At 37.0% G+C, this 72,089-nt stretch overlaps 3 protein-coding genes across 12 annotated transcripts in view; 1 reads left to right on the top strand and 2 right to left on the bottom strand.

Moving 5' to 3' along the window:
* The first annotated feature begins 35,720 nt into the window (after positions 1-35,720).
* On the top strand, positions 35,721-39,512 carry LOC136223761 (uncharacterized). The gene is made up of 6 exons (XM_066011923.1): positions 35,721-36,078; positions 38,229-38,327; positions 38,406-38,514; positions 38,615-38,686; positions 38,815-38,820; positions 39,118-39,512. Exons 1-6 carry the CDS (start codon positions 35,897-35,899, stop codon positions 39,235-39,237), a joined length of 588 nt encoding a protein of 195 aa, XP_065867995.1. The 5' UTR covers positions 35,721-35,896; the 3' UTR covers positions 39,238-39,512.
* A 27,719-nt stretch (positions 39,513-67,231) lies between these two features.
* On the bottom strand, positions 67,232-68,011 carry LOC136222336 (uncharacterized). The gene is made up of 2 exons (XM_066009990.1): positions 67,908-68,011; positions 67,232-67,814 (listed from the first exon to the last, which is right to left on the bottom strand). Exons 1-2 carry the CDS (start codon positions 67,989-67,991, stop codon positions 67,395-67,397), a joined length of 504 nt encoding a protein of 167 aa, XP_065866062.1. The 5' UTR covers positions 67,992-68,011; the 3' UTR covers positions 67,232-67,394.
* Positions 68,012-69,201: 1,190 nt separating this feature from the next.
* Positions 69,202-72,089, bottom strand: part of LOC136222334 (uncharacterized) — a 5,138-nt gene continuing 2,250 nt past the window's right edge. For 4 of the 10 annotated variants that reach the window (XM_066009980.1, XM_066009982.1, XM_066009981.1 and 1 more), the window contains 4 exons: positions 70,357-70,474; positions 69,956-70,259; positions 69,737-69,857; positions 69,202-69,645 (listed from right to left, as the gene is read on the bottom strand). In XM_066009980.1, coding sequence (XP_065866052.1) covers positions 69,574-69,645; positions 69,737-69,857; positions 69,956-70,083 — 321 coding nt within the window. In that variant the 5' untranslated portion in view covers positions 70,084-70,259; positions 70,357-70,474 and the 3' untranslated portion in view covers positions 69,202-69,573. Of the gene's footprint in view, positions 69,646-69,736; positions 69,858-69,955; positions 70,260-70,356; positions 70,475-72,089 lie in introns of those variants that run through there. The other 6 variants (XM_066009984.1, XM_066009983.1, XM_066009987.1 and 3 more) reach the window with 3 other exon arrangements.

Here is a 72,089-nt window from a genome sequence, read left to right as displayed (position 1 = left end):
AAATCCCATTTAATGATATTCCTGAAAAATAGAAAATATTATTTCTATAAAACTCACAACCATTGTTCTTAATTGAAACATGAAAGCCATCATCAACTAGACAGCTAATAGAAATAATGTTACGAGACATCTCTGGAACATACAAACAGTTCCTTAATTCTATTACAAGTCCCGATGGTAGATGTAGATCATAATCTCCAATTGCGAGTGCGACAACCCTTGCACCATTTCCAACTCGCAAGTTTATGTCTCCTTTATTTAATTCCCTAGTCTGTTTTAGTTCCTGCATATTCATACAAATATCAGATCCACATCCGGTATCCAATACCCAAGATTCAGACTGCGAAATTGAGTTAATTTCAATATAGAACATACCAGATGTTGAAGTCCCGGCTTTTCCCTCCTTGAGGGTGGCTAAGTACACCAAACAGTTTCTTTTCCAATTCCCGTCTTCACCATAAAAGTAACACTCTCCTTTGGGATTCTTCACTTCCATCCCCTTTGTTTCGGTGGGCGTGACCCCCTTACCCTTCTTGAGAAAGATAGGATTGGGAGGGTTCCCTTTCCTCTTCTTTGATCCCTGAATAGCAAGGGCCAGTATTTCCTTATTTTCCTTTATATTGGGCTCGACTGTCTCGAGCATATTTGCAAGCTCTTTAAGAGAGGTTTGTAAGCCATTCACCTGGTAGTTCATGATGAACTGTGAATAACTCTCGGGGAGGGATTGAAGAAGTAAGTCTACACTTAGTTCATGATCCATCGCATCTCCAATACTAGAAAACTTGGTAATAAGGCCAATCATCTTGACACAATGTGTCATTACAGATGTGCCCTCCTGCATCCTGCATCTATATAACTGCTTCATTATCTCGTAGCGTTCGCACCGAGTTTGATTCCTAACCAACTCTTTCAGGTGCGCGACCATGGAATAGGCATCCATCTCCTCATGTTGCCTTTTCAATTCCGGTGTCATCGATGCAAGTATGATGCATCCCGCGTGATCATCATCAGCCTTATGCTTCCAGTAAGCATTGATCTCTTTGATGGGTGCATCACAAGCCGGGGTAGGGGGTATCGATGTATCAAGTACATACCCTATCTTATCGAACTTCAAAACGATTTTGAGGTTGCGATACCAATCGGTGAAGTTTGAACCGTTCAACTTGTTATCGGTAATTATATTTTGCAGATTGGTTTTAGACATGATTATTTTAGAGTACGATTTGTTAATAACCTGAGAGTGAGAAAAGTGACGGATGTTATTCATTTGTTTAATTCATTTACAATTTAAATACGTTGGACTTTTATGTTTTTAAATTGCTCCTACTATTTTACCAAATTAATAACCCTCTATATTAATTCGAAGGATATTCACAAATCCCTTAGTGAGCTAGAATCCTAACTCCTGAAGTTTCACCTTGAGTTTGCTCAACAAGCTAGTTTCATTCATTAGGTAGATTCATGTAATCAATCACATCAAGCATGTGACTTTTAGGTTGTTGGGTTACTAACCACATTAGTAACTGATATGTGTCGTCTATCAATCCCAACCATATTGCCCATTAGGTTAGAACAACATGAGTTTTCTCATCCAATTATTTTAGTCTAATTTAAACATTACCCCATATTCGTGAAAAACGATTTTTCGATAATTCAAGTGTTACCATAAGACCCCGAGCTTGAGTTTGCTCAACAACCCAAAGGCCCCTAGTACTGCCGGCTGAACTATAATATTAGGGAGGGACAACCGATTTTAATAACTTGCTTATTTACTTAACTTTTGATTAGTGAGGGATTTTATTTAAGTCTCATAATGTAACCTAGTCTTGATTTGCTTTAGCATATATCAGACATTCATACATTCAACATTGACAATTATGGACATATCTCTAAGTTTATTCCGTTGAGCCAGAAGCGGAATAAAGGGTCACCCTAGGGAAATACTAACTACTACATATTTCTCTTTGGGTCCTCCGTCTTCTCCTTGGCGCCTTGAATTACAACAATATTCAATTTCTAAGAACTTCAATTTACTTGAAGCGATTTGGATGAGAAGAGAAATACAATAGAGAGTAAGAGAAGGCAGGACACGCAGGTCCTATTTAAAATACCAAAAGACTGAATAACTATTATAGAGGGTCTAATATGTCCATAACGCCAAACATGCAAAGACTCAATTAAATTAAATTTAATTGGTTGATTACACAAACTATTTGTGTAATATTTTTAGTTAATCAAATTAACAACTTAATTAATTTTACATCCAATTTTATTCTTATCGATTTTGTATCCTTTATATTTAATCAAATTGTAGCAAGTACATATTAGATTAATATAACATGTACAAAATCAGTATTATGCATACCCTAATTAATTCGTATAATCCATGTAACGCTTTGAATTACTTATATCAAATATTTAGGTAAAACAAATTTTTTAAATAAATTGATTTTGATAATCAAAATAAATTATTATATTCTGAAATATATATATATATATATATATATATTTAAAATGGGTCCTTTTTAAAACACTTTTAAAACCGGTACCATCGATTGGGCCGAGCCGATTTAATCGGCCCGACCCTTTGGACCAGCTACTGCCGTAGGGCAGCAGCGAGCAGCCAGGCGCTGCTGCCTCAGCGGCAGCAGCGTCCGTCGCTGCTGGTTGCTGCCACAAGGCAACAACCAGTGGCAATAGCAGTCGGGGTTGCCGCCTACTATTCATTTATTTATTTATTTTTTAAATTAAATATATATATAATTATTTTAAAACAGTTTCAAAACAATTTTCAGAATATTAGAAAACAGTTTTATCTTTTAGATTTAATAAAACCAAAATGTTTTAATTATCTTACTATAAAACCTTTAGGTTTTGTTTAAACGATTATCAACCGAAATAATCAGGAACTATGCATAATCAGTTTTAATTAACAAGTAATCAAAACTTATTTATCTTTAGATTAATTAAACTAACCGATTAATTAACCTAACAATAAATTTATTCAATGCGATTGAAAAAAAAACTCTTTTATTTACATATATGAAATAACAGATTAACATAGGCTCTGATACCAATGTAGAAAAATAGACAAGCCTAGGCGTAGCGGAATAATAAAATTTTATCTTTTTTATCTATTTCCCTTTTCCAAGATCTGTTAATTGTTATTTCATATAAAGAGGGATAGAAAATAATACCTTCGGTGAAGAACTATTTACGGTTGCAAACGAAGTGTCCAAAACTTCTTATTATCATTCCGTCAGCAACGAACGTTTTTGTTCAACACAGAAAAACAAAACTAATCAGTAATCAACCTTTAAAGTATAGCAATCGCAATGATTGCCTCTAACAGAAATCGATACGAGATCAAAGAGGGAGTAAGAAATAAAGTAAATTAGCCGAGACGACGACGAAACGATTCCTTCTCTTCTTTGTCTATGTTTGTGTCGAAATTATGGGGTTAGGGAGTCTATTTATAGACTTCTCAAAACCCTAATCCCAGTTGTGTTAGGTAATTAAATAATTGGAATCTTATTCGGAATAGGATTCCTAATTAGATAATTAAATAAACACTTTACTATTATCTAAATAATAACTAATTATATCTAGATAATTATTATTAATCAAATTAATAATTAATTAATGTTAGGGATAATTAATTAGAGTTTCAATCACATAAAAACTTCTAATTAATATTATCAGATAATCTTTTAGTTTAATTTATAACCATAATCAAATTATAATTATTAATCAAATTAATTTATCCCCTAATTAATATATAAATTTCGGCCCCCTATATTGTGTCTCACTAATTACATTTTCGTCCTCCGATTCCAATACCGTCGCGAGCTGTTACTAGCAGAACCTATGATATTCCCCCAAAGCAATTAAGAAGTCAGGTTGATAACTGACGTTAACCTTTCTGCATTAGGTACAGTATAATACGATCCTTCATCAACTATATCCTGTCGGTCAATTCCTTATAACCATGGAACCTGTCAAGGTTACATATAACGAAGAGTCTGGTTTTACTTATACAGGTTGAATTCACTCTGAAAAGATAAGTTAAGTGAAATGTTCATTTCTACTCTTAACTCTATCACCTTGCATGGATTTCAGTCAATTCACCACAAGCGGCCAATTGGATATATCTCCCACTTATCGGGAGTGACGAATGCTCAACCTGATATTAACTATTCTGCAATTACTTTGTGTGATACCCAACCCTGCTCTCACACACCCTAGGCTCTCACCTGTTGGATCGTGCTTGCATAGAATCAAAGTATCAGACTCCATAATCCAGAATCACTAATTAACGAATGTTTGAGTCTGAGGATTAGTTATACCTACTAATACCAATGAGATGAACAATTGACACATTAGATAAATCAATCCATTCTGTTATCTCAAGTCGGGTCCCAATCCTAACGAACTCCTTCACCGGATCCATGTAACTGTCTAGATATCTGAATATCTAAAGCTTGTGAGATCAGCTTTCTGTCTTGACAGAAAACACTGTTACATGCAAGTCTCAATAGTAATATGCCAACCCCTATAACATATTACTTGACTTGGGTTTACTTTAAGTCTATTGGTCTATTATAAAGTACAGTCTCACTTCATGCTTGTAAGATTTGTGCCTTTATATATAGTTACATTTTAATGCTATATATCTGATTAAACAAATGATCAAATAAATAATTTATTCATTAATATTAATATCCTAAAACAATTGTCTTTAGGACACTAAACTCCAACAAGAAGCGTTACCAGATGGAGAGGATAGCTAAACAGGTGGTTCAAACGAGCGGAGAAAGAGAGGAGTCATCCTCTCTTTTCTTCACAGGAATAGTGCTGCCACCTTTGGAGGTAGCAGCGACATTCAGATTTAGGCCAGATTTTTCCCTTACCGGGCTTTTCACCGACGTACCAGATGGACTTTCCCTCACATGCTCCTCCTCTACACAGATATTTTTGAGGAGATCAACAACTCCCTGTAATTGAGCATTCTGAGCCTGTAGTGCTTAGATTTGGTCCTGGTTGGTTTTGGTCTTTGCGAACAGGTCTTTCAACTGGGAGAGAATGTCCTCATTGGAAAGCTTTGAGCACTTGCGGTAAAAGCTAATGTCTTTAACATTGGAGTCCATGGAGTCCGATTCAGACGAAACGGTGACGACAGACTCATTCTTGCGCTTTTTGGTCTCAAGCCGCTTGGATTCTATGTAGTCAATCATCCATACCCACTTCCCGTTGATTTGTTTCCCGATTAGCATGCTCTGGAGGCTCTTTAAATCAATCTGATCAGGGTGGTTAACAATGGTGAGCCTGTTCCGATCTTCGGGTTTGAAGACCCCAATAGCTTCTGCGATGCGGGTCACTATACTTCCATAACAAATCAACAACGACGTCTGTAGACACCGAGTCGGAGGACCTGTGACGAAAACCTGTAACAAGACGGTTGAAGCAGTTGGTTCCGGGAGTTTTAAAGCAAAAATATATAATAAAAAATGAGAGGTCAGTGAGAGTTGCGGTCGTCGAGTGGACGGCTCGTGAGTGCTCAGCGACGTGGTGCGAGCGCCTAGCGGCAATCGGCGCACGCCCACCGATAGTTGGACGCGCACCCGACAGCGCGGGACGCACGCCCGACGGCCGCTGGGCACGCACGCCCGACAGCCGTTGGGCGAGCGCCCAACGACGTGGGGCGATCGCCCAATGGTCGTTGGGCGAACGCCCAACATCAGTTGGGCGTTCGCCCAACTGATTTTGGGCGTCCGCCCAACATTTTGGGCGTAGGCCCAAAATATTTTGGGCGTAGCCCGACGCCCGTCGGGCTACGCCCAAATTTTTTTGGGATCCGTGCCTATAAAAGGCACGGATCCCCATGCATTAGAGAGGAGGAGGATTTTTGGGAGAGCTTTCTCACTCTAGACATTTTTAGAGAGAGAAAGTGAATTTTTTTGAGGAAAATATTTTTTTCCTCAAAAAGTCCGAATTTCCTAAAAGTTAAATTTTTACTAAAAAAACCCGAAAAACACAAAAAACGCAACTCGTGGAATCAACCGACTTCAGCCGTCAAATACCGATCTTGATGTATTATCCGAGGACTAGACTCGTTTTATTTATTTTATTTATTTATTCATTCATTTTATTTTCTTATTTTATTTTTTAGGATATAGTTTTTATTTATTTAGTCATTTATTTATCACGTCTTATTTAATTTCCCGCATTTATCTATTTTTGTCTCGTATTAAATAAACGTTCGTTTTTGTTTTGAAATAAAAAAACCTCATTTTAATATCCCAATACGAACCGTGATCCGATTCAAAGGTAGTTCGGGATTAAAAAACGTTGTAATTATAAGTTTTGAAAATATTTCTAAATAATGTTTTAAAATAAAACATCGTTTTAGGATTCTCCGTTATAGACTATGATCCAATTTTGGTAGTTCGGGGACCTGAAATGATAGAATAGATCTAATCTAAAGCTTTTGAATAAATCTGGAAACTGTTGGACTGATTCTGTAAATTTCTATTTTCTGTCACTAAAGGCTGTTTACCGACGGATTTTCCGTCGGTAAAGCTGCTAAAAGGTAAATAATGATGTTTTGGTCCTTCTTTCTCAACTTTTAGACTTTAGGTCCTTTATATATATATGTATAATTATGTAACATATACTTTCAAGCTATTTTTAAATATTTTGTATATATATTTATTTAATGTGTTTAGATATTATTTTTCATTAATTTGGTTTAATAAAAGTATATGTATATGTACATATTTTTCTATTCCTTTAAACTATGCACATTTTGACATTTTGGGGGTTATTAGAAGGTTATTTTCTATATATACTTATCATAATAGTTTTGGGGTTAAAAAGCTAATTTCTTATTATTTGTGAATATAATTATCATTTCTATCCATTGATTATCGTATTTATTATTTACCCTTTCTTTTAAGTATATATGTATAGTATCATTTCTATCAAAAATATGTATATATATACTTTTCTTCTTTTCTTTTCTTTTCAAATTTCTTATATGTATATATTATTTGGGAAAATGTTTTGATTGGGTGAATTTGGATTCAATTCATTACTTGTTGTCATTTTATTCACATGAAGGATAATTGAGTGAAAAAGGGGAAAATAAACCACAAAAAAAAGAGTTTAACTTGTTTGTGTAAATTAAAGATTTTCTAGATATTCCCAAAGTGTAAATAATGTTTTCTTGTTGTTTTTAAATCGTTTCTAAAATATCACGTGTTGAAACCTTAATTCGTTCCAACGACGGATTAAGCGAACCTTGTAATTAAAATTGCTTTTATCAATAATGAAGTTTTGAATTGTTTTCCTAATTAAATGGTTTTTGTACAAAATAAATTGACTTGTATGCTTAACCACGTTTTTAGATTAAAAACGTTTGCTCAACGTTGTCAAACGCTCGAGTCGTTCCAACGACGATTCGAGTGAACGTCATTAACGGGGTTTTGACACGTGCCTAAATCGTTCCAACGGCGATTAAGGTACGAACCATGTAAATAAACTCATTTTTTTGGGAATGAGATTAGCTTAGAGTTAGTGTATGGTCTAAAGCATAAAATCACACTATGAATAAATCAATTCTCTCTTCTCCCCCTCTCTCTCCTATGTATTTTAAATTTATGCAAAATGGGTGATTCTTTACTAAAATGGCTTAATGACATGCTCAAAACGGTTTTCAAAGCGAGAAAGAAAAGGTTTCAAATGAATTTTAAACTTAAAGAAATATGCGATTAGTCCGTTATCGCCTAACACGCTGAGTAGGAGGCCGGTGGTTCATAACCGGGCGATGTCGAGGTGCATAGTAGCCTTTCTCCGGAAAGGAGCTAGCCTTCTCGGCTCGTACTTAAGTTTCCCGAACCCTCACCGGTCTCCCGCAAGGGATCGGTGTTCATTTTCCCATTCGTGGGTGGCGACTCTTCCATACTCCGAGTTCCGGTCCTGCCGAGCAGCTTGATTCCATGATTGGTTGCTTTCGGCGCCAATCACCACTTACGTCGCCATGAGGTGTCCACCCCCGGTCCGCCCAGGCGAGGCCGTTCGGCACCTTGTCTAACAAGTGGCGACTCTGCTAGGGAAGCGAGAAATTTGATTCCGGAAGGCGTGTATTAAGCCCTTAACGGGGACGGATCGTATTATTTCTTTTCGTATGCATTCATATGCATTATTGCAAACCTTTTGGGTAATTTCCGCGAAACCTCTAGCGAGAGTCCATTCTTCGCTCGAAAGAGGCTAGTGTAAGTTCCCCCTTACAGTAAGGCGCCAAAGGGTCCCCATCCATTCGTTAGGGGCGAATTTGTGCGGTCCTGTGAGGTCCCGCGATCAGCCGTGTCAGCATATAGTAGCCTTAGGAGTTTCCATAGGATTACCCGTTACTATTTTTGATGTGATAAATGAATCAATTCGTGTTTTTAAATTGCCATAATGCGTGTCTAATCCTAAACTATGTAAAGAAAATGAGACGATACGTTAATATATACTCTTGAACCAATATATAAACTACCCCCAAAACATCGAAACAATTCGAACTAAAGACGAATTAGTCATCTCGTACGAATGAACTTGTGCGACCCGCCTGGTCCTTTTCCGTGTCCCGAAGAAGGCACATGTTCAGGAAATGCGTTATGACGTAAGCACGTATTAGTATGAATCGGTTTGGTATTAAGGATAGTTATATCTCGATTCAAAAGACTATATTAACAGTAGCCGTTATTCACATTCTTTAAATAAGTTGGGACAAAACGAAAACAAAGAACATTTATGTTTCAAATGACCCCGTTGTAACGTAAAGAGTTTCGCAAACGTGGCCCGTCCCTCCCGAATATAAAATGAGCTCTTACGTTATGCCTTGCATCGTTCTAAGGAGAAATGGATGTATCTGCCAAAGTGACTAAGATAATAAAAGAAAAATAAAAATAAAAACGACCAAAATCATTCCGTATCTACGATGTATGTCAATCCCGAGAGTAGTTAAAGAAAATGAACCAATGTCGTTAAATACGTGCCTCGAACGAGTGTATACGCCGTTTAAAATCACAAAGCCGAATTAAGCTAAACCGCATAATTGCGCCATATGGACGAGACTGTGGGTTTAACTAATGACTCGATCATTTTGACCGTTACCAAAACTACAAGAAATATGGCCCGATCTGCATGTTTGCTTAACTTGTGCCTAAATGAAAAAGACGGTAATATCATCGCTTCGAATAAGCATGCAATTCAACGAAACGTTAATTTTCTATAACCACGCTAGGATGGCATATCCCGTAAATTGGAAGAAATAAAAAGTTGTTAATAGCCAAAAGATTATCGTGCGCTCGAATAAGACTCGCCGTCTTTTCACGTAGCCAAAACGAGCAAACAGATTCTTGACGCTAAAAACAAACACGTTACGCGATGAGTCCGTTCCTTAAAAGTGCTTTCATCACTAAATAAACACGTGGTTACGTCTCTCGATAGATCCAAAAAGATCCCGTTGTAATCCAAAAATCGAGACACGAACCCACGCAAATAAAAGGGAACGAGTCATTGTCAATAACGAATAATTGAACCAGAAGAATAACTCGTACCGAGTCTAAACCCGAGATACACTCGAAAGGGAGTCAAAACCCGAACTAATGCGTCTCGTGAAATAACAAAAGACGAGTTATTCGAAAGGACAATCCATTTGGTCGATATCTTAGTCACTGGATGTTGGTACGTCAAAACGAATTGTATTGTCTGATGAATGATTTACTTTTCCGTAATAATCGACGGCATCACGCGTCCCTTGGACTGCAATGTGAGCCCCAAACCAAAATCCTAGGAAAGAGACTTGGACCATCGAGTGCGTGGAGGAATAAGGGTGGAAGAGAGATGTTATGATACGTGTAATTAGACTGACGTTTGTTCTTCTTATCTTATATATCCGTAAATAATAAACGCACACACCACGAATCATGCATATAAAATCATGCATACATACTAATGGATGTCGTTCGCGCAGACTTCATCATTAAGCGGTTGTGGTTTCGCGAGAGTAACCGGCTAGTCAGGCAGTTTGATCAGCTATAGATTGACAATTCCGATTCGGCAGTTGTGGCTTCTGAATCATCTTTGTCCGAGTATACTCAGTCTTCTGCCAGTATGTCTGCGACCGATGAAAAAGTGGCCGAATTAGAAACCTCTGTGAACAACATTAATGATCAGTTGGCCGCAATTTTGGCCCAGCTAGCTGAGCTGGCGTTGAAGGATAACAAGAGTGGTAGTAAACGCGCTGAGAATGAAGTGAACACCGGTCCCCGCTTCGGGAAGGAGCATGACTATCAGGATTATATCCAGAAACAGCTTGAGAAAGAGAAAGCTAAGGAAGAGGAGTGGAAGCAGCACATCACTCAGGAAGTGCAGGATCTGCGTGGGGGAAGTTCCGGGAGTCAGGACTTTTATAATTTGAAAAACTGCTTGTCGGCAACTGCTTTGCCTTTGAAATTCCGGCTCCCAGACATGAAGAAGTTTGATGGAACTGGAGATCCCACGGCTCACATGAATCAGTATGTCGCGGTAATGAAGCACACGATCCTGACTGAGGCTCAGGTCCTGGGGCTGTTTAATACTTATCTAGAGGGGGCTGCCCTCGTATGGTTCCATGCGTTGCCGATGGTTATGAAGAGAGATTGGAAGGAGTTAGCGAAGTCATTCATCGCTCAGTATAGCTTCAACACCATGCTTGAGGTTACTCTGAAGGAGCTAGAGAGCACTAAACAACAGACTGGGAATCTTTTTCCGATTTTGTGAGGAGATGGAGGGCCAAGGCCGCAGTTATGAAACAGAAGCCGCTTGAGCAGGATCAGATCCGAATGGTAATTAGCAACATGTTACCGTATATTAAGAGTGAGCTGCGGTATATGCCTTTTACCGATTTTAATCAGATGTATAGCTGCGCCTTGACAGTTGAGGGGGACGGAGAGCCGAAGAAAGCTTATACCAAGTGGATGAAGTCTGGATATAGTGCCGAAGGGCCAAGCGCGAGTACAGAGTCGGCTGCGGTGAAAGTGCTTAATCTTAATGCTATCGAGAAGAGGCAGTTCGCCAAGTTTGATCAGACCTACGCAAAAGTTTTCGAACGGTTGTAGAAAAAGGGGTTGTTGAAAGCCCTCACTCATTATAACAAGGCACCGCCTGCTCCGCAGATACAAGCTAGGGGATACTGCGAGTTCCACAGTAATTATGGGCACACTATTGAGAACTGCGAGAGACTGAAACACGAGATTCAGGATTTGATTGAGGAAAAGAAGATAGCTGATCCTTCGTCAGCGAACCCTTCCACTAGGCGTAATCCATTGCCTAACCATAGGGTAAGCATGATCGGGTCTGGGCTCGGAGCAGGATTAGTCATGGAATCCTTCGAGGAAAATGAAGAGGAGTTGTTGGACTCCGATGAGAAGAGTAATGTTGGAAATGGTTTATATGTGTCCTTCTTTGGCAAGGAGCAGGAGGGTGAACCGATGGATGAAGGGTTAGACGGTGGAGCACCGTATGATGAAGATAGTGCTGAAGAGACTGGGGAAGGGTCGTCTCGAACTATTGTGCCAGAATTGAGTCTATTCAGTGGAGGAGAGAATCCCGATGTGCACTTGCGTGAGTATATGCATGATATGTTTGTTGAATCCTTCGGGGTGGACGAGATTGCTCAGTGGTTCCACCATTCGTTAATTGGCGAGCCTTTGGGATGGTTCCACTCGTTGCCTGACTCCTACAAGCATGATTGGGAACAGTTGTCCGATTTATTCCTAGAGAAGTACAAGAAAGCTAAAGATAAGACTGCGGAGTGTTTTGCGCTCCAAATTGGGCCTATTAAGCGTCTGTTGCCAGCTGTCAGTAAGTATAACGGCAACAAGGATCCAATGGAGCACCTTCATTTCTATTTGTCGGCAATCGGGCCATTGGGTTTTAAGGAGGAAGAGATCACGAGTTTGTTTTGTAATTCGCTGATGGGTGAGCCGTTGATGTGGTATATGTCGCTCCCGATGCATGTCAAGAGCGATTGGGCGGCAATGACGAAGAGGTTTATCAAAGAGTATACAGTATGGATGCTTGCGGAACAAACACCGGACTCGCCCTCTTATGAGACACCTGAAGCGGTATTAGCAATGCCTAGGTATGGTGGATATCGGGATCCTATTGAGTATGCGAAGTTATTCCGCAACCATATGTATGACGCTGGGTTCCCTCAATGTGAATTACATGAACATTTCCCGGAAACTCTCATGGGAGAAGCCTTGTTGTGGCACCAAGGCCTATCAGAGGAAGAAATGGGTCATTGGATACCTCTTAGGGATGAGTTTGTGTCGAGGTATGAGATGTATGTTCCATGGACGGGATCCCTGGAAGATCTGGATAGGATCAGGCAATTCCCGGAGGAACCATTTGTGGATTACGCTAGGAGGTGGAGGTATCGCTACGAGTAGTGCCATAAAATGATGAGTGATAAGGTGCAGCTCATGTGCATACAGAGAGGCGCTATTCCGATGGCGGCAAGAAGGATAAGCAGAGTGTCCCTCAGGGATTATGAGGAGTTGATAGGCTGGGCCATGTATGGATCGGCGGATCCCTTTTATTTGAACTCAAACGTCCCTCATGTAATGGATCTGATGGTTGTGGACATTTGAGAGAGTTCCTCGGAGGAGGAGGATGCCGATCGGAGAATTCCTATCAATATCTGGGATGAATCTGATGACGAGCCGGAGATTGCCGTTATGACAAGATTAGGTCGAGTGGCCGAGGGGAAGGCACCAATGGTGGAAACTGAGGCAGGAGAAGGATCGGCTCCTAAGCCAGATGACCAAGTCCTCGAGCAGTTGAAGAAAACACAAGCTAAGTCTACGGTGTGGGAAGTCCTATGTCATTCCAAGTACCATCGTGAGAATCTGATGAAGGAGCTGCAGAATTTGGTCATTTCTACCGATACTGAGCCGACGGTACTAGTAGGGGCAATCATGGCCCGAAAGAGAACTGAAATCACCTTCACTGATGAGGATCTCCCAGAAGAGGGAAAGGCTCACAACAAGCCTTTATACATCCGAGCTGAAATTAATGGGAAGAAGACTAGCTTTGTGATGGTTGATGATGGATCGGCCATCAATGTTTGCCCGCTGAAACTTTTGTCCAAGTTGGGAGTGGAAAGAGGAGAATTTACTGCCTCGGAAACCGTGATCAGAGCCTACGATGATAGCCGCAGGCACATTGAAGGAGTCTTTAAGGCCAAGCTGAAGGTGGGGCCGCACGAGGAAGAAACTGAGTTCACTGTGCTGGATATACCGGTGACCTTTGCTGTATTGTTGGGACGCCCATGGTTCCATAAGTTAGGAGGTGTGCCCTCCACGCTCCACCAAATGATCAAATTCCCCTTCGGGGAGGAGATAGTGACGATCAGAGCTGAGAAATTGAGTTCAGTGGTGACATTGGGAATTGAGCCTCAGCTTTTCTCCGGATTCCAAGTCTCAGGGATATACGAGTCTAGCATGACCGCCGATGTGGTGAAGATGATGAAAGGGGGTTTCATCCCCGGTATGGGCTTGGGAGCACACCATCAAGGGTTGCCAGAATCTCCGGACTTCAAGAGTCAGAAAACCCGGAGGGGTTTGGGATATGAGTTGGGAGGTCCGTCCAACACAGGTGGTAAAGGAAAGGTGGGCTTAAGGAAGTATTTTGTTAATGAGGGGCACGGGAAGGTTTATTCTGGGACTCCCGAGTCATGGACTAGCGCCGAAGGAAAGATTCTACCAGGTTTTGAGATCTTCAATGATGTTACCGACTGGGGCAAAGGAAAGGCAAGCTGTTTCATCGAGGAGATCATGATGTTAGATCTAAATGCCGAGGAGCAGGTGATCACAATGGAAGCAACTGTGGGAGCGGTGGATGAGCCCAACACCTCCAAGGCTTATGAGAAACCCGAGAACCCTGTTGATGACCATTGTATTACTGCTTTATTTGAATCCGTTGATGTACTCGCCAACACTATCAATGAAATGAATTCTGATTTTGCTTACTTGCTTGATGTTGATTCTGATCATTCCATGCATTCTCATTCATATAACATGCCTACATTTGAAATCAATACAATAGAAATGTCAACTTTCAATCTTGGCATGGATGAAAATCCTAAACTTATACAAATTGCTCAAGAATTAACTACTGAAGAGAGGAAAGAATTTGAGAGAATAATTAAAAAATACGAAATAGTGTTTGCTTGGACATACGAAGACATGCCAGGAATCGATCAATCAATCGTAACTCACCGTATTCCAACATACCCCGATGCTAAGCCCGTGAAACAGAAACTCCGACGCATGAGGCCGGAATGGGCAGATAAGATCCGAGAGGAAGTGAAGAAACAGTTAGAAGTAGGGTTCATCGAAGTAATCGACTATCCCCCTTGGGTCGCAAATGTAGTGCCAATCACGAAGAAGGACGGTAAAGTGAGAATGTGCGTCGATTATAGAGATCTCAACAAGGCTTGCCCTAAAGATGAATTCGCATTGCCTCACATCGACGTATTAATCGACAGTGTTGCATCGAGCGTCTTGCACATGAATGTTGACGGCTTCATAGGCTACATGCAAGTTCAGATGGCAGAAAAGCACAAGGCAAAGACCTCGTTCATAACTGAGTGGGGAACATACTGCTATAGGGTAATGCCGTTTGGTTTGAAAAATGCTGGGGCAACTTATCAACGGATGGCTACGACACTGTTCCATGATATGATACACAAAGAGGTGGAAGTTTATGTGGACGACATGATGGTCAAGTCGGAGATAAGAGAGGGGCATTTCGCTGCACTTGAGAAGTTTTTGGCCTGAATTGCAGAATTCAAGCTAAGGTTGAACCCGAAGAAGTTCTTCTTTGGCATTTCATCGAGGAAGATCTTAGGCTATGTGATCAGTAATAAGGGGATTGAGGTGGATCCCGACAAAGTAAAGGCCATACAAGAAATGCCGGCGCCAAAGAATGAGAAAGAAGTGAGAGGATTCCTGGGGCAGGTTCAGTATATCAGTCGGTTCATAGCAAGACTCACTGCGATCTGCGAGCCGATCTTTAAGCTGCTACGGAAAGATCAACCAACGGTTTGGAATGATAAGTGCCAGCAAGCATTGGAGAGTGTCCGGAGCTATCTGTCTAATCCACCGGTTTTAAGACCGCCTAAACTAGGAAAACCGCTTCTCCTCTATGTAGCAATCGAGGAGCGATTTATTGGGGCAATGCTGGCCCAAGAAGGGGACACATGTGTGGAGCACGCGGTGTATTATCTGAGTAAGAAGTTCCTGGAATACGAGCTTAAGTATAACATGATCGAAAAGACGTGCGTGGCAGTAGTATGGCTAACAAAGAAACTACGGCACTATTTTCAATCTTACAAAGTGATCATTATTTCTCGGATGGATCCTGTGAAGTATCTGTACCGAACTCCGTCTCTAACAGGGAAGCTAGCCCGATGGTTGTTGCTTTTGTCCGAATTTGATATCGAATATGTAACAAAGAAGGTTATTAAGGGGAGAGCCGTAGCAGAATTTCTGGCCAATCAGCCTCTGAACGCAGAAGAGGATGAGATAAATTATGATTTCCCCGATGAGCACTTGAATGCAATAGAAGTTATACCATGGAAAATGTTCTTCGATGGAGTGGTTAACTCAAATGGAGCCGGAGTAGGAGTGCTACTTATCTCACCAGAAGGAGAAAGGATCCCAATGGCAAAGAAGCTATCCTTCCCTCTCACCAATAATATGGCCGAATATGAAGCGTGTATCTACGGGTTGGAGTCATTAGCAGCGCTGGGAGCATCATATGTTGAAATTTGGGGCGACTCAAAACTGATTATCGAACAAGCGCAGGGAAACTGGGAAGTAAGGGAAGAAAGGTTGCGTCCATACCTAGACCAGTTGGAGGGATTGGCGCAGAGATTCAGCGAGTGTCGTTTTTATCACATTCCTCGAGCACAGAACCAGGCAGCAGATGCTTTGGCCACTTTGGTGTCAGTATGGGATAACCCTCGGAACCTTGCCTTGAAGCCTTTGATGCTGAGGAGGTCCCACAAACCGTGCTATGAAGATGTAATGCTATTGGGAGTGGATGAAAAGCCTTGGTATTTCGATATCGTAAACTTCATGAAAAGTGGGGCGTACCCGGTAGAATCAAAACTTAGGGATCAGGCTGTGATTAGAAGGTTAGCTCAGCAGTTCGTCATCCACAATGACTTGCTTTACAAAAGACATGATGATGGATTACAACTGAGGTGCTTGGATGAGGGAAAAGCCCGTGAGGCAATGGAGTCAGTACACTCGGGAATTTGTGGAGCCCATATAGGAGGAGCAGTATTGGCAAAGAAAATCGTGAGGCAAGGCTTCTATTGGCTCACCATGGAAAGAGATTGTAACGAATATGCGAAGAAATGCCATGACTGTCAAATCCACGGAGATTATAATCACTTACCAGCTATGGAACTGCACGTGTTAGCACCCATTTGGCCGTTTGCGGCTTGGGGCATTGATATCATCGGGGAGGTGAGGCCTAATGCGTCAAACGGACACAAATTCATTACAGTCGCCATTGATTACTTCACCAAGTGGGTAGAGGCAGAATCATTTAGCAAGTTGGGGTCTAAGCAGATGAGGAAGTTCATTGAAAAGCATTTGATCACCAAGTTCGGAGTGCCTCATCACATGATCACGGATAATGGGGTCCAGTTTCAGGGAGAGGTGAGAAGTCTCTTCCAAGAGTACGGTATTGAGCATCATAGGTCTTCTCCGTATCGCCCACAAGCTAATGGCGCAGTAGAGGCGGCTAATAAGAACCTTAAAAGGATTCTCGTAAAGACAGTAGAATCGCACCGGAATTGGCACGAGCAGCTTCCACTCACTTTATGGGCTTATCGGATGACGGTTAGAACGTCAACTGGGGCAACGCCGTTCTCCTTGGTGTATGGGGCCGAAGCCGTCCTCCCAATTGAGATTGAAAAGCGATCGTTAAGAATCGCAGTAGAAGCAGAGATTCCCGAGACGGAATGGGTGAAGAAGCGATATGAGCAGTTAGCATTGGTGGACGAGAAAAGGATGGAGGCCCTTTACCATGTGCAGTTATATCAGAGAAGGATGGCCCGAGCCTTCAATAAAAAGGTCAAGGCCAACCCTATCAAAGAAGGGGACCTGGTGCTGAAACAGATCCGAATGACGCACACCGACCCTAGGGGCAAGTTCAGGCCAAACTGGGAAGGACCATTCCTCGTGAAGAAAATCCTAAGCAAAGGGGCGGTGAAGCTTACCACTATGGACGGCATGGAGTTCTCCGAACCTACCAATCTGGATAGGCTTAAGAAATACTTTTCGTAAAAAAAAGAGAAAAAAAGAAATGAAAATTCCCGATAGGCTGAATACCCGCAAAGGGCGACCTATGCAACAATAAGGGACATCCCAATGGGTGAAAACCCGAAAGGGCACTCATTTGAAAATTCCGGGATAGTAAAAGGAGAGATGAAAAATCGCTGGGATCTGAAAACCGAAAAAAGGCGGGTCCTGGTAACAGTACTTATATCTTGAGCAATTATGAAAATAATGTATAAGCGGCTAAGTATTTCTATTGTTTGTAAATAATCAAAGGCATGAATATATTTGAAGAGGATGATTGGAATCATTACAATCTACTGAATGCATTGTATTATGAATCATGAGTTATACATTTCCTACCTCTTTCACATAAAAAGCCTACGTCCTATCCACCCCTCTCCCTATATACAAACTATACATCGGGGTAATACTAATAAAGAAACTGCAAATAATGAGCCTAATGAGGAGGAAAATCCCAGAAGTCCTCAAAGTCCCTCAGATGAGAAGCCCGCTCCGCAGATAAGGCCTCATCGGCAACCCGACGACCCTCCTCAGTGGCAAGGCGCCCCGCGGTCTCCACTCACGTCCTCTCCTCTGCAGCAAGATGCCCTTCGGTCTCCACTCGCATCATCTCCGACCAGTGAGCATTTCTCTCGCGATAGACATGCCCGACTCTAGCATCGGCATCCCGCTGCGACTCACTGAACCGCTGCTCATTTGCATGAAGATCGCTCTGCAAATAAAAAAAAAGAGAAAAAAATATATCATACATACATATGTGCATCACACGCATACATTTCACTACACTATTACAGAATAAGAATACTCACCAGGTGGCCGACGCAGCGTAGAGTGAGCTGCTCTCTGAAATAACCGGACAATCCCATATAATCAGTACACGTCTCCCTCGATGCCGGAGTAGGCCACACCCACCTCGCTGTAATGAATCACTAGAAAATATCTCCCTGTGGTCGGGAAGGGTGTGCCAAGGCGAAGCCGCTCGGGTTGAGCAACACCGGAGGACTCGCCTGCATAATAGGAAGGCTCGCTCGCAGAGGTCCGGGCCTGAGCACCATCGAAAAAGTCAGACGTCCGAGCGCTCCTCAAGGAACCCTCCTGCATGTAAAGACACAATAAACATCCCTAACCACCTCGTAAATAAAGAATAAAAAAGTCAAGCACTCACCGGGATCTCCTCACGACCAAAAACCGCAGCAATAGCCTCCGCTGAGAACACGTCCGCCCTGGGATCCACGTCCATCGCAACCTTAGGAGGGTCCGCCGAAGTCAATAACATCGATAAATAGCGGGCACGACCCCCTGCATGGTCCCACACATCTCGAGGGGCAAATCGACGAGTCAAATCGCGATGAATGTCCGACAAGAGCATGGTCCTCACCGCAAACATGGATGCAGGAATCTCACCAGGTGTCCAATGCGAGGTGCTAACCCCGGTGATGCCCCGGTCGCCCAAGTACCATGCCCGCGCATAGGGACCTGTAAGTACGCACTGCTGCCCCTGGATGCGGGTAACGTAAGCCTAATCAGGACCAAAGTCGAGGTTGTCCCATCTAAATCGAATCTGAAAAAAAAAGAGAAAAGAGAAGAGTCAGGTATGATCGAACGAAAATCGAGAATAGTTAGAAGGAATTCACCTGTCCTAAGGACCGTGAGTCGATCCATGCTAGGAATCGCGCCACTGTCCGCCCCTCCTCGGCCTCCAAATCAAAATCACTCCACCTCGCCATAAGTGGAAGCCTGATCGTGCGTGGCCTACGCCTGCGAGTGCACGGCAGAATCTGCCTCTCGTAGGGCCAAACCTGCTTATAGAAACGGATGTCAAAAGCAGAAATCGCGAAAAGAATAAGGAGATAAGCCAATGATAAACGACGTACCAGGAGGGCAAAGGTATAACCACTGAAATCCTTGCGCTTCCGGCAAGTCAAATCCAGGAACTTGTACAGAAAAGCCAATCCGGCTCCTGCCCAATCATAAGACGACACTGCATCCAAATCACGGAAGGCCTGGATAAGACCCGCATGTATCGTCCCGCTCTTAGTGCGGAAGATCGTCTCGCCCAAGGCATATAGAAGAAAGCTGCAAACGGCCTGATCCGTGTCGTCTCGGCCACAGAAGTCCCTGCGACTCAGTAATCCGTAGGTAGTAATAAACTTCGCTGGGGTGGACTTGACACCCGTATAGACTCCTAGTCCAATCAGAGCAGCTAACTCGGCACGGTCAACTCGGGGACGCACCATGTCAAAGAAGAGGGGAACCGGGATGCCGATACCCCGTAATCTGGTCAGCAAGGAGAAGTCGCGGGGTGAGATCGTCATCTCCCCGAATGAGAAGTGGAAAGTATGGGTCGAGTCCACCCATCTCTCGCATAAGGCGCGCAGGCCAAACCGGTCACATACCCCGTTGGCGCGAGGCAGCGCCAGGATAAAAGGCTCGAAGACCAACTCTCGTACCCGGGCTTTGGCCGCCGGGCTAAGCAAGGCATGCCAAGCATGGATATCCTCTGTGGTCCCTGAAATGCCAATGATCTGGAAGGAACGGAACGGGTAAGTTTAAATCTCGCTTCTAGGCTCACGTCTAATAAAGGTTTGTTGACCTAGTTATTCTTTCGGTTATGTTTAAATCTAACCTAGAGCTCTCTGTCAGTTAGGACCGTCACGTTGTGAGATTTCGTTCTTAGGGTCATTTGTATAAGATTTGATTAATTCATTATTCTTTGGTGTTCTACTCTCCCGCGTGTTTGCAAGGAGATTAATCCAATTCTAACGTAGGTTAAAAGCATTTGATTTAGTCATTTATGTTTTTTACTATTCACGTGCACTATTCATGTTTTTACTATTCACGTGCACTATTTACGTTTTTACGGTTGGCATGCACCATTCATGTTTTTACTATTCACGTGCACTATTCACGTTTTTACTATTCACGTGCACTATTCACGTTTTTACTTTGCGGTTAGCATGCATTATTCAATGTTTTTACTATTCACGTGCACTATTCACGTTTGTACTATTCACGTTTTTGCGGTTAACATGCATCGTTCATGTTTTTACTATTCAAGTGCACTATTCACGATTTCACTATTCACGTTTTCACTATTCACGTGCACTATTCATGTTTTTACTGTTGGCATGCATTGTTCGTATTTTTACTATTCACATGCATATAGGTCAAATTCTTTCAAAAAATAAATAAAGCATTGCTTACGTGCATAGAAATTCGCATTTTCTAACTAAAGGTCTTCTAAACGGCTTAGAGGTTAGCATGCAAATGATGTTCGAAGTAGGGCTACTAAAGCCTAGAAGTCTAATCAAAAGATAAAAGAGTAGAGGGGTACCTACTTGATTAATGTTGGTCTGGCTCAGATGAGAATCAGGATCCTGAAAGGGAGCCACTCCCGTCAAGTTCGCAAAACCCACTTCCATGCCCTTCGTGCCATCATATCTATCCGAACCCATCACAAGAATGCTCAAAGGTTAGAGCTAGAGAGAGAGAGAAGGTGTGGGGTTGAAATGAAACCCCACCCCTTTTATAAGGGTAAAAGGGGACATGGATGTCATTGTAAAAAAGGTTGACGTGACATAAAGGTAAAAAGTAAATAATTAATTACCAGGTGCACAAACCTCCGATTTGCAGTCCGTTTCAGCCTACGTTTCTGCCAGGAGGTGACTAATACCCAAAGGATATGACTCCAGATGACAGTCGAAATTTTACAGAACAGTGGCGCCAGTCAAAATACAGACAACAGTCAATAGAAAAATAATTCTTAGTCTGAAATGTTCCAGACGAAAAGATAAGGACGTTCCTATCAAACAACTCAAATACCCGAGACAATAGCTCCAGTGAAAATACAGACGACAGTGTTTTAGAATTCAGAATTGCTAGAAAGAACCTTTTTGCTTTTGAGCCATCTTACCTACGATCCACGACCGAGGTTGCTTTTGAGCCATCTTACCTACGGTCCACGACCGAGGTTGCTTTTGAGCCATCTTACCTACGGTCCACGACCGAGGTTGCTTTTGAGCCATCTTACCTTCGATCCACGACCGAGGTTGCTTTTGAGCCATCTTACCTACGGTCCACGACCGAGGTTGCTTTTGAGCCATCTTACCTTCGATCCACAACCGAGGTTGCTTTTGAGCCATCTTACCTACGGTCCACGACCGAGGTTGCTTTTGAGCCATCTTACCTACGGTCCACGACCGAGGTTGCTTTTGAGTCATCTTACCTTCGATCCACGATCGAGGTTGCTTTTGAGCCATCTTACCTACGGTCCACGACCGAGGTAGCTTTTGAGCCATCTTACCTTCGGTCCACGACCGAGGTTGCTTTTGAGCCATCCTACCTACGGTCCACGACCGAGGTTACTTTTGAGCCTTCTTACCTTTGGTCCACGACCGGGGTTGCTTTTGAGCCATTTTTACCCGCGATCGATTTAGAGACTAGGGTCGCTAGAAAGATCTGTTTACCCGCGGTCGATTTAGGCTAGGATCCTTAAGAAAAACGTCCGCCGACAGCCGATTCGAAGGCAAGGACGGAGAGGATCGAAGACGAAGCTGGAGCGCGGAGCGTAGAGATCAGGTATTCTTCCTCCTACTCTATATGTGTCTTTTACTTTAATATATTTCCATTGCATGTGCCGTGTTAGCAAAAAACGTTTTCAAAACACACACATCACTGTCAAAATAGAAAAGTAGGGGCAACTGTAGACACAGAGTCGGAGGACCTATGACGAAAACCTGTAACAAGACGGTTGAAGCGGTTGGTTCTGGGAGTTTTAAAGCAAAAAATATAATAAAAAAACGAGAGGTCAGTAAGAGTTGCGGTCGTCGAGTGGACGGCTCGCGAGTGCTCAGCGACGTGGTGCGAGCGCCTAGCAGCAGTCGACGCGCGTCCGACGACAATTGGACGCGCGCCCGACAGCGCGGGGCGCACGCCCGACAGCCGTTGGGCAAGCGCCCAATGACGTGGGGCGAACGCCCAATTGATGTTGGGCGCGCGCCCAACTGATTTTGGGCGTCCGCCAAACATTTTGGGCGTAGGCCCAACCCAAATTTTTTTGGGATCCGTGCCTATAAAAGGCACGGATCCCCATGCATTAGAGAGGAGGAGGATTTTTGGGAGAGCTTTCTCACTCTAGACATTTTTAGAGAGAGAAAGTGAATTTTTTTGAGGAAAATATTTTTTTTCCTCAAAAAGTCCAAATTTCCTAAAAGTTAAATTTTTACTAAAAAAACCCGAAAAACACAAAAAACGCAACTCGTGGAATCAACCGACTTCAGCCGTCAAATACCGATCTTGATGTATTATCTGAGGACTAGACTCGTTTTATTTATTTATTTTATTTATTCATTCATTTTATTTTCTTATTTTATTTTTTAGGATATAGTTTTTATTTATTTAGTCATTTATTTATCACGTCTTATTTAATTTTCCGCATTTATCTATTTTTGTCTCGTATTAAATAAACGTTCGTTTTTGTTTTGAAATAAAAAAACCTCGTTTTAATATCCCAATACGAACCGTGATCCGATTCAAAGGTAGTTCGGGATTAAAAAACGTTGTAATTATAAGTTTTGAAAATATTTCTAAATAATGTTTTAAAATAAAACATCGTTTTAGGATTCTCCGTTATAGACTATGATCCAATTTTGGTAGTTCGGGGACCTGAAATGATAGAATAGATCTAATCTAAAGCTTTTGAATAAATCTGAAAACTGTTGGACTGATTCTGTAAATTTCTATTTTCTGTCACTAAAGGCTGTTTACCGACGGATTTTCCGTCGGTAAAGCTGCTGAAAGGTAAAAAATGATGTTTTGGTCCTTCTTTCTCAACTTTTAGACTTTAGGTCCTTTATATATATATGTATAATTATGTAACATATACTTTCAAGCTATTTTTAAATATTTTGTATATATATTTATTTAATGTGTTTAGATATTATTTTTCATTAATTTGGTTTAATAAAAGTATATGTATATGTACATATTTTTCTATTCCTTTAAACTATGCACATTTTGACATTTTGGGGGTTATTAGAAGGTTATTTTCTATATATACTTATCATAATAGTTTTGGGGTTAAAAAGCTAATTTCTTATTATTTGTGAATATAATTATCATTTCTATCCATTGATTATGGTATTTATTATTTACCCTTTCTTTTAAGTATATATGTATAGTATCATTTCTATCAAAAATATGTATATATATACTTTTCTTCTTTTCTTTTCAAATTTCTTATATGTATATATTATTTGGGAAAATGTTTTGATTGGGTGAATTTGGATTCAATTCATTACTTGTTGTCATTTTATTCACATGAAGGATAATTGAGTGAAAAAGGGGAAAATAAACCACAAAAAAAAGAGTTTAACTTGTTTGTGTAAATTAAAGCTTTTCTAGATATTCCCAAAGTGTAAATAATGTTTTCTTGTTGTTTTTAAATCGTTTCTAAAATATCACGTGTTGAAACCTTAATTCGTTCCAACGACGGATTAAGCGAACCTTGTAATTAAAATTGCTTTTGTGAATAATGAAGTTTTGAATTGTTTTCCTAACTAAGGGTTTTGTACAAAATAAATTGACTTGTATGCTTAACCACGCTTTTAGATTAAAAACGTTTGCTCAACGTTTTCAAACGCTCGAGTCGTTCCAACGGCGATTCGAGTGAACGTCATTAACGGGGTTTTGAAACGTGCCTAAATCGTTCCAATGGCGATTAAGGTACGAACCATGTAAATAAACTCGTTTTTTAGGAATGAGATTAGCCTAGAGTTAGTGTATGGTCTAAAGCATAAAATCACACTGTGAATAAATCAATTCTTTCTTCTCCCCCTCTCTCTCCTATGTATTTTAAATTTATGCAAAATGAGTGATTCTTTACTAAAATGGCTTTTAATGACATGCTCAAAACGGTTTTCAAAACGAGAAAGAAAAGGTTTCAAATGAATTTTAAACTTAAAGAAATATGTGATTAGTCCGTTATCGCCTAACACGCTGAGTAGGAGGCCGGTGGTTCATAACCGGGCGATGTCGGGGTGCCTAGTAGCCTTTCTCCGGAAAGGAGCTAGCCTTCTCGGCTCGTACCTAAGTTTCCCGAACCCTCACCGGTCTCCCGCAAGGGATCGGTGTTCATTTTCCCATTCGTGGGTGGCGACTCTTCCATACTCCGAGCTCCGGTCCTGCCGAGCAGCTTGATTTCACGATTGGTTGCTTTCGGCGCCAATCACTGCTTACGTCGCTATGAAGTGTCCACCCCCCGGTCCGTCCGGGCGAGGCCGTTCGGCACCTTGTCTAACAATGTCTTGTGCCCAAATGCACTTACATACTCCCCGAACCAATATCCCAAATTCATCCTCTTGCCATTTATCATGCTCCACGGGCCTACAAGATCAACATTAGGAATTGTTGCTTGATTCTCCCTTGCGAAAATAGTGCCAGACACGAGCTTATGCAGATAACGTAGGGCATAGTCCTCAATGTTGGATGCCTTTGATGCACTTCCATCATAATTTGGCTGGCCAGAGATAGAATGACAGAAAACCCGAGGGTCGAACTCGTCAGGCGTTTCATGAAGAAACGCCCCCTTGTAGGCCTTAGATTCCAAATCATCGTCATCAGTGCATCCGAGAAGCAAGTTGAACCCATTTAGTGACGGACGCTGTGTGTGAGTCATAAGATGGAAACTGAACTTTCCTTCTTCATCCGGATCTGTGATGTCAGGGTCATGTTTGAATGTGGCCAAGAACTCAAGGGTGAGTTCCCTGTACGCAGGCTCCTCCATCTCGAAGAAACTGCCAAAACGGCCTGCTTCCATTCTTTCACGCACCCTGCTTGCAAGCTTCAGCTTCTTTTGAGTCTCCCAACACACCGTTCTTACTGGACCAAACTCCAACTGAGACAAATCGTCAAAGTATTTCTGGACTCCAACGTCTTTGAACTGAGAGAGCTTTTTCACAAGCTTTTCATCCGGCACAAACGCTACCGCACTGGTGCCCACCATACCTTTTCCTTTCTTGGCCTCTTTCTTGGCTCCTTCAATTTTGACTGATTTGGCAGAACCTCAGGTCCTCGTCCTTAAATAGATACTAATAGATTCAAATGGAGGTTATCGAGAGAGTAAGGGAGAGGGTTTTGAGAGGATGAGCGTTGGAAAAAGAAAGTAGTGCAAAAGTTCACAAAGTACAAGAGTGGGTTTATCTAGGGGTCTAGCGGTTGCATAAAAACGGGTCGTTGTCAGTTTTTCATTACTGAAAAGACTGCCCACAGGCCACGTGTAAGACGTTGGTGTGGAAGGTGGGTGGTGGAAGGGAGAAAAGACGTTTTGGGAGGATGTGTTCCGTTACTTTGCATTAACCACTCTTTACTTGCCTTGAATGTGCCAAGGAAAGTAATTAGGGATCAAGTACATCTCTACTATACCAAGGGATAGGGCGATTTGACAAGTCCTTCCTTTTCGAATTTTAAATTTATTGGCCGAAATGCCCCCCCCCCCCCCAAATGTGGTCCATCCCAAATCTAAACAAGTAAAAATTAAAAACTACACCCTAATTGTAAGGGTCAAGAGTTTTAAAATTTTTGCCCACAGATGGCGGAGGGGAACCACAAAATTTAACGGAATTGACAGGACACTTGTTAGTCATTAATTAACTTAAACAGAAATAGACAAAAATATGTACAAAATTAAGTGAAGGTACAAAGAAAATTTTTGGGTTACCCCACAGCTTGCTGCAATTGGTGTTTGTAGCGAACACCTTTTTCCTCAATTTGACTCATGGGGGCTCCTGTAAGTGAATGGTCTCAATTGCTCCAGGAACGTCATTTTCCAAATAAGGATTTAAATGTTGACCATTGACTTTGAACGACTCATGTCCTGTTTGGGAGATCTCCACAACACAGTGGTTGAACACCTTGTTCACTATGTAGGGTCCCGACCATCTGGACTTTAACTTTCCAGGAAACAACCTCAGGCTTGAGTTGTACAAGAACACTCTTTGTCCTTCGTGGAATAATTTCTCCTGAATCTTCTTATCATGCCACTGTTTTGTCCTGTCTTTGTAACTCACCGCGTTTTCATAGCAGAACAGTCTGAACTCCTCCATCTCATTGAGTTGCAATCATCTCTGTTCACCAACTGTATGTTCCTCAAAATTTAGAAAAGTTAATGACCAAAAGGCTTTGTGCTCCATCTCTACAGGCAAATGGCATGACTTCCCGTATAATAGCATAAAAGGTGATATGCCTATGTGTGTTTTGTAGGCAGTTCGGTATGCCCACAATGCATTATCAAGATAAGGCTTTAAATGCTCAGCCAAGAATAAGTCTCTTTCAAGACATCAATCATGGGCTGGGTAATAATAGAAGAAGTCATCTCCATTTTTGGGATTTTTATACCTTGATCCCTGTGTACTGAGGAGCTAGCCCCTTTCCCTTCCCTAGAAACTGGAAAATCTCTAGGTTTAACAGGTGCCTGATTTGGTTCGACTAAAGGGTTGTCAGACTCAGTCGAAGAAGAAAAGGGAGAAATAGGCTCTAATTCATGGGTTTGTTCGGTACTCATTTTTAAATCTCAGAAACAAAAACTTCACAAGAAAGATGAAAGGTTATGGCAATCGAAACTTACATGAAAAGAAGTGATACGTCCCAAATATATAGTGTTTTCAATGTAGTTTAACCCCATTTTATATGCATGTTTAGCCTCTATTGCTCAGTTTATGGTACGTTTTGGCACATTTTATCTATTTGTCGTCTAACGAGTGTTTTGAGTTGTTTCAGGGGTAAATGCACGAGAAACGGAGCAAAATGGAGAGAAACGGGATATTCGACCACCTGCTCGGTGAGCAGGCAATGGGGTGCTCGGCGAGCACCATGGGGCATTTGACTTTTCCACATAATCAGGCACTCAGAGCATTTCCCATTCGAATTTGGGACTCCTGCTCGGCGAGCAGCGATTAGAAACGCATTTTGGACTCCTGCTCGGTGAGCAAGGGCATTCCTGCTCGACGAGCAACGACTAGAGATGCATTTGGGCCAGAATTCGTGGGCCGGAATCCCGACCCGAATCAACTTGTAACGCTCCAAGTCGACCAGAATACCTAAACTGACTCAGAAACGAACTGGAGGACTATAAATAGAGGCAAAAAACTATGTTGAGGAATTGTTCATTATTCAGGATGTAGTCTCTTGAGTAGCTCAGTTTTAGATTAGGGTTTAATATTGTTTTTCCAGTTTCTTAGATTAGGCTTAATTATGTAATTTCATTTATCACAATTGACGGGAGAAGATCTTCATCTTCTAATTTATAATCGGAATCGGCAGAATGGGTTTTGGATTTCTATCTCTTCCGCTATTTATCTTTTGCTTTTATAAATTATCGTAGATGTTTTCCATTAATCTCACATGCCTATTGCTTGGATTGGTTTGTCTATGGACTGATCCCCATCCAATTTGGGATGGGGATGAAATTGATTGTATGAATATGTATGATTAGGGAACTAGGGCCTTTGATTAAATAGATTATGCATGCTTAATGCCTAGATAATGTTAGGAACAGGATTTATGCTAGAATGAGCATTGATAATGGTCAACTAGCCTGTTTATGTATATAATGTGCTTAATGCCTGTGACCCTGGCTTAGATAGGATTATAGATAGACGAGAACCTGACCACGGAATTGTCTATGCTGAACCTGTGTAAATCTGACCTCGCTAGAGACCACTAGGAATGCGGCTTCGTGGCTGGGCTACGGCTTTAGCCTTAGTTTCCAAAGAACCTAATGCTTTGCATGACCTAGGGTATATACCTAATCAAGTCGTCACCCAAATGCATTTGAATAGGATATACGAATACTGATCACATTTGCCTTTCACTTAGGGCAATTACCGTCAATCACTGGTAGAACATAAATCTGAACTCCCTAAATTCATACATAGGATTTAATCAAAGGATTCCTCAACCTAGGTTGTGACTTCCATTAATTCACCTTCTACCTCGTCAATTGTTCACTCTATTTTGTTATCTTTACTGCTTTCAATTAGTTAATTAGTTATTCAAAACCCAAACATTTATCCAACCCTCTAAACAATTAGATCACTCTAGGTAGATTTACTAATTATAACAAATAGTCTTTGTGGTTCGATTTCGTGCTTAGCATAATATTACTTGTTGCGATAGGATACACTTGTCCTATTAAATGCTATATACTTTACGATCATCAAGAAGCTGCAGGAAGAAGATGATGAATAGTTAGCACATAAGCAAGCAAAGGAGCAAAAAAGGTGCTTTTTTTCCATAAAGAGTAGAAAGCGTAAAGAAGAAGAAGGGGAAGAGACCCTTATAAATCAAATGTCTTCAAAAAGCTCTTAAAACGAGGCCCAGCAACTGACGTGGCAACGTAGTAATGGCCTGAGAAAAAGCACCTAGCAGCTAATAGAAACTCTACGAAACGATGAGAAGACAGAAGGTCCTAATGGACCTAATTACCCTTAAGGGGGGCTTTTGCTAACATCCGAAAATTACCTTTGGGGCATAATCATAAATACCCATGGAAGGAAGGACCAATTGGTGAAGAAGTTCTCCACCGCTAGAGGATATCCACTAGATGCCATGAGGACCCTGCCACGTGGATATGCCTCATAAAGGCCCACATCCTCCAGACAGGCATCGATACGCCATCCTAAGCAGATCCACTTAGGGAGTCGTCAAGCCGTTATCGAGGAAACCGCTACTATTAATAGTATTAATGGTTCCTTAAAGGCATTAACGGCTGTACATAAAGAATGTAGCATTAAACTACATTCAAGGGTATTAAATGAGGGATTACTACGATGGTTATGAAATCTAGTATAAATACCCCCACCACGAGGTATTCTAGGTACAATTTTCTAACCCCTACTTCGTGATTATTGTTTATTCTCAGAATATTACTGACTTTAGCATCAGAGTGTCCTCGGCCGACCCCAACGACGCCTCACAAGGACGTATTCCAGTGAAGGAAAATATGCAAGATATCACCTATATAGTTATTAAACATTATATGGTGGTTTGTACAAAATTGTTAGTATTTCAAGAGTTTTTAATAGGTGAACAAATAAAAATGAAACATGATCATAGGACAAGTTGTTGGAAAATATTAATTAAAAATATTATTATTTGAATCTCTTCAATTTCTAAAAATATTGAGCATAATGACTCTAATTACTAGAATTAATTTCACATATTAATTATAAACGTTTTTATAGTGAGTGGTTACAATTATGATTTAATTATATTTAACTAAAATTAATTTATGAAATTAATTAATTAATTTATATGCCTATATCTTGACATTCTCTTTGATTTTTGAAAAAAAATGAGACAAATATAATTCTCTCTTAATTTATTTTTTGTCCTCCATTTTTTTTATTCCTTTGTTTGTTTTGTGTCTTGCTTTCGAATTTCAAGAATATATGATTATTATAAAATAGTAATAAAGTCAAAAAAGTGATATCTGCTAGCTTGATTGATATTGTATATAGTGAAAGAATGAAAAACAAATTGATAGAATATCTTGATGAGATATTACGAGATGAAAATAGGAGAACCCATATATGGAGTTATTGTAGCCTAATGAATAATTGAATTCGATTGGTGATCATGAAATTCCATCAAGAAAAATGATTATCATTAATATGAACTTGTGTAATTTTTATGAATGTTATTTTTTTATATGTAATTGAAGTTTTTTAATGCAAATGCTAAATGTATATATGTAACATATAAAATTATACAAAAGTAAAATATGTCAATTTATTTATCTAAATTATAGAAAAGTTTCATATCTCGTGCATCGCACGAGTTTTCAACTAGTAAATCAACATTTACATAACATATATAGTTTCTTTTGAATTGTATCACAATTTCTCACATGATATTTACAAAAGATAACTCAATTAATATGATTATGATTGTGTTTTTCATTACAAGAGGATCGCTATAAGCCTAGAAAATAACAACTAAGAGCATCTTCAAGAGACTCTTAGTGCACTCTCTAAAAATAATATAAATAATTGACTCTTAGGTGTCGTTTGGTTCGTGGAATAAAATCAAATGGAATAGAATGACTATTCCAAAGGAATATAATAGGAAAAAATGAAATAGAAATTCCTAGGAATAACTATTCCTATATTTTATTGGTGGAATAAAATAGAATGTAATAGATAGTTTTTTTTATTCAAAAGACAACACTACCCTCAAATGTAATGTCTTATTTCTTTTAAAATTTTAATTATTACTATAAATTTTTCAAATATTTAATATATATAATTTTTAAAAATATCTAAAAAAACAAAAAAAAAAGGAAACATGAAAGACGGAAAAAAACACGGAAAATTTTAAAAACGAAAACCAATAAAAACATAATCATAAAAACGTGAAAAGCTATGAAAATGCAAAAATAGAAAAAACATGTAGAAAAAACTCATGAAAACAAGAAAATGCAAAAAACACAAAAAAAAACATAAAAAGATGTGGAAAACATGGAAATGTTAAAAACACAAAAATATGAAAAACATAAAAATGTGAAAAAAAAATGTAAAAAAATGTGAAAACACAAAAAGTGAAAAAAGTGAAAAAAAGTTAAAAACACGAAAATATGAAAAATGCGTTTATTACGTTTTTTCATATTTTCATGTTTTTTTGCATTTTTTTCACGCTTTTTCATGTTTTCCAAGTTTTCTTGTTTTTGGTGTTTGTTCACATTTTCGTATTTTTCGCGTTTTGTCACGTTTTCGTGTTATTCACGTTATTGTATTTTTTTGCATTTTTTTTGTTTTTTCACATTTTCACGTTTTAGTTTTCCGTTTTTCGTGCTTTCATTTTTTTCGCGTTTTTGTATTTTCCGCATTTTGTTACTTTTTCGTGTTATTCACGCTTTTTTATGTTTTTCGTATTTTTTTACGTTTTTGTGTTTTGTTTGCGTTTTTTGCATTTTCATGTTTATCTCGTTTTTCACGTATTGTCACATTTTTATGTTTTAGCATTTTTTTACGTTTTCGTGTTTTTCGTATTTTTTTTATGTTTTCTTGTTTTTCGTATGTTTTCACGTTTTTAGTATATTTTGTGTTTTGTCATTTTTTCGCATTATTCATGTGTTTGCTTTTTTTTCCCTTTTTCATGTTTTTAGCATTTTTTTTTTGCATATTCTCATGTTTGTAACTTTTTTCCATTATTCACGTTTTAGTGTTTCATATTTTTCGTATTTTTATATTTTTTAACTGTTTTTCTCATTTTTTCCATTTTTCACGTTTTTTATGATATAAATTATGGATTCGCCAAAATATATAGGATTTGAGAAATGGGCTAGAGAAAAGATTGATGATTTAATGGAGGGTAATTTTATAAATTACAAAAATACAAAATTAGGAATAGGCTATTCCTTTGATAAATTAAAGAATAGCTATTCCATGAAAACAAGGAATAGGGAGGGATTCCATGAAATAATTATTCTATAAAAAAATATTGAACCAAAGGTGGGAATAGCTATTCTATTCCCTCTCTATTCCGCGAACCAAACGAGCCCTTAGTGGTTTAAAAGTGATTAAGACATATCATCTCCAATAATACATTTTATATTCAGTCCTTATTTATTATTTTAATATTAAATTTATTAATTATTGTTATATTTATCAATAGTGAGAGGAGAGAGACTCTCCAGTAATAAATTATGAATAAAAAATGAAATAAGGAGTCACTAAGAGGTTGAGAGAGACTCTCTATTAATAGAGATGATGGAGAGACTCTTAGTGATCTAAGGAGCCACTAAGAGGTTGGAGCTGATTTTTAACTCTTCCTCCTCAAATTTTAACTTAAGAGCCAAATGAGGAGGTTGTTGGAGATGCTCTGAGAAACAATATTCTGATTGAGATTAAAGTCACAACAACCCTTAAATAAAATGTTTTGGATGCATGTAAGAAGTACATCACACTCGTGATGACCCTACGAAAAAGACAATATGTAAATCGTCATTAATTCTGCTACTCTGTTTCATTCTTTAAAAACATGAAGAAAGCGGATACTCCAAATCCTATCTCGCAAAGTACAACCGTAAGTAGTGGCGAATACAAGATTATTCGATTGGAGGGTCGATTTTACGTGTGGTGTGTACAAAATTGCTAAATCAATGTCTAATAGAAAAAATCGAATTTAGAGGGCTTAATAGGCAAAAAAAAAAAAGATTTAAGAAATATCTAACAGGCCAAAAAAATTAGAAATTTGGATTTAATGAAGACCTAACAGATAAAAAAATTATAATTTTAGATTTAGAGAGTACCTATCAGTACATGGATCAATTTTGAGGTGTTAATTCAACATCTGATCTAATTTCTTGAAAACAGGGGGACCGGAACCACCATATCTTCAAATTTTGTGGAGACAGGAGGGCCAAAACTATTCGTGGCTATGGTGGTTTCGGCATCCGGAGGGGCCCGGGCCCCCCTGTCTCCGCCCCTGACCGTAAGAATATATAGATAATAGCAAAAAGTAGAAAAATAAACCTTGTGGTTACACCTATTTTTTATCGGCACCCTTGTAGTTTAAAAATTTACAAACTGGTACCTTGAGGTTGCCAAATTGACTAACAGTATTAAAAAAAGTCAAAAGTCAAATAGAAAAGAGTTAATTTTGTCCTTATATTTATTTATTTTATAAATTAACTCCATTATTATCTAATTATTACAAACAATACAGAATAAAAAATAAAAATCAATTATATCATCTTCTCTATTTCTTTTTAATTTTTTTTTGTCTTGTTTCTCTTTAATTTTTTTTGTCTTGTTTCTCTTTCTTCTCTCATCTTGTTAATGTTTTTCTCTCTCGAATAAAAATTGAAAATTAGGAATATGAGGTCTCTACTGAGAGCAGATGTCATCACAGCTGCTAGTCCTTATCTAATGCCAACCTTCAAAACAGCAGTCACTAAAATCAACATTTAACAACACCACATTCCATATGCATTTTGTCATACACATGAAATGGGACAAAAACGAATCACAAAGAGACAAAAAAAAAAAAAAAAAAAAACAAACCATCAAAGATCCCCTCACTTCAATTTTAGATAGAATAAATGCCTCATAGAAATCTTCGTCCGAGTAAAATCAAGATAGGAGGCAAAAACAAGTAATAGGATCTGTAATAAACACAGTTGAGAGAAGCGAACGAGAAAGGAAAGCAGGAAAAGGAAACGGAAATGGAGTTCTTCATTATTCATTAGTTTCCATTTCAGTACTATTTACAATATTAAGATAATTAACTACCGTACAAGATCCTCCCCAGAAAAATCGATTCCAGCCACAAAGAAAAATCAGAAACAACAGAGAATTTTCAATTTCCAAAACAGATTGATGAGGAAATAATAAAAAAAGTTAGAGTTTAAGAGAGAAAAAAATTAACAAAAATGAGAGAAAAAGAACAAAAAAAAAATAAGAAATTAAAGAGATCGAAAAAGATTGTGTAATTGATTTTTATTTTTTATTTTGGAGTTTGTTCATGATAATTAGATAATAAGGTGGTTAACTTATAAAATAAATAAATATAAGGATAAAATTAACTTTTTTCTTTTTTCCCTTTGGCTTTTGACTTTTTTTTAACACCGTTAGTCAATTTGACATGTATTTGCTAACGGAATGAACCTCAAGGTACCAGTTTGTAAATTTTTAAACCACAAAGATGTTGATCAAAAACATATTTAATCACAAAGTTTATTTTTATACTTTTCCCTAGATAATATTAACATAATTATTATGATATGTAAACCAATTGCCACATGTATCAGGTTGTCTATATAAAGCTTTTAACATAATATATGATATTGATTGTCAGCTAACAACCGACTCTAATATCTAGGTATTGGAGTCAATTGTTCTAACAACCGATTCCAATGACCGCCTTTAGTTAAAGACTCTATTATTGGTGTCGGTTTAACGACCAACACCAAATATTATCGTCGTCCCCTTTGGCCATAGTTGTATAACCGTGACTACTAACGATAAATGACTGTAACTATAGGTCATTTCTACGCCAATTAATATAATTACAAATACCAATAAAAATATACGAAACTGTTTCAATTTATCGACAAACTAATTTAGAAGGTCTGTTGTGACAGTTAAATAACAGTCAAATCGTTTTTTATTTTAATTTTGATAACGTAGGGCTAAATTTGATCTTATTTAATAATATCATAATTAAATTTACATCATTTCATACATTACAGCTAAATCTGCAATTCTTAAAAACGTTGGAGTTAAATTTAAGGGATAAGGTACCAAAATAGACATAGAGTTTTTAGGGAAGTACCAATTTAGGCTGAACGTTCAAAATAGCACCAATATATGCTTAACGTTTACAACATAATATCAATTTAGGTTTAACGTTTACAATATAGCATCAATTTAGGCTGAACGTGCAAAATAGCACCAATATAGACTTAACGTTTATAAAATAATACGAATTTAAGCTTAACGTTTACCAAATATATCCAATTTAAACTAAACATCACAATTAAATTAACCATATTATATTCTTTTCCTATTAACTTTATATGTTATCTTTTTATTTAGTTCTGTTTTCTTATTTATTATAATATAATTAATTAGTTTTCTTGCCCATTAAAACTTTATATTTGTTTTTCATCAACCATTTCATGACTCCTAAATTCCATGACTCATGTAATATATGCAAACTAAAAGTAATTGAATATCCACAATATTTCGAACACTGAAGTGTTCGAAATAAGTGTTCGAAATATTGTGGATATTCAATTACTTTTAGTTTACATATATTACATGAGCAATGAAATTTAGTAGTCATGGAATCATTTATGAAAAAGGAGTATAAGATTTTAATGGGCATAATAAATAAGAATATAGAACTAAATAAAAAGATAACATATAAAATTAATAGAGAAAGAATATAATATGATTAATTTAATTATGACGTTTAGCTTAAATTGTTTATATTTTGTAAAACGCTAAGCTTAAATTCGTATTATTTTGTAAACGTTAAGCCTATATTGGTGTTATTTTGTACGTAATGCCTAAATTGATGTTATATTGTAAACGTTAAACCTAAATTGATATTATATTGTAAAAGTTAAGTCTATATTAGTTCTATTTTGAACGTTGAGCCTAAATTGATACTCCCAAAAAAACTTTAGACATATTTTGATACCTTATCCCTAAATTTAATCTTATTCTTTTAACAAATAATAAAACAGATGCCAAAGCTCAATACTTTAACAAGTTCAGGGGTACAAAATACAATTTTGACTTTTGCAAAATAAAAAACCCAATCTTTGGAACTGTACATAAAAATTACAGTAGGCTCCCCAATTGGTGTTAGCTTTGTTGAGTTTTCATCACTATTTCTCCTTGGATCTGTTCCGCCAAATCTGAATCGAGATCCACCTTATCGCCGCCACCAGCACCATAGGCCACATCCACAGCTAACCAATGGACAATCTCATAAGCAAGCCGTTAATTGCTTTGCTAGTGGCTCTCTTCTTGGTTTCGTCATCGCTCGCTACCACAGATGTTCCTTTCATAGTGGCGCACAAGAAGGCCACTCTCAACCGGCTTAAATCTGGTGCCGAACGTGTTTCCGTCTCCATTGACATCTACAACCAGGGCACTTCGTAAGTTTCTCCAAATCTAATTTTACCTTGTTTATTTATTTTAGAAAACTATCTGGTTAGATCTACTCTATAACCTTTTTATTCACTGTTCATATTCGCTCATCGATTGCGTGTTCAAGATTGCATGTTAATTATTGGCAATACTCATGCGTTTATTTATTATTTTATCTGTTTGGATGTTGGAGCAAAGTAATTTAAGCTTAGATTCAAACGATTTTCTGCTTTCCTCAAATTTTAATATATTTTGACTTTTATCAGCGATCTAATACTAAGATCTGCAGAGGAATTGATGACATTTTGATGCATTTGTCCGAATTCCTTGATGGAATTGGTGAATTAATTTCTCTAGAATACAGGATGGGTAACTTTTAGGTTTCAGGGGGGTACTTCATCTGCTGTTGATTGTGCCAGGTTAAACCTAACTCAGAAGTGATTTTATGCTAACTGGTTCCCTTTAATCCTTGTGCGCACAACTATACTATCTTGGGTTTAAACTAAAGTGAATATCGGGAACTAACATGTATACATAACCAAAGCTACACTCGGTTCTTGAACAATTGTATGATATTTTGTAGTTCATTGAACTTTAAATTCTAGTGAAAGATTTCCTTGGTTAATTTGGAGGACTTTATTTTTTTTTTTTTGTGCGTGTCTTCATGGTATGAAAGGCATTTAGCCTGGTTTAGAAAATAATAGTAGCAATGAAATGAGCACCAGCTATGTCAGATCACAAGGCACACCTAGTACAAGTCTTATGCAGCCTACATCTAAGGTGCACCTACACAGCTACTTAAATTTAATTCAAAAGCTGCTTTTAAAGAGAGTTTAGTTTTCCCCAAGGTGGTATTCATAAGATGATTCAAGAAACTCAAATGCACTATTGATTTGACCTAAAGCACATAATCTTATATGAATGGAAGATTTTATGTATTCTGCAATGCTTTTTGGTTTGGATAAGGTCAATAGTATACTGCAGCTTAAATATATATTCAGATTGAAGAGTCATTACTTGAAATGATTTTGATAGATAGTGGATATTTAATAAGAAATTTGTGCTAATTGTGAAAGAATGAAAAGTTTATTCTTTTTTGTCCTGGTAAAGGGACACACTTTATGCTTTAACTGGCTTTGTTGTGGGGAAAAAAAGTTACTCTAAACGAGCATGAATATTTTTTCTCTTGGTGGAAATGGAGGTATTGAAAGGTGTGATTATGTAAAACTGCATCTAGATTTTTGGATTCAAGTTTGCACTTCGAAAACTTGTAGTTATTTCAATTGAAAGTGTGTTTTCTTTCCCCCCTCCCCTCTTGGAGTGTCTTGCAATAATTCTACAGGGGAGGCAGATGAATTGCATCTAGGAACCATGACAAAGTTGGCATCAGTAAGAGAACAGAATAGGTTCAGAGTAGCAATGGGGATCTTAGTTTTGAGTTGGCGTATTAAAGGAGTTCGCATGTGAAATGAATGATTCATCTTTTGTGTTTTGGGGCTTTTGCTTCATCATACCGCTGGACCAGGGAATAAGATACTCCGGTTGACAAGTTACATGGAAAAAGATGGACTGGAACTTGTCAATATGAATTTCATGATTATAATCTGATGAGCATATTAGAGCCTTTTGTTTTCAAGTTTGCATGTCCGTTGTTGCATCCAAGTTTCATTTGCATGTTATTAGATGGTGCTAATTGAATTCCGGATCGCTTGGCGGCGGCTGGGCACGAGGGGATGTTAGGTGTTTCCACCCTTTCTGATCCTCCTATCTATCTTTCTTCTCTCCTTTTAGAGGACCGAGTTGGGGTTAGCTTTCCTAGGCTGATCCCAGGTTAGCTTTTGTCTCGGTGTTGGTTTGTTTTCTTTCCTGTTTCTACCAAAAAAAAAAAAAGATGGTGCTAATTGAATTGTCCTTGCTTTCTACATAATACTTCTGTTTCAACCCTGCTGGAAATAACCAGGGATTTTTGTAGACTACTACATTTTTTTTTTTAAATAAAAAGTAGACTATTAGATTTACATGTTGCCTTATTATCCGAGTATTAAGTTATTAAGATAATTTCAGTGATTTGCTTAAGGTGAGCATGTATTACCTTATAGTTTGTCTGATAAGTTTGTTGTTTTTGTTCTTCCTTTAATATTTTCTGTAACTTTTCCAGGACCGCATATGATGTAAGTCTTGTTGATGATCGTTGGCCTAAAGATATATTTGATGTCATTGGTGGCAACACTTCACAGTCATGGGAAAGACTAGATGCGTGAGTCCCTAATTGCAGTAATAAGAGAGAATCTTTTTTGCATTCTGCTGTTAATGTATTTTGCTCTACATTTTGCAGTGGTGGCATCCTATCTCACAATTTTGAACTGGACAGCAAAGTGAAGGGAATGTTTTATGGTTCCCCAGCTGTAATTACATTCCGCATTCCCACTAAAGCGGCTCTGCAGGTTTGCCATCATGCTCCTCTATGTTATCTTTTCTCTTTTCTAAAAGAAAAAAAAAATTACCACATTAATATGTGTTTTCATTTTATTGCTGTGGTTGTAGGAGGCATTTTCAACTCCCATCATGCCTTTAGATGTCCTTGCAGATAGACCTCCAGAAAAGAAGTTTGAATGGGTAAGTTCTCTTGGAATATCAATCATGCTGTTGTTTATTTTTTTCTTTTGCGTATTTGTTCCTGTTTACTGATGATTTGATGTTTTCTTGTTCAATGTAATTACCTTGGAATGGGCAAAATTTTGCAGGCTAAGGTATGATTTATCTTTTCCTCATCTTCATTCTGAGCTTTGATGATTGTTAAGATATGCTTCCTGGAAATTGGACAGATCAAAATGACATGTGAAATAGGGAAAATAAATTCGCACTTCCTCTGTTTTGAAGTAAATTTATCCTGAACAGAAATTATTCAAAACACCAATGTTAGAGATTAGTTTCCACTGCTTAAGAATCATTTATAAGTTTGGTTGATGATCATTCACATTCATGTTTATGCAAACTTGGGAAGTTGGACCTTTCTCCGTACTCACATCCAAATTATTTGTTTGCAGAGGCTATTGGCAAAATATGGGTCTCTTATCTCTGTGGTCACCATTTTGGTTTTGTTTGTGTACCTGGTCGCCAGCCCCTCCAAATCTAGTGGTGCAAAAGCAAACAAGAAGAGGCGTTAATTCATACACGACTGACAAACTAATCGTCTATCTGTCAACGAACCTCTGGAATCAGGATTACATCAGTTGCTAGCTAAATGTCCTTTTCCTTTAGAATTAAGAACAATTTTCTTGAGAAATATCAGTTGCATAGTAGTTACAGAGCAAGTGCAATATGAATCCACTGATTTATATTGCTTTTTGTAAGGATTAATTTGTGTCGCCTTGGGCTTTTTACATTTTAAGATCATAGATTGCATGACAATTTTGGAATTTAGAAATAATTTGGCCATGAAGCATGATGTCACATCATTATATTCCACTCTGGATTAGATTTTGTAAATGGCTTCTGCCATGAAACTTTTATTGCCAGTAAGGTTGGCGGGCCAGATTATTGTAGGATGCTGTTAATGATATATTGCAGAAGAGATATTGCAGAAGAGGGTCACTGAGGAAGGGACCTAAAGAAATCTAATGGGCATGCAATTTGAAATATTGGCTGTGGTCTGCATTTCAAACCAAAAATGGGTCTCTTTCTCATGCACCTTAGAAATAAACGAGGGAGGGTAACATCATCATTTTTGCACAGCTTAGTAAAGTGTACAGGTTGAAATTTAATCTTTAATTTTTCACATAAATATCTTTTAATTTAGTGGTCATTTCCTACTAAACAAAATGATCGGTAATCTGATACCTCATTAATTTTAATGTGGTCTCCATTCAATATTGAATTATTTTTATATATTCTTAGTGATCTGAGCCAAAAAAAAAAAAAAAAAAATCATCATTTTTCACATAATTATAGTGGATTACTATACCTAGCCCCAATTTCACTCTTTCTGTCCTGAAAAAAGACGTAACCGCCCTTTAACTAAAAATTGAAAATTCCAAGTCCCCCCAAACTCTCTCAAACTCTTCCAAATACATTTTGATCCGAAATCAAAGACAACACGTTTGATGGAGAGGAATCCGTTATCACCGGGAAGAGACGGGAGTGATGCTGTGTCTGAAGTTGAGGTATTTTTCCGATTGAACTTCCTTTGATTTCTATCAATTTTTTTTTTAAAAAAAATCGCTGGTTCGGATGGTGGGGCGTGATAGCCACATGCCCCACCATGAGGTGGGACGTGATGTTCATACGCCACACCATGAGGTGGGATGTGATGTTCACACGCCCCACCATGTGGTGGGGCGTGATGCTCACACGCCTGAGCATATTTGTGGCTGATTTTCGGGTTTAGACACCGAAATGCTGTAGAAATGTCGCGTGTTGGAATGTAATGTTCCTTATTTATCATTTGCAGGAGGTTTCGTGGGAAGAATTTGGCGGAAACGGCATTGATTACAGTTCGCAGTTTTTTCCCAAACAAACGTTTCAAACATATCATGAAGCTGTTAACTGGGCAAAACAGACGGCAATTGGGATCGGCTTCGAGTTAACCACAGCGTCGCACAAGACAGGGGACAAATCAGAGTGGATATTGGTTAAATGTGCTTGTGGTATTAAGAATTATAGAAGGAAAATGGATATGGATACGGATGTTATACTACGGGGGGATACAAAAACAAAGTACTGTGGTTGCAAATTCCAGATAAAGGTTCTGGAAATCGCTGAATTAGGTGATTGGGTGGTGAATGGGATTGCTGGAGATAGAGGACAACACTGTCATCAGTTGGTTGTATATCGTCAGGGCTACAGACAGATGAGCGGACTAAGCCCGGGTTCCAAAAAACTTGTTCGTGAAATGAGTTCAGCTCAAGCTAAGCCTTGTGCTATTTTTGCTGCAATCAAAGAAAAACATCCGGAGGATTGCCCAACACAAAGACATGTCTATAACTATAGGGAGAAAATCAGGACTGAGAGCTTTGAGGGTCGGGATGTAATCGGTCAGTTTTATCGGCTTGCTATAGATAAGGAATATGTACATTGGACGCAAGCGGTGCCGGGCAGCAATGTTGTGACCCACTTATTTATGGCACATCCTACATCGATCACACTGTTCCGATCTTATTACTTGTTTGTTGGTATGGATTCAACATATAAAACAAACAAGTATAAGATGTCATTCTTTGAGATCATTGGAATGACGCCTTCAAACAAAAACTTCTTGATCGTCTATGCAATCATGAAGGATGAAACTGGGGGAAGTTATATGTGGGTGTTACAAAAATTGAAGCTTTTGCTCCAACCTGATGTGCATCCAATAGTCATTGCTACAGACCGGGAGTTAGGACTGATGAAGCCGGTTCGTGAGGTATTTCCTCATAGTCATCATTTATTGTGCACATGGCATATTAATAAAGATGTGGAGGATAGAGTAGGCTAGTTGTGTGGAGTGAAGAGTTTTGGTGAAGTTTTTAAGAATTCCAAATGGAAACGTATAATTGAAGCCCCGACAGTAGCCGAATATGAGGCGGAAGTGTATGCCATGAAGGATACTACTGCCAACTGGCCTCGTGTGATAGAGTACGTGGAGACCACATGGCTAGTGCATAAAGAGAAGTTTTGTCGAGCATGGACGAACAAGGTGTTGCACTTAGGAAACACCACAACCTGTCGAGTGGAGAGTTCACATGCACAGTTGAAACAGTGGTTGAATTCATCTACTGGTGCACTCGATACTGTGTGGACGAAGGTGCACAAGGACATTGAGGCTCAGATCGAGACGATCAAGTAAGACATTTATTCTGTTATTTGCTTTAATCTTTTAAAGTGTAATACATTAGTTTTGTAATCCTTTACGGTATATAATCAGATACTCACTCGAGGACTCGAGAAGAAGATCTACGGTGGCTCAATATGGAGCACCTTTCAAGTATCTCGACTTACACGTTTCACATTACTGCTTGCGTGTACTAAATACCGAGCTCAAGCGTATGCACGGATTGAGTATGGATGTGGTTAGTGAATGCGGATGCGTGTTGCCCATGACTCATGACATTCCGTGTGCATGTGAGCTTAAAACGTATATTGACACGGACACATCGGTCCGTGCTGACCGAATCCATCCTTTTTGGAGATCTCTTGCGTTTGAAGGTTTGAGTGACATACCAGTTAGTGCTCTCGTATATGCTGACGGGTCTGAGGATCACCGGTTTTTTCACTCTCTTATGGAAAAGGTTGAATAATTAGACCCTTCAATGGTGCGTAGCATATCGATGATGATTCATGATCAGATAAACCTGGAACAAAGTGGCTTCAAAGAACCTGAGGTCAAAGACACTATTAGGGGTAGACCAAAGGGGAATTCATCAACGAAACGAAATCCGAGTGCATGGGAGTACAGTCAGGCACCACAAGGTCGAGCATGGTCCTCAGGTTCGAGGAGTAGTCGTAGTCGAGGCCGTTCCTCATCCTCATCTGTGCATAACAACGAGATGCCGGATATATTTTATTTTATTAATATATATGTTGAAGTTAAAGTAAATATATTTTTATTGATGAATTTCAGGGCGCCTGGCTTTCTGGGTTCACCCAGAATTTGGGGTTGGGCTGTTCCTTCTCTGCGGAGCTCTGGGGTATTCTCTCTGGTATCAAGCTTGCTAAAAGTCTAGGCTTTAAGTGGCTTTCTGTGGAGTCGGATAACATGTAGGCCATCAAAATAATTTCTGATAATCATGCTTTTGGTATTAATAGCCGCAACCTTATCAAAGCTATTAAAAGGCTTTGCTCTTCCTTTGAGATCGTAGATTTCAGTCATATTTTCAGAGAGCAGAACCGTGTTGCTGATCGCTTGGCTGCTGCCGGCCATGAGGGGGTGTTAGGTGTTACTACCCTTTCTGAACCCCCTAGTTATCTCTCTTCCCTTCTTCTTGAGGATAGGATTGGGGTTAGCTTCCCTAGGCTAATCCCAGGTTAGCCTGTTCTTTGTTTGTTTTTTCTTTTCCTGTTTCTACCAAAAAAAATAAATATTTTCAGTCGGATTTGATGCGGATATCGCCGGTTACCACCATTTACATCAGGTTCAAGGTCTCATCGTACCATTTACTGGATTCCATGATGTTGTAGCAGATGGCAATTGTGGATTTCGTGTTTTAGCCGATGCCATCACCTATAACCAGGAGGAGTGGAAGCTGATGAGAGTGCTCATAGAGAATGAGATGCGGGCAAACCATGATCTGTATGCGCCAGTGTATGGGAACAGATTTGATGCTGCCCTCACGCGTATTAAATGGGCAGGAGCAGGGTGTAGTGAGTCACACTGGATGGTGAGTCAGGATGACTTATATGCTGCTGCATCTGTTTTGAATGCAGTAATATTCCTTTTTACTACATCACAGTTAGGATGTTGCACTATACTGCCGATGCGTTCGGACGATGAAAGACCACCAGAGCGAGAGATTGTGATTTGTCATTTGGGGAGTTATTATCACTACATACGTCTTTATTTACATCCTACATTTCCAGTGCCTCCCATTGCCACCCATTGGCATATATTTCATCATCCGAGTGTTCGTCACTTGGACAATCTATACGCTGAAAGGAGAGAGGTTTGGACTAGATTATATTAGTTTTATATGTTGTAATTAATAATATTTATTCATTAACTTATATTATTGTTGCTGATTTTAGTTAAAATTGTATGGTATTTTTAGGTTTTAAGTACAATTCTGTAGTTACGGGTTTAACGACCTATTTACGGATTTAACGACCAATTTATAGGTTTAAAAAGCTATTTTTTTTGCCAATCCGACACGCGGGCGTGTGGATATCACGCCTCACCGCGTGGTCGGGCGTGATAGCCACACGCCTCACCACGTGGTCGGATGTGATACTCACACGCCCGCCCTTGCGGTGAGGCGTGTGGCTATCACGCCCGACCACGCGGTGAGGCGTGATATCCACACGCCCGCGTGTCGGATTGGCAAAAAAAATAGCTTTTCCCTCCCCAAAACCCATGGAAGGGCATTTTCGTCTTTTCACGGGGCTATGGATGGGAATTTGGGGCTGGGTTTAACAACACCCTAATTATATCCTAAGTTTTGGGATATAAAGTATATTATTCTAACTTTTGGGATATCTCGTTAGAGCATCTCTATCAACCTCTTAAGTTGGCTCTTAAGTTAAAATTTGAGGAGAGAGAACGAAAAATCAGCTCCAACAGTCTCTTAGTGGCTCTTCAAATCACTAAGAGCCTCTCCATACTCCCTATTAATAGAGAGTCTCTCTCCACCTCTTAGCGTATCTTAATTCATTTTTTATTAATAATTTATTATTGAGGTGTCCCTCTCCTCACACTATTGGTAAATATAACCACAATTAATAATTTTAATGATAAAATAATAAACAAAGAGTCTCTTGGTAAATATAAGGAGTATTGTTGGAGATGATATTTCTTAATCACTCTTAAATCACTAAAGAGTCCATTATTTATATTATTTTTAGGAAGTACATTAAGAGTCTCTTGGACATGCTCTTAGTGTATAAGGTTAAAAAATAGGATAAATAATTATTAGTCCCCACTTTTTTACGTAACACACTGTTTAGTCCTCTTATTTTGAAAAACACATTATAAGGTCCTTATCTTTTGTCAATATTAACTCTTTTGTCATTTTATCTATTTTTTTCGATTTTTAACCGAACGTATCTCAGCTTTCAGGACAACCATAACACAATACAAATGATCATGTTACTCTATTATGTTTTGTCTATCTGTTTATGCCAAATATAGCGGTTAAAAATTTAAAAAAATAGATAAAATGACCAAAGAGTTAATATCGACAAAAATAGAAACCTTATAACGTGTTTTTCATAATAGGAAACTAAACAGTATGTTACCTAACAAGATGAGGACTAATAAATTGCTTAACCGAAAAAAAATAAAATAACAGGTAAATCCTAGTCACAATCTAGTCAATGTGGTATCTCTATCTCATAAATTTTCACTTTTTAAAAATTAAATGTGTTCTCTACATTCAATATTGAATTATTGTTGTACTTAAAGAAAAGCACACAAATAATTACTTTTGTCATTTTCTCACTCTTTTACCTTTTTCTCTCTTCTCTCTCCTTTGTCACCGGAACATGGGAACAACTATAAAAATTGCAAGGATAAAAGACAAATAAAAAATAAAACAAGATAAACTTTTAGAAATAAGAAAAAACATTTTCCCTTTCTTACTCTTTCTATGTGTTTGTTCTTTCTTTTTATTTTTTTGTAACTTAAAAAGAATGAAAACAATATTATCTCTTAAAAAAACAAAAAGATGCAACGTTTTGTAACTATTTATGTCTCAAACCATTCTCAAACCGTTTGATTTCTTAAAATTAAAATAAAAAGAAACCAATTTTAATTATAAGTTTTATCCAACAATCTCCTGCATGAATAAAATTGGAAATAAAAAGATTTGACGTGGTGATAACTTTCTACCGTAGATATCTACATTGGATAGGTAGACAACAGTCCTTGAATCTTCCCTTGTGAAACCCATAAATTAATTAGGGCCGATTTTGCAATTAAAAAACAATTTCTAGCCTAATTAATTAAATTGACTAAATAATTAATTTTGGTTAATTATTTAATCCTAATTAATTTGAATTAATATTTAGTTTAGTAGAGTAGGTACATGTGGAAGTTAGTGTTGAGTTGATTTAGAGGTGGGAAGTTAATGAGTGTTGAAGGAGAATTCTGAGCAACGTGGGAAAGGTTGTTGTGAACAACGAGCAGTTCATAATAGGGTTGAGCAAAGTTCGGTCCAATATGGAGATTCATGATTCATGAATCTCTAGTATTAGAGGTGTGTGGTTGGACAAAACAATGTATAAATGGAATGAGAAGGAATAATTCTCTTTGTTAATGTTTAATTAAAGAAAATAAAATATGGAATGCAATCACGTTACCCAACTTATAGCAATCAACCATTCTTCCATCTCTACCAAGGAATCAACTTCATTCCACTCCCTTCCACCCTTTCAATCTCTTTTTTGTGGTTTGTTTTCTTCACACAATACATTGCTTTTTTTGTCTTTTCAACCATGATTTTTCTCTTTTTACAATCAATGCAAAACAAACTTATACAATGAATTTTTTTTAACAATAGTTAAACAATAATCATTTATTTTATCTCTTTTCATTTTCATTTTAGTAATATATGATATTTTTCTTTTTATTATATCAAATCATTAACAAAATTTAACCATATAAATATAATCCAAAAAACTATAAATCTATAGTAAATTAAATTTAAAATTAATTTTGAATCAGGAAGTATATTATTATTATTATAAACGTTTTTACTAATTTCGATTCCAGTTATTAGAAAACCAAACAACTTCAAACGGAGTTTGATTTTGATTCTAGATTAAACCGAACAAAATAATTAAATAGTCACTCCGATTTCGATTCCGTCGCATTATGATTCCAATTCCGATTCCAAAGTGTGAACCTAACGATCTCTTAGATTGAAGTTTGGGGATTCCTAAATGGAAATCTCAAGGATTGGATTGAAATAATAAATCTACAAAATTGGATTGTCCCAAAAATTTGGTCCAATCCAATTCGAGGATTTCAAGGATTCGATTCCTGTCCAATACAGTGCAATTATTTGATGATTTGGATAAATATCTAATATTTTTAATTTTAAAATAAATTAAAAATATAATTTATAAGATAATAAAATATACAAATAATAAAATAATAAAAATATATTGTCATACATAACTTTAACTAAATAATATTCATTACTATAACATCCACAAAACATATAACAATAAATCTCTAAAATCTTTTACTATATAAACTTTGTTACCAACAACAAAATAAATATCAAATTATTTTAGTAAAATAAATAGGTTCTACAAAATAAATATTCTTAGTCAAAATAAATAACAATTGTTTACAATCCTAAATATTAATTTCTAACTAAATAAAGCAATTGGCGAACAAAATTGTTAGAGAAAGTGTTAGCGATATTTTCGAATAATGCTAATTTTAATCTTGTCATGTGTGGTTTGGATGTAGACGTACTAGAAAAGTTAAATTCTCAATTAATATGGACGGTTAAGTTTATGGATTTGTGCGTCAAAATTTGAAATCTAATCGAAACGATTGCTGAGAGATGCAAGGATTGAAAAAATCTCTCTTGGGTTCCTACCACCGTTGTAAGAACGTTGTTAGATAATTTTAAGCTATTGCGGATAAGTAAAGGAAATATAAGTGCGAAATTGACACAAGAGTTGGTGAAAATGGCTATTTTGTTGATAATAAAAACGAGTCAGAATACAAATGTAGGAGTCAAATAATTACAATTGAAATGAACCTATATCAATATATAGCTAAGCAATTGCATAACAAAATGTAAACAAATCAATAATATGAGCATGAATTCAATTGCAATAATTACAATAAAGGAAATAAAATTAAAATTCAAACAACAAACTCGGAGCCACAGTTGGCTATCTTGGCGAGGCATGGAATTGACGTTGTCTTTTGATCCGCGAACACTATGAGCACTTCGAGCGATCAGTACAAAGTGAGGTTGATTTCATCTTTGGGTTTCTGATTCGAACAATATTGAACAACTTGAAAATGGAACAACTATTTAACTTTGGGAAGATTTGGGTCGGACTTTGGATTACTCATACAATAGTTTTCGAAAACGGAATCGAGTAAAGCGAAAGGCTAAAATGAAGTTTAGGAAGTTAAGAATGACTTCATATAAAAATCGGGGATAGAAGTGAACTAGAATGGCTCGGAAATGTAAAAACAAAACGGATGGGAAGAATGTATAAAAAGTTGGGCAGAATGTGTGGAATGATTTAGGGTCCGAAGAAGGGCTTGTAAAATGAGCTTTTGTAGGAACGAGTTTGTGTAAAAATCAAGGGCAAAACATGACATAAGCGGTCTGAAATGTGAAAATGAAATAGGTGGGCAGAATGTATGAAAGCTGGGCAAATTGTGTAAGATGATTTGAAGTGCAAAGAGTAGCTTGTAAAACAAGCTTCTAGACATGAAATAGAGCGAAACGAAAGCCTAAAATCAAGTTTAGGATGTTAGGAACAAGTTTGTATAAGAATTGAGAACATAAAGATCTAAAATGTGAAAACGAATTTGTTGGAAATGTCGAAAAATGGACAAAAGGTGATTTTGATGAAATTTGAGCTATGAGAATGGTAACTTTTAGACTCGGGATTGATAATCGAACAATAAGAACTTAAAAAATGGGTTGCTAAAGAGTAAATTGAGGCTAGAAAGGAGTTTGTGAAGTGAAATTAGAGTTAGAAACTAGGAAGAATAATGAAAAATTCTAGAGAGATTTGGCATAGTTTATGTGTTTTTGTTTATTTGGTTGGTTGGTTTGTTTGTTGGGGTTTGAAATGAAGGCTTGAGGTCTTATTTATAATATTTTGAGATGGTTTGTTGGTTGTACATATTTTCCACTTCCCTAATTTTTCTCTCATCTTTTGTCCACTATTTGAAATCATCCCATTTCTCCTAACTTCACTCCCACTACTTGCCACTTCATCCTACTCTTCCTAACTTCATTCCCACTACTTTCCACTTTATCCCACTCTTCCTTTGATCTTGGGTTTATGGTTTATGTGGATTTTGCACATGTGTGAATAATGTGTCAAACTCAAAGAGTGAGCCATTGGTTCGGTTGTTGACTCTTTGAGGCATCCTGTTATCTCGAATCCTCGAACTGTGTCTGGATTGCTGCTGATTTCTATCCCACATACGTGTGGGATAAGTCACATATCATGTGGCTTACTTTTATAAACCTTTATTATGTCATTTTACATCTTACACGACATGTGAGTTAGGCCACACGTCGTGTGAATTAAATCTTTATAGGCAGAGACCCTTCTTCACCTCCACACGATGTGTGGCAGCTCGACACGTCGTGTGGGGCATTCGTGATGTCTCGTTGGTATGTCTTGCAATTTACACGACATGTGAACTAATATTTTTCAAACTTTAAATTAAGTTTACCCTATACTTTTATTTACATAACACTAAAAAATAAAATGTTTATTTTATGGGCCAACAATTGCTCATTTATGTATAAATTGACTAAAATTTAAAATTTGTAGAATAATGTATGTTTTTTAAATCATTTTTTTTGTGTGTGTGGGCTCCAAATCCTGTAGCAAAAAGGAAATTTTTGAATCCCTTAAACTTCTGCTCTTCTATATTTTCTTTTAAATGTCTGTTGCAGCTGAAACTCCTTTTTCTCCTCATTTTTTTTCTATTTTTTTTCCTTCTCAAGACTCAAGAACCCAATCAATATTAAATTTTAATAATCTTTTCGATTTAGACATAGGTACGTAACTCTTTGATCTTCTATTTCTTTTCCTTTTGAGTTCTTATGTAGAAGTTTGAAAAACTTGTAATTTTGACCATGAATTCTATGAGAAGACTTCAACTTATTGATTAATTGTCATGGTGGTTCTTAAGTTGTGCTAGAATTAGAAACCATGATTTTGTGTATGTGCTTGAATTTAACATGTGAAGATTTTTGCTTTACTGTTCTTATTGATCATGCTATGATCTTTTTCCTTCAGGCTGATTTTTTCTTCTCGATATTTAATTGTATTTCAATTGATAGGTAGATTATAAAGGCTTGAAAGAGCTGAATCAACAATTTGAATTTAAATAAACTGAACAGTTGAATGAATTGAAACTGAAAGTACATGTTTCAGCTGTAGTCTTTTTGTTGAAATTTTTGTGTATAAATCGACAGTTAGTCGATCATACTCTGATACCATCCGAGCTAACTCTAATTTGGGAGTGACCCTAGGCTTGCAAAAGGTAAATTGAACAACGCTTAGGCCTGATGCTAAAATTCACCGAATATCGTGACTTGGCCCTCCATTGGAAAACTTATCAGTTTCCTACGAACAAGAAGAACCTCATGTTTCCTTGCTTTCATACGAGATGGGACAAGTTAATAAAGAGATTAGACCCGATGTAGTGAGCAACATAAGCAAGCCACCGTAAAGCTTTCTGAGTCTTGGTCTAGATTTCCAAAGTTGGACTTCTTTAGTTTTTCTTGACTATTTGATTCAGTAATTTGGACTCTCTTTTAAAAAAATCTGCTGAATGTTTTTTTATAAGAGTCTTGTCTGAGCTCATGAATTTTATTTTTTTTATTCTCATCTTTCTTGATTGAATGTCTAGGAAGTAAACATGAACTGAAAGGTATGCTAAACTATTAAATAGGTACGAATTTAAACAAAAATGTCAAAATAATTATGTCTAATATTTATGCTAACAGATAAATAAAAAATATGAAAATAGAATAGAATATTAATTAATTTATTTATTTACCAATGCTAAAACGAGATGAAAGTAGAAAAAACATGTTAAGGACTTACTAGTACTTGTTAAGGAATAACGAAATACTCGTCTCCACCTTCAAATTGGCCCTGCTCTCCGGTTCTTTTTATTTTTCTTCCCACATGGCATGTGAAATCTATTTTTAGGATTAGAAGGTTTGTGCACTTCCCACACGATGTGTGGACTCTGCTTTCCACATACCAACAATTTAAATCCTGCATACTTTGAAAATATTTTTTTAATGAACGCAAAAACAACAATATGTTTACTAGTTAATTAACCTATTTACAAACAAATACAAAGATGCAAAAATGAAAAGTAGAAAATATGAACAAAACGGAAATACAAAAATAGATAATTTAGTATTATTTTGAAAACTGAATTTTTATTTTATTTTATGTTTTATTATGCTGGAAAAAATACCAACTTATTTTGGCCACGAATAATCTTATAGGTTATGTTATAAGTACAAAAGCATGTTATCGCTTCATACAATAAGACACTTAGTAACATTTTTTCAAGAAGGATACGAGTTTCCATGTTAGGGACCTTATTTTCATGATTTTCTTTCCAAATGGAAAAATGTAATTGTAAATTAGAATCTAAATAAATAGACAAGGTGAAAGGTGTAAAAACCTCGTGAATTTTCTGGATGGTAGGAAGCATGAAATAGATTGATGACGAGCAAAATCATGGATTGAAAAGTTTTGGTTCGAGTTAACGAACTCCGTAGTGATCGTAGGTTCTAGAAAAACATAAGTTGTTGGAGGTATTTCCGACGTGGATTCTTGTCAAATCTCTTGATCTTGACTAGACCCCAAACCATGATCACAAAAGTTTTCTTCATCTTGACTGAATTGCAAATTACAGTCGTAGAAAATATCTTCATTCTCTTCCTGAATTTATGAAGTTGTTTCTTCTTTTATATCAGAATTTTTCAAAAAATCTCTTTATTTTAAAGACTTTACAAGAACACGAGATTCTTTTAGAACAAATTCTTGCTGAATCTCTTCCTGTTGGATGCTCCCCGAGTTGGAAACATCGTTCTTTTGACTAGATTTTGAATAATAGCTCCATGAAACATCTTCCTCGTCCTCTTGAATTTCTACAAGTGCTTCGTGGATGCCCCTAGAGTTAGAAGTATTTGATAGGTCATCATCCTCATGGCTGAAATTAGAATTGAGGTCATGAGATATATCTTCCTCCTCTTCATGGGCTTGTACAACTACTTTCTCGTTCATGTTAGGATTCTTTATAAATTCTATTGACTTCAAAGGATTCATGTCTATGGAAAAATGTTTCACCCATATTTTAATTTGGACCAATTTCATAATTAATTACTTAATTTGGTCTAAATTAATTTTGTAATTAATTACTCAATTCGGCCTAAATTATGTAATTTGATGAGATTCGGGCCGAATGGGTAATTTTACCAATTATTCTGGTTTGAATATGGTATTATTTCATTAATTAATTTTCCGTCAACATTTGTGCAAAATATGAAGTTTTGGGTCGATTTGGTAATTTACCCAAGTTATGACTAAATTGGGTAATTATCTACAAAAACATTGCTTAGCAGTTACAGAACTTTCTTACTGAAACATAGATCTTGCTTGCTGAAATGTGGAACTTTCTTGCTGGGAAGTTTCCTGCATATTTTCTAAAGCAGAAAAACATAATTCAGCAGCAAAAAATAGTTAGTGGAGGAGAGCAGTTACAGAACTTATTGGAACTTCCTTGCTAAAATGGGGAACTTACTTACTGGACAGTTGCCTACTTATTTTTACATCACAAATACAAGTTCCGGAGGCAAGAAAAGGGACTCAATAAATCTCTCAAAAAAGGACTCAACAATCTCAGAAAAAAAAACTCTCAACAAGAATCAACCTCAAATTGTCAATTTCTTTCAAATTTTACTCATTTGTTCTACATTTCCTTTTCAATTCTTAGTTCTACATTTCTCTTTTCAATTCTTAGTTATACATTGTCACGATCCGAACCTGGCCATGACCGACGCATAAATTAAGATTATCTCAACCTATGCTAGCCTCAAATTCTATTTCAAAATAATACTTATCTACTAATAAAGCCTTCTAACATGATGATACAACTTAATCCGTAAAGAATATATATTACAACATATCTAAAAGTCTATAATACATACAATAACAATATCTAGCTAACAATATTTTCCTTCAATATCGAACCCAAATGTTTGCCCAGCTATAGAGATCTTAATCTGAAAAAAAATATAAAATCAACGTGGTATGAGATTTCCGTCTATGCGAGCGAAAATCTCAGTGAGTGATAAATCATATCACACAGCAGACAAGGAACAGGCATACATATAGATAAGTTTTTAAATTTGTTTTCAGAATTGATCAAACATAACAGTGCAAAGAAATCAAATAATATTACGATATTTACTCAACTTAAGTAAATCGAATAATAATAATTAAATTACAGAAATTATCAAAACCACGGTACAGTAACATCAGAGTGATGATATTCCACATCACCAAAGGCCAGATAACAGACATAGATGGTAGCGCTACTGGATACAGATACAGAATGTCTTCACTGACCTTATGCATGATTCTAATACAACTGCAACTGACGCAAAGACAAACACATACACAGATAAAACAATAACAAATAATGCAAACCTAATATGAAGGTCAGTGAGTCATGATAACAGATACATATAGTACAAATACAAATAGTACTGAGCACATGTACCGGTTTCAAAGTGTGTAATTTATATCTCATAATATTTTTCAAATAACTTAAATATCCAGATGACAGAATTCGAATAAAATTTCAGATTTTCAATACAAACGGTAACAGATAAATCAATCGATTAATGAAATTAAGTATAATCTCAAAGAATTTTTACTTCCAAATAAGACAAATGATATCAGACAAACTAATGTACCAAGGGCCTGTTCCCAGAAGCCTATGCTCTAATGCAGAGAATATTTGATAAATAAATTTAAGCTCAAGAAAGTGTTTTATCATCTAACTAAGCACTATTTTGAACAAATAACATTTTTAGAAAAGTTCATCAGAACTGTCTTAAAGGAACGAAAATAGGAGATAAATTTAAAATTCAGATCGAACTATTTTTATCAAAGTTTTTAATATTAATTACCAAAGGACCGAAATATATTTTAAACAAAATACTTTTATCAAACAGATTTCATGCCAGATATTTTAAAATCAAACAAATAGTGTCATGAATTATAATTACCACTCACCTCAAACTCCGAATAATAGTCATATCCAAATCTTAGCTATCAATCTTTCCAATCCATCTGAATACCGTCAAATTTTCTATTCGATCAACTTATCCAACTAAATTACTCCAAAATTTCCTATCACATACTCAGTGAGACTCTACAACATCGAATAAAATTGAGTCAATTTAAACTATTGGGGAGTGAATTTATATTATATAATGAATATATGGTTTTGAGGGCGAGCCATGGCGCAACGATAAAACGTTGTTGTCGTATGACCGAAGGTCACGGGTTCGAGTCTTGGGAGCGGCCTCTTGGCAAAGGAAAGGCTTGCCCCCAGTACACCCTTGTGGTGGGACCCCTCCCCAAACCCTCGCTTAGCGGGAACGTGTAGTGCATCGGGCCGCCCTTTTTTAATAAATATATAGTTTTACAAAAGAACAAATAACTAATGTAAATTACCTTTTTGTTTAAAGCGTTAGAGCAATTGTTTCCCAACTTGCTCAAAACCGATGAGTACGACTAAAATAAAAGGTTTCAGCAAAAAGGAGAAGAACTCAAGTTTGTAGAAAACGTTCTACCCTCAAAACTGATTTTGTTTGTTTATTTATTTGCTAGGAGTTTAAATAAAATGGGTACTTGATTATAGGAGAAATATAAGGTGTAAAACATGTAGTGGATTCTATTATACATTAAAATATATTATTAAAGTCGTGAGGCCCAAAGTGTTGGATTTGGGCCAGAGCGGACAATATCTACATGGTATTGGGTAGGGTGTTACATACATTTTGAATTCATATATCTGTAACCTTTCAATTTCAATCTCAATTTCGATTATTCAAGCATTTTTATTCTTAATGCATCATCGTTTCTTTTAATTAGTCTCAATCCCATAGATTTAGTTACGAATCTTAAGTTTTTTAGTCCTTTAAGCTTTTACACAATCGTTTGATTTAGAAGTCAGATTTCCTATTTTTGTAAGTTTTCTACAAACTTTCTAGCATGCTCGCAGCATTCCAAAAAAGGCGAAACATATTTTGGCACGATCGGTGGGTCTAGAAACGATGCCAACACTCAATCATGAATTTAATGGCGAATCCAAGTTTTGTTGTGTCTCAGGATGCAGAAGAAGTACTTGTTAACACATGACAAATCTCTCCAGTCAAGTCCATGGCGGAAAAAGCTATGAATTGGACACAAAGGAAACATGATGAGGAGCAGTTTATAAGCAAAATGTCAGAGTGCTTTAAACATTTGGATGATGTTGATGGAAGTAGCTTATGCTTGAAACAATTCCAAATTGTTTTACAAGAAAATGCACATCTACTAGTGCTTAATCAACCTCAATGCACTCCTTTGCCAAAGAAAGAGTCAAATAATTCAAACACAAGCCACGTGGGAGAAAGCAGGCTTGGGAGGTCGGTTAAAGTGCAAAAACGTGAACAAAAATTTCCCACAAAAAATCTCCTAAAGAACAAATAGAAAGATCCCACTGAGAATAAGCCTAAACATTCATTTGACTCGGGGGCATTCTTGAACCATTTGAATAGAGGCGCATTTCATTGGTTCTAAGGTACTATATATTTCTATTTTTACTTATGATTCTGTATCCGTTTGGACTAGGCAAAGACCAATGGATATATTATTGTTTGAGGAGATTACTTAGGACTTTGTTGGGGAAGAGAAAAATGAAGGGTTAATTGTAGCCTTCTGTTAGTTATATATTTTTATTTCTAGGCTTTTATTTCCACAAACTAAAAAAAATAGAAAAAGAAAAAGGAGAATATTGCAAATGTTATGGATTTGTTAGGAGAGATGGAGAGTTTGGGATTGATGTGTTTTATTGCTAGCAAGTTTGTTCAAGTGTCTAAATTAATTAGAAGAAATATACACAAGTAAGCAAAAAGGCCTAATGAAATTAAAGGCCCAAGACCAAAGAAGCCCATAACCCAGAAGCAGAAGCCCACGCTGAAAGTCAACAAAAGACTTTCCCTTTCTGGTAAAAAATCAGAAGACTCTGTCAGAAACCCATCTCTCTTTGTTATCACATATCAGGAAATGCATAGTCTGCAATTCTGCGGTTTCAGAATTCAGAAGTAGATCATTGGGCGCGCTTCTCAATTGTCAACACTCTTATGAATTGTGAAACATATATTTCCTTAAATGGCAACATGTACGCAGCAAGTCAAAATCTCCAAAGAATAATAGAAGCTCCTTCTTCACAATGGCTACCTCCTAATTCAAACGACAAGTTTGAATACTCCACCTTAAAAGCCAAGGCCAAGCTCTATTTTCACAACTGATGAGCAAGCGAAAATAATATATTACAAAAGTGAAAAACAAGATGAAAGAACAAACACACAAGCAATTTCATATTTGTGTAATCACATAGAGAGAGATTAGTTCATATCTATTTCCTACCGGAACCCTTTCTATTGTAAAATTAGAAGCTCTGTTGTTGGTTCGGTTATATGCATCAACAAATATGATAATTGAGTGTTGTAGTAAAGGACGGTATTTTACTCAAGCTTAGTCTATTATGTAAAAGGTTTATGCTTTACCTGTGAAAGAGTTTTTTAGTGGATTAAAGCTCAGAAGAAGGAATTCTGAGGAGTGGACGTAGGCAGAAGGTCGGACCAGTATAAATCGTCCAAGCAACTTATTTGCCTTATACTTCCTTTTACTGCTTTTGAATATTGCATGTTCTGAACATTTATCTCATATATATTGCTCTGATCATTCTATGCATAAGATATAAATCATCTATCTAAGAGATCTTCGGAAGCTCTGTCAAAAGAGTTGTCCCCCGAGTGCAAATATCAGAAGCAGAATCAATCTCAGTAGATTGAAGTTGCCTCTGATTTTGAAAGTTTCCTTTGTGTTGCAAGTAACTTAAACGAGAAAAGTTTCTAAAGGTCTTAAATTACCCATTAGTTCTAGTCACCCCCTCTTAGAACTAATATGTCGTATTAGGGACCAACAAGTGGTGTCAGAGCAAGTGCTTAAACTAAAGTATAACTGTCTTGAGCTAAAGATCCCCTAATGGTTGTTAATAGCACACGTACCTTGCCTGGTAATGAGACAACACAAATCCTTTTAGAAGGTCTGCCTATTACCAGACTCCCTAGTTCTTCATTTCTAATTATACATTCTGGAAAAACAGAATGAAGAATTTTATCCAAGCTCAAAGCACACACTTGGTTAGCAATAATCAAAGGCCTATGTACCTACTGAAATAGTAGACGGGGCAAAAGTTGTAAAGTCGGAAGACAAATGGACAAAAGAAGACCTTAAAAGGCTTCAAATAAATGTTTCGACTATCAATATGCTTCATTGTGCTTTAGATGCTTTAAAGTACAATAAAATCTCAGTATTCAATTATTTTAATACACTTCTGAATTCCATTCATTACTTATTCGTATGTTTAAATGATTATATCTTCTGAAATGTTCTATCACATGCTACCATGCTCTGGTAAATAATTAAGAACCATTTCAAAAGAACTTTAATGCTCCGACTTATATCAAGCTCTGATAAAATTTATCTTTAGTTCTTTTTTGCTCTGATGTAATGTTTGCTCTGATACTAATCAGTTCATGCCAATATAATTCAAAATTTGTAGCATACTTGTTTGTCTAATGCAAGTGAAACCAAATCATGATAATCAGCTAAATTGTTTGTCTAACTTGTGCATATATTATTTTGTATAAACGGTGACCCTAAATTAGATTATGATAATAAGATAATAATCAATCACATATAAACAGTGACCCTAAACTACATGCTAAATGAACATCTAACGTATAAGAGTATGGTATATGCAAGCTTGTATGTCTGATTAAAAGTATGGTATATGCAAGCTTGTATGTCTAATTAAGAGTATGGTATATGCAAGCTTGTTTGTCTGATTAAGAGTTTGGTATATGCAAGGTTGTTTGTGCATATATGTCAAGCAAACATGAAAGCTTAATCAGTCCATATCGGTATAACTCACATTTGACAGCATACATATTCATGCTTTATACACATACATATTCGCATATTCACATATTCACACAGTTCATGTTTCATGCATATGCATGCTTAATTAGTTACCATCAATCTTAATGGTAGATATGCAACCCCCATGTAGAAAGACTGAACGAATTGAAAAGTGAGCATAGTGATGAAGTTTATGACGTTGTCACTACAAGTTTAAACTTATGGTGATAGTTGATGCGCCCCGGAGCTGTCGCTTCAAAGGACTCACTAAGGGATAAGTGTACCCCGTCGTTATCAAGTAATAATCTAGACAAGTCCAGGTATCGAATCCACAGGATTTATACCGCAAGTACCAAACTGTTGGAGTTTAGTGTCTTAAAGACAATTGTTTTAGGATATGAATATTAATGAATAAATTTTTTATTTAATCATTTGTTTAATCAGATATAGCATAACTAAAACTATATATAAAAAACATTAATCTTTTATAAGAAAAGTAATCCCAAGTTTATTTAAGTAGTTATAAAGTGTTCATACAAGCATGAACTGAGACTATACTTTATAATAGACCAATAAACTTAAATCAACCCAAGTCAAGTAATATGTTAAAGGGGTTGGCATATTACTATTGAGACTTGCATGTAACAGTGTTTTCTATCGAGATAGATAGCTGATCTCACAAGCTTTAGATATGGAGATATCTAGACAGTTACATGGATCCGGTGAAGGAGTTGATTAGGATTGGGACCCGACTTGAGATAACAGTATGGATAGATTTATCTGAGTGTCAACTGTTCATCTCATTGGTATTAGTAGGTATAAGTAATCCTCATACTCAAACATTCATTAATTAATGATTCGGGATTATGGAGTGTGATGCTTTGATTTTGTGTGAGCACGATCCACTACATGGGAGGCCCTAGGGTGTGTGAGAGCAGGGTTGGGTATCACATAAAGTAATTGCAGGATAGTTAATGTTAGATTGAGCATTTGTCACTCCTGATAAATGGGAGATAAATCCAAATGGCCGCTTGTGGTGAATTGACTGAAATCCTTGCAAGGTGATAGAGTTAAGAGTAGAGGTGAAGATTTCACTTAACTTATCTTTCAGAGTAAATTCAACATGGACAAGTAAAAACAGACTCTTCGTTATATGTAACCTTGACACGTTCCATGGTTATAAGAATTGTTCACAGGATATATTTGATGAAGGATCGAATTATACTACACCTAATGTGGAAAGGTAAACGTCAGTATTCAACCTGGCTTCTTATTTGCACTAAGGGAATGTCTTAAGTTCTGCCAGTAACAGCTTGCGAAGTCATTCTGTTATATATATGTTGAAATTAATCAGGATGATTAATTCCAAAGGATATATGCGGCTAGTAGCAATAAGAACCTAATGGGTCGCATATGAGACTTGGAACTAGAGGACGAAATTGTGATTTAGTGGGCCACATAGCATGGGCCGGAATTTGCATTATATTTAGGGATAAATAGTTTAATTAATAATTATAATTGGATTATAATTGTGAATTAAATTATAGGATTATCTGATAATATTAATTAGAGGTTTTAATGTGCTTATAACTCTAATTAATTATCCCTAACTTAAATTAATAACTAATTGGATTAGAGTTATTATCTAAATATATTTAGATATCATTAAGATAATAATAAGTATTTATTTAATTATCCAATTAGCAATTCTATTCCGAATAGGATTCTAATTAATTAATTATCTAATGCAACTAGGGTTAGGATTTGAGATGTCTATAAATAAACCCTCTCCACTAGGAATTTTGGCCAACTCAATACAGGAGGCTAGGAATTGTTCCGAAATCACCCCGACTGAATTACTCTCTTCCTTACTCTCTCTTTGATCTCGTGTCGATTCCTTTACAGGCAATTAATTAAGGTTGTTATTCATTGGTTGATTACTAATAGCTTTTCTTTTCTGTGTTGATCATTGTTCGTGACTCATGAATTAAGAGTTGTGGGCACTTCGTTTGCAACTGTAGATAGTTCGTTAGACAAGGTATTTCATTCTATCCCTCTTTGTATGAAATAACAATTAACAGATCTTGGAAAAGGGAAATAGATAAAATAGATAAAAATTTATTATTCCGCTGTGCCTAGGCTTGTTTATTTTCCTTCACAAACTACCAGGCTTCTAATGTTATCTAGGCTGTGAAGGGGTTTGAGATTGAAGGTTTCTAAGTTAAACTACTCCTAATTAAATTAAAGCTACTCCTAATTAAGTTAAATCTACTCCTAAGTGATCCTTAGCAATGTAAATTAACCTAGAATGATATGGGGTGATACGATAATACCAATTCCAATCTTATTTTATCATTCAATTGTTAACCTAATCCGAGTCACTTGTGCCTAAGACGATTAACCCTACTTATCCTTCTATGGTTCCTAGCGCGTGATTCCATTGTAAGGCCGAAACTAGATTTAAGACTCAGAAATTTGGGCTTAATCTTCCATAAGGTTGTCAATCTTATAGGCTCTGACTTAGTCAGATTTAGCTCGTAATATGTGCCAAGTTAATATTTGGATTTATGAATGAGTTAACCCAGAAAAGCAAAGTGTAAGACTCAGAATAATAATAACAATCAATTGAACAAAATAAAACTTGAATTAATATTAAAGATGGAAAATATTGTCACGATGATACAATTAGCCTAGGATTCATAGAATGGATCAGAGGTAAACAGAATGTAAAAGAGAAAGAAATCCCTTTTAGGGAACCTGTCGACCAATGCAGACGTCTTCCTAGGACTTAAAGGATGGAAGCCTTGCATAGTCCTCTGGAGCATGGAGGTTGGTGTTCTTCAATGGCAGATGGAGGAAGGAGGATGATTCTTCAAGGATGGAGGCTAGGGTTTCTGTTCACAAAGCTAAGAGATATCTAAAAATGAAGATACAATGTTCTATTTATAGTTGTAGTTTCGTGTCTAAACCTAGTCTAACTTGTTTCCCAATGCAGGTGGAAGAAGTGGAGCGTGAACATGGGGTCGTGGGGTCAGGAATTAGTATTTTTATTGATTCCCGCAGGCCAGCTCATCGAGCTGGCCTCTGGCGGCTAGTTCGATAGGCTGGTGATGCCCAGTTCACCGAGCGACTTTCGGGGGTCCCCGAGATGCGATTTCTGTCTGAAATTGATGTCGTTTTAACCTGCACACGCACATAAACTCCAAAAAACATTAGTACAAAGGCTAAATTGACCCACCACTCGTTAGATTCAAGTAAAAACTCCATTTGGTGTTACCTTTGGTGGATCAATTAGCAGAAATAAATGAGTGATAGTTCAGGTGTGTGATATTTTTGGCAATATTTTGCCTGAAAACAATCAGAAACGGCTAGAAACTACAAAAGTAAATAAAACATATATTAAAAATAAATAACACGCACACATGCATAAAAGTGCGAGAAATGCTCGCTTATTGAATGAAAACTAATCAAAACTATCCTAAAAACCGTACCTAAAGGTAGGGGTTTTCGACCCCTATCAAACCTCCTCACACTTAAAATTTTACTTGTCCCCAGATAAACTAAAAACTAAACCCGCAATTAGTAGCCAAGCTAGAAAAACCTCCTGGTTTGACTAGGTGCCTGACACAATTTCAAGCATCTTTAATTACATGTATTCGGAAACGCAAATTAGAGACACGATATCCAAAAGCCGCAGTTCAATTATCCCAGGTCATATTTTTTTAGAAAATGACACATGTTCAATTAAACGAGCTTTAGGGGATAGCTAAGTAAAACACCTAACCATTGGTAGTTCACTCAACTCACATAATTTTTAGTGGCTCAAGTGTTTACTCTCGGCTTATGTTCTTGCTCAACATTACGGTAAATTTGCATGTTCATCCGAGTTCCTTTACTTTGCTACTTGACTCCGACAATATCAAAAATAGCCTCGAAATGGGGTTGTGATGTGGTTAGAAAAGGTTATAGGTACAACGAGGGATAAGAATTTTAGCACTAAAAAAACAAGGTCTAAATGGCTTTTAGCAAACACAAAGGGAACTAGCTTTTTATTTTTCTCTCTTTTTTTTCTAAGACTTTGAATTAAGAACTGGGGAATGATGTTTCTCCCTTTTGTTCATCTCTTTTTTTTCTTTTTCTGGTGCGGACTGGTTGATTGGTCCTTTTTAAGAAATTGTGCTTGTTCACCTTTTAGCCTTTCGGCTTGCTCTTAAAATGCCATAAACAAAGAAAAAGTGCTAAAATAAAACAAAAACTCTATTAGAGTTTTGCAAAAATTTAGGTTAGGAAACAAACTAAGTGATAGTTTGCAAAAATAAGGGTTAGGAAAGAAAGAAAATCTATAAACTACAAAAAATTAAGGTTTAAATGGGCTTCCTAAAGTTGATGAAAAAGATAAAAATAAGGTAAAGAAAAAGGTTAATTCTAATGAGGCTTATTTCATCGTCTACTGTCTCAAATCAGTGTGTGTAGACTCAACTCAGTATTTAGTGCAAAATCTGCAATCCTCCACAAGTCAAAGCATACACACAAAAATGTCAAGAAAAAGAGCTTTTTGATGTTCACTCTTAAGCTCAAATTTAGCTCACAATTCGTTCGGTTTTAATTTTGTGCTTATTAGTTCTCCCCAAGCTCAAGCTCAATATCACATGCCTTCAATGCTTAAGTTATCTACCTAAGTAATAAGTTTAGCATTTCTTTAAAACTAGGGTCCAGATGCAATCTTAGCTCATGCGTTTACAGATACAAGGATTGTGTCCTACACCTAAACTAGCTAGCATGCAACATTAGATTCAGTTCTCAATCCCTAGGGAAAAATAATGAAGTTTAACTTCTAAGGAAGTTTTTTTTTAGGTCCGAAAACATGCAAAACACACAAACATTACTTAAAACACCCTAAACTAAACTAGACACGACACAACAAAAATTTAAAAATTTATACAATTTTTGTAAGTTTGTCTACCCCTGCTCCTCACACTTAAAATTTTCAATAAGTTCCAATATTGCAATTTTAACAAGAAAGTGCATGTGTAAAGAGTTAGGGTGGAGAAGATAACTTGCTGATCGGCCGGGGGCCAGGGCCACTGCATATTGTAGCAGGTGCAATAATCCTCTGCCACATACTCAATTCCAATTAACCTTTGGTCCATGCTATGCTCAAATGCCGTGAAGCGTTGGTCCATCTGTTGAACAGTAGCATAGGTCTGGAGGTTGAGATTTCGCATCTCATTCATTATGTTGTTCATTGATTGCAGTTGGGCCTGAACCGTCGGCCCATCTTCTTCCTTTTGGTACTCCTCTGCTACTTCAGACTCTTCTTCCTCGTCATTCTCCTTATTCTCTTCCTTTACAACCCTCTGAGGTGGTGGTCTCCTTGCTCGCTTCTTTGGTTGGCTACTTGAACCTGCTTCGGCTTCTAGGTCCCGATTGAGCACCTTTTGAAAAGTGGACCTGCCAAGAAAATCTTTGCCAATAATAGTTGGTGGGTGTGGACCAACCTCATCAAAGGACATGTGTTGTCAATAGTCTTTGAAAAAGTTAGTCACTAGGTATCCCAACCCAATAGATCAACGCCTACGGCTAAGCATTTCGTGAAAGCAAGTAAAAATAGCCTCCACATTGTCAGTTGGAATGCCTTTAGACACGCACCACAACATAAAGACCTCAGTGTTAGACACTTTATTGCTCTCTCTCTCTTGCCCATAAAGTTATGGGCTATAAACTTATGGACCAGATTGAGACTCGGGTCTCGGAGGGACCTAGGACTAGAAGAGTTTGAAGAATTTTTTTTTGTCTCCAGTCAGTTCAAAGCATGCTTGTTTAGTATTCATAGGTTTCTCAAAAACTTTAAGAGTCCCACTTTGTTTTTCCACACCCATCATGGATGCTATGAACGACTGTTTGAGGCGATTGAAAGGTCGCCCCTTTAGACGGAAAGAGTAGAGTTTGCCATTGGGCAACCCCTTTTTGGTTAGCGTGCTAAACAATTCCAATGTTATGTTGTCATAAGCGACAGTTTGCTTGGTGGCTAAGTCGAGCCATCCTTGTACTTTAAGGATTTTTCGAAAAGTCGTATCTAGACCTAAAGACGCTAAATGACTCATGTCAATAATGACCCGGCGACTATGGTATTGTTTGGAAAAATAATCATATTTATCCCCTTCTGCTTCACAATTCAAACCAAAAGGAGTATTATACTCATCTTGCAAGGAGGCGATGAAATCGACCTCGGGTGCTTCCTCCTCCTCCTCTTCCATAACTTCCTTGCCTTTTTCTCTTGCCTCCTTTTTTCCCATGGTTCCTGAAATCTAGAAGAGTGACCAATTTGGGAAGGTTAGAACCCAAACATCTATACAAAATCAATTAGTAATAAGAAATTACCGAAAACATAAACTCACAAAGCATTATTAATCCAAAGATTAGACAATTAGAGACTGAATTGCAAGGTTTAGTCCCTAAAAGTTGACACAATTAGTTCCTAGAGCCTAATTAGTGTAAAATTAACTAGCCCCAGCGACCTAAACATATTATGGAAGTAAAACGAAAGCCTATTGACAATTTTTTGGCTATAACTAACATAGTTGACCTTTGAAGCAAAACTGAGAAAACACCCAAAATGAAGGGTTTTCCCAAAAATCCAAAATTAGGGGTTCAAATCACAACCAAAACATGTAAAAGTAACTAATTAGCAATTAATTTACCAAAGAAAGAAGACAAACATGTAAATAAACTAGAAATTAGAAATCTAAAAACCTAAGGTTAGCTAAAAACGAATTTTAAAACACCTAAAGTAGAAAACTAACGTTAGAATCATGCATAATAAAATCAAAAATAGGTAAAAAACCATACCTTGATTATTGATTTTAGTGAGATAATGAAGTTTTGCGGGTTAGGGTTGTTAGAGAGAGAGAAGAAGAAGAAAAATGGAGGAGAGTGAGAGAAGAAAGAGTTAGAATGGGAAAAGAAGAAGATGGGGGATGAATTTCATCCCCCAACTTCTATTTTATTTTTTTTTAGTTCGGGAATCATTAGATTCCTGAACTGGCCCGAGCCGGCCGAGCTGGACGGCAGGGCCCAACTCACCGAGCAGGGGGCAGAATGCTGCCCCCTTGCTCGGTGAACACCGAACTGGCAAATTTTTTTTGAGAGAAAAGAATAGGAAAACTAAAAACAGTTCGATTGAAAAAGTAATAAAACAATAAAACAAAACCTAAATAAAATGACTAGCAAAAAGACAAAAAAAACTGAAAGCAAGTAAATTGTTTGTTATTTCATCAAAAAGCCGGAATAACCCGACTTCCTTTCCTGATGCATACTCTTTTCTCTAAATCTTTGGGTTCTTCTCCATTGTGCTTGGGAGAGAACCCTGCGACCTTTCCTACCTCTCTCTATTTATTTGAGCCACCTGATTACTCAAATCATTGCAAAAGGCTTCATTATTGGCGAGTCTGGCTGAAATTTCTTTCAGGAGGGTCACCACTTCACCCGGAGAGTTGGAAGGTGGCATAGGAGCTTGAGGTTGCTGCTGATATGGGGGCATGCCAAGCCCCTGCTCTCTATGCTCATAAACGAACCCACTAGGAGGCCTAAACACATTCTGATTAGAGCTCCCATATGATAGATTCGAGTGTTGAGGTCTCCTCTAATTATTGTTGTAGGAGTTGTAGTTGTTGGGGTTTTGATTATACCTCTGTTGTCCCCCAACATAGTTGACATTCTCCATCCCATCTCTAGCGAAAGGGTTTCCAGCTTGACAGTCCTTCCTATGGTGGTCGCCTCCATAATGCACACAAGTGGGAGGTTCACTAAACTTAGCCAACAAAACGTCCATCTTCTTGCTCAGCTCCGTTACAACCAGGTTCTGATCCTGATCTTCCACATTAAACACTCGTTGTGTCGAGGGACCAACAAGCTTCTCCTCTTGCCACTACACACTATTCCGAGCCAGCTCATTAATCATCTCATATGCCTCAGTCGTTGTTTTCCTGAACAAATCCCCACCTGTAGAGTCTATAGTAGCTCAGTTAGCAAGCGTCAAACCGTGATAGAAGACGCTTACCAACTGGTGTTTAGGAATATCATGATGAGGACACATGCACAAAATTTTTCTAAATCTGGTCCAGGATGCGTGGAGCGCCTCGTGCTCGATTTGGTGGAATGAAGTGATCTCACTTTTCAGCATCACCGTTTTTAAATGAGGGAAGTAGTAAGAGAGGAACTCCTTTTCTAATCTCGTCAATGTAGTAATCGACCCGGGCTCCAATGACCTCAGCTCCGTTACAACCAGGTTCTAATCCCGATCTTCTATAGCAAACACTCGCTGTCTCGAGAGGAACTCCTTAATCTATCTTTTCCTCATCTGATTTACTCTTGCAGATGTTCATTTCAGCTGCTAGAATAAGAATCTATTAGGGTTTTCAGACTTACCATTGAAAAGGTTGGATCTCTCGCTTAGGTACACTGATTTTACTGTATTCATTGTGAGATTCATTAATGAAAAAGCTTGGGTCTTTATCTTATAGGTGGGCAATATACTTCATGATGCTTTGTGAGTGATGCTGAGATGGGTAGATCTTGCTCTTTTTATTTTTCAAATATTATTAACAATAGGGATTATGAACTAATCTAATTCCCTTTTTATTTGAAAATAACATTTGTAGGGACAGTAAGAATGCTTATGTACACTAGAAGGTTGATTGAAGAGATGGTCAATCAGTTCATGCCTATAACATAGGAAGATTTCCTTAACTTATTACCATGAAAAAATAGTTTACCTACGACATAATGTCGTTGGTAATAATAAGATTTTTGCCGGTAATATAGGTTACCGACGACATACAAACGGAACTCGTGTCGTAGTCCAGATTGCTTGTTGGGAAAATGGTTACCGACGATAAAATCATTGTCGTTTGCATTAACGACAACATAGTCGTTTGTAAGTTGTAAGTGACTAGCCATAAGAATCAATCAATGTTGTTATTAGACATGACATATGTCGTTGTTAAACTTTCATTAACATATATGTTGTCGGTAATATTCATAGTGAATTTAGGGCCAAATTATTTGTCGCGAAAAATATCGTCAACTTTGTCGTTAGTGAACGGTTGGTAAATAATATTTGGCGCCAATTTAGAAATATATGTATCGTTTGTAAGTCGTCGGTAATTCTGTCGTTGCTAACATGTGTTGTCGGGAAGTCGTTTGTATGTGGTTTCTAAATTTAATCATATGGAAGTCGTTTGTAATACCGTCGTTGGTAATATGTATCATAAGTTTATAACAATGTTGTTGGTAAAACTACAATATATATATATATATATATATATATATATATATATATATTGTACCTGATAAATCATCAAATTTCATATTATATTAATTCTAAAACTAATAAATAATATCTCATGCAACAAAATAACAAAAATACTAACCAAGTCATCAAACTAATGAGATAATATATCCAAAATAATCACACAATATATCCAAAATTATTGCAATGTTCTAGTTTTTGGAGCTTTAAAGATTAGAGTTTTGAAAGTGATATAAACTATTCCAAAATCACAATCCTAATGTAGCAAAAAGATAGGACAATCAAGCTAGCAAGAAACATATTCCAAAATCACAATCCTAATACAATAAAAAAAATAAGATAATCAAGCTAGCAAGAAGTAATAAGTTACTATGGCTGAGGAGGTAGACGCGGCCTACTCTCAGAACATTGTGCCGTCTGATTTGTAGAAAGATTAGGAACCATCTCCCGAATCAATTCTTTAAATCGTTCGTCATTACGATTAATTTGTTCATCATTACGATTATTTAACTGTTGGCATAACTGAGTTAGTTTTTCCTGTATGGAGCCATATTTTTCTTTCAACTCTCCAACTTCTTGCTCTAATTGAGGAGTATATTCAACAGGTGGTGGAGGTGCAGAAGCACCGTCGCTGATATTGCTATATAAACAAGCCACTAATCCAATACCATATATTCTATCTTTTCTTTTTCCAGTTGTAGCCTCTATGAAAATTTGGCTCTCATCTAACTCCTCCTCACTATCATCTTGCTCCTCCAAACGTTGTTGACCTAAAGCAACAACACGTTCCTATATACATTAAAATTTCATTAGTTAATTTACCATACAAAAACATATGCACAAGTATATCATGAAAATATTAATGTTTATGTTATCACTCACATTAACTTGACGTGCTTTATCATCCACAAGTGTTTGGCTATCCTTCTTTAGGGTGTGAGTCTTTACAAAAACCTCATGCAACATAGGTTCTCGACCCAATTCTGTTGCCTACAAAAAAAATAGAAACTTTTGTTGAATATAGGACAGAAAGAATTTCAATTATTCAACTTTTGTTTCAATTTAACCATAAAACCCATTCATACAAAATCACAACAGGGGCACCATTTTTATTTCAATTTAAGAAAAAAAAAAAAAAAAAAGGAACAAAACAAAGAAAGTATCAACTCTCTGAAAGCAAGGAAGCTTATTGTTTTGTAGTAAATGACCATAAATTGATATACTTCACCGTGTATTTCCTTATATATGTGGGACCTAAAACTTTTATTACTTAGTGTCTCTTGGGATTTACAAATCATGCTCATGATATAGGACGTGGAAAAGCTACTAAGTGAGAAAAGGTCTTAATTATGCACCAAAAAAAAAGAAACACACTACTGATTTGACTCAAGAAAATCTGGTTTTGAAGCTCAAGCGTTATCATATAAATCTCGTGCCTAAATAGATTCAATTCTCGAGATGTTACTTTTTCAATCTAATGTCTAAATATATTCAATTCTCGAGATTTTACTTTCTCTAACATCAAAATATCTATAATTTCATCAATGAATAAGAATATAGTATATGTTATCTATCATAATACTAAAGTAAGCAATCAATTTCATGTAATTAAAGTCGTACATTTTTTAACCCCATTGGCTACAACTAGCAAAAGAAAACTCAATCATAATTAAAGTCGTACTATGGGGAAATGTTGTCCATAGCATATTTTGCTTGGTTAAGTGGAGACGAAAACTCAATCATAAATACTCAACCTTCTCCACATAGCTTGACAGTTTAGATCCTGCTAGCCACTCAATCAAAGTGATATGTTCACATTCATTATTGAACCCTATTGGCTACAACTAGCAGAAGAATAAAAACATTCAGCTAGGCGATTCCTATGAAGAGATTGATAATTGAAGACCATGTGCTTACAAGTAGAGATGGAAAACAATTTGGGTGAAGTTTAAAAAAATATTTGTTCATTCCCATAGTTGTGCTTGTCTAATTCCTGAAATCATATATATGTTGGATTAATACAACTCTCTTCCTATGCATTTGGTCAAAAAAGTCATTATCCTTAGCACATTAGCACTCATTATCGATACAACTCTAAAATAAAAATATTCTTAAAGCCCACCAAGAAAGAAGACAAGCACAAGATAATAAGAAAAAAGTCACTGTACTTAGCACATTAGCATGTAAGCACTCATTGGAGAATTATTAAGAAAATAACAATTTAGAAGAATCAGAGTATTCACAACAACAGTAGGGATATAAAAAAAAGTAGTGACAAGACTCATTTCAATATGAATGTTAATGGCTATGATTATGAATTTAGACTAGTTACAATTCTCCTCGCATGTTCAGCATAAGGAATAGAGCCTCCATTGTGGCATGAAGGACCAACCTCGTTCTTTCCTCCTTTTTTGTTTTTTGAATTCCTTTGTGATTTGAGGAGAAATTCTAGACTGGTGAAGTACTTCTGCCATTCATCCCAAATATTTTGTGGCACGAAGGGAAGTTTTTGCCTCTTTGCATTAGCAGAATATACCATATCCTTATATCAGGCATTTGCTATCTTATCCCATGCAATCTTGACTAATTCTTCCATGACCTCATCCCAATAATATCTTTTCTGAAGAAATATTAAATGAAATACAAAGCTTAAGAGCTCATACAATGTAATCCAAACAATATGTACCTTAAATGAATTCATAATTTCATACCCTGAATTCTTCAAAGTAGATTTTTTTTGTTTCTACCGTTACTTCCGTCCAACGAGAACCAGATGCATCAACTCTATGCTCAAATATTTTTCGGATGGATCGAGAACAAGAGGGCCATAACCTGAAACATTAAACATAATTAATAGAAAATAACAAAAAAATATAACAGAAATATAGAAGAAGAAAAAATCAAATACATTAAACCGATGAAATACTTACCCATCACCAATAACTCGAATGACTTGGCGTCCATTAACAGTTCTTTTAGGATTAAGAGATGCATACATATTCGGTCTTGCATGATTTGTAGCCCCACTTGCAACCTCAATTACAGCCCCACTTGCCATGTTAACACCTCCATTTGAAATCTGTGATTCTATTGTATTATGCCCAGCACTTATTTATACAACAGGTTCAACTACAACATGCATTTCATCGTTACCAACACTTGTATCTTTTGTAGATGTAATTACATTTGCAGTTTCTCGAATTTGTTTTCTTCCACCATTTCTTCCACCAGTGCCTATGAAGCAAAGCAAGTGAAGTGACAAGAATATAATTAAGAGGAATTGAAACAGTAGAATGATTTTCAAATATATATTAATTTTTGTAAGTCATACCATGTGCAGATGTCCCCTTAATATATGCCTTTAGGTTTTATGTTATGTAGCCATCTATGTGTCTCACTTTTTTTAGCAATCAAACCATCTTTTGTCTCATTCATCAACCAAAGTCCCCCTGTCCCATATATTGTAGACTTAATCAATCTAGGCTTAACATGACTTAAAGCTAACTCCATCCAACTATTCTTTTATAGAGTTTCAAACCTTTTTTTCCTTGTATATATATTGTTCTGCATTTGTAGATAAAATAATTTGGCATTTTAGTTGTAAAAAATTCATGTACAACTAATTGACAGAATTTGCATTACATATTAGAAAAAAAAATCATGCATTACATATTAGAAAAAGATAAAGAAAATGAATTTGACTTTGCTGATAGAAGATGACAGATTTGTTGATACCAATTGACATGTAATCGACATACTACTTAACAAAATTTAGTAAGTCAACATATTATCTCAAGTAAAAATCTATAATTTATAGGCTTCGTGTCAAGAAAGTTAATAAATTAATATGCCTCATAGCAATTAAGAATCGAACTGAAAAAATCGGACTCTATAATAGATTTGAGCATGGACTAGTTTAGTTCAAAAATCGAACCGAAAAGCTGTAGTAAAACATACTTTATTTTTTTGGAAATGAATAGAACCAAACTGCAGATAGTAGTAATGAGAATGTTAAAACTCCAACCTCTCTACCTGCTAGGAATTTTCTGCTTCTTCTCAAAACTAAATGCATAGGAAAACTGCAATTTTTATAATCGGAGTTATATTTTTTTCATGTGGGATAGAATAGCAGCTCAATACAAAGATGATATAATAGAAAAGACTCATTTGTGCACTGGAAAACGTACATTAAATATCCATGGCCAAAAACAAACTGAGATGTAAAGAAGTAAGGGGCGAAATGAAGAAGGTGATAAAATATAGTAACTTGGTTCCTGGTCAGGTCAGAAAGGTAGCGGTTTCCGGTCATGTAGTTATCAACAAAGGTCAAGCATTGGGAAGGAATGTTTTCCCACTAACCTGCATTAGAGCCTCCAGCTATCAAAATAATGATAGTTGCAATGATGCTTAGGCATTTAGATGACAAATTGAGAAATGGTCATGTTTACCAAGTTTAAGAGCACTAGTAGGGAAGGAATAACCATTAGATAGAATTAGTTATTACAAATGGATATGGATATGATCCTGCTTCTTTTATATCAAATAATAGATATGCTTCAATGATATATTGCCAATTTTTAGTAATTTTACCCTTAACATCTAAATTGGTGCGATTTTACCCTTAACGTTGGAAGCTAAGAGCAATTTGATGAATAATTTCTCCAATTGACCCAACTTGTTAATGTTAGGGGTAAAATTGCTCTCGGATGCTAACGTTAAGGGTACAATTGCACCATTTTAGACGTTAAAGGTAAAATTGCTTCTAGGTGTAAACTTTAGGGGTATTTTTGCACCTTATCCCTTTTATTAATAACAACTTGACCAACAAAAGAAAAATAAAAGAGAAAAGCAGAACATTGAAACAACAAATTATTTGTTGGATTAAGGAAAACTAACAACTAATAAGTAAACAAACTTCTCTCAAGAGAATAACTAATTGAACTTAACAACAAAGTGAATCGTTCCTTCACTTAAGGCTCAAGCATATATGAAACTTACTCTATAAAATGAGAGGTTATCATAGGTATTTTAGGAACTAATCCATATAAGGAACAAAGAATTATA

This window comes from Euphorbia lathyris, chromosome 3 (assembly GCF_963576675.1).
Source record: "Euphorbia lathyris chromosome 3, ddEupLath1.1, whole genome shotgun sequence".
In the NCBI taxonomy this organism is placed as follows: domain Eukaryota; kingdom Viridiplantae; phylum Streptophyta; class Magnoliopsida; order Malpighiales; family Euphorbiaceae; genus Euphorbia; species Euphorbia lathyris.
Note: the sequence above shows the minus strand (reverse complement) of the source record. Positions and strands in the feature narration are given on the sequence as shown.

Bases quoted from the DNA above. Each gene is read 5' to 3' on its own strand.
- LOC136222336 (XM_066009990.1), bottom strand. From the start codon at position 67,991: ATGTTGCATGAGGTTTTTGTAAAGACTCACACCCTAAAGAAGGATAGC. The intron at 67,815-67,907 runs GTGAGTGATAAC...TAATGTATATAG, and splicing joins ATAAAGCACGTCAAGTTAAT to GAACGTGTTGTTGCTTTAGG.
- LOC136223761 (XM_066011923.1), top strand. From the start codon at position 35,897: ATGGACAATCTCATAAGCAAGCCGTTAATTGCTTTGCTAGTGGCTCTC. The intron at 38,328-38,405 runs GTGAGTCCCTAA...TACATTTTGCAG, and splicing joins TCATGGGAAAGACTAGATGC to TGGTGGCATCCTATCTCACA. The intron at 38,515-38,614 runs GTTTGCCATCAT...CTGTGGTTGTAG, and splicing joins CCACTAAAGCGGCTCTGCAG to GAGGCATTTTCAACTCCCAT.